The following is a 72,089-nucleotide window of genomic DNA, read 5'->3' as shown; positions in this document are numbered from 1 at the left end:
TATGTATACTTTTAGTAGTTTATAGAACGTTGTACATTGTGTATTTGCAGTAAGCCACCATGATTTTACTGCTTATCACAGTGGTGTAAATGCTATGCTGACATTGCTGATAAATGCTGTGCCCACCGCTACTTCCTTGGTAGCTTTCCTTTTTTGTGTGAAATGGATAGGTATATGGTAAGCTCCAGACCGGGGAGGTTGGAGGTATACTTGGCTATCCAGTAGCAACATGATTGCTTTAGGTAGAGGAAGATAGTTAAGAATCCTTGGGAAATTAATCCAGCATTGAAACGTTCATATTTCATTTAGTTGCTTGATTGCTTTTTATATATAAAAGCAAATATGCATTCACATTTGGCATGGTGTGTTAGATCACATAGTAACCTTAAACACCATACTGTGTCTTTCATCATTATGAATATATTTCACCCAGGAATATATAAATAACTCCATTGCTGCAAAAGAATGTGCTCATAAATATTTAGTTAGGAAAAAACCTCTCCATAATGCTTAATATTAGCTTAGATCTTGAATAAAACGGTTTATTTTGGCGTGTATTGTACATGAAAAGATAAAGATTAAATTGGACTTCAAATACAGTATATGTCAAAGTCTATTGGTCTGGTTATACCACCCACATCCAAGTTTCTGTATTTAGACTCCTGTTGCTTTGTCACAGATTGACTCCTTGTTGCAATTATGACCAAGATTCAGGCCAACGTAATATCCTTATTACACTATGATGTTTGAACTCTCTTGATCTGTTTGGGTGACCATTCTGGTTCATTTCTCTTGTTACTCCTCCATGGCTGCCTTGTGTTTTTTTGGGGGGAATTGTGTTAGCCAGCCAGTAACTCTGAAGGTGGGGTTGTGAAAGAGGTATTCTATTGTAATTAGCATGGCAGATTTAAATCAGGATGCTAAATGGCAACATTTTCATTTTTTTCTGCAGATAAAGAAAGAAGGTAAATGGAAGTGCTTTAGTTATAGGCAGGGCCACTGGAATTATGTGGCAGGAAAGGACCAAATTATGTGGCAGGGGTGACCAATTTAGGTGGCAAGAAAAGTCCAATTAGACATTTACAATGCCAATATCTCAAACTCTCGCAAATGGAAGACCTATTGCATTGCAAATGCTTGTTTAGTCTCTGTAGTTGGAATCTATGCAAGACAATATGATCTGTCCTGCACTACTGGCATTGACTTCTTAAGGGGTAAGTATTGTTGATGTGACTTGGAACCATGATACAACATGGACGTCAGTTCACCAAAAACGTCAGGCATAGCGGAAGCACCCTTTGACCTCCAGTTTCACTCCCACCACATACTTACACAGTCACACAAATTCACACTTACACACACACACACACACACTATCATGTAAACATACTCTCACCCACACATACAACATACATTTAAAAGCATTTTTACTTCCCTCAGCTGCTGTGGAAGGGCATTTTCCTAGCTAATTTACCCTATTTTTATTACCCTACTAGTGAATAATAATATTATTATTCACTAGTAGGGTAATAAGAATTACCAGAAAACAAAGAGTGGTGTCCCAACTGAAATCTATAAGGACAAACTGCCACTGTGTTCCTGGCACTACATTTGACACCTCTAAAGCCACGGGTCCCAAACTAAGTGCCAGGAATCGCAAAATCACAAAGGGCAAGCCAGGGATCGCAGCTGCAACCGCTAAATGACATCCATGTGATACATGTGGGCTTTCTGAAAAGAAAAAAGCTTGTTAAATAGTGTGCCTTCTAGCTCTGACGACAATACACGTTGCAGTGTTTACCCTCAGCAGCAGGTGGATGCACGACACAGGTTAAAAACACACACTACTTACTGCAAAGCAACATACAAGTAGTTCTCAAATTCAAGTGGTTACATTCATTTCACAACATTTGCATTCACTGATCTGGCCAGACAAACTCTGTGCTTTTCAGAGCACAGGATTGAGTCAAGTCATATGCAATATAATGTGCACTTTTAATTAAGTTATAAAAAACACAATGCAATGTGATTTCTTTCTAATAACATATTTGTAAGGTACGCTCCTAGTAATACAGGCCTCACAAACTTCAGAAATTAACTTCAGATATCCATCTATTTCACATCTCATACGAAGAAAAATCTGAAACAAATCAGTTAGTCATCAACAAATCACTTACAGGACCCTACTTCAGTGAACATATGCCTTGATACCAATTCATAGCAACATTCCACTCCACCTTTGTTGCTCTTACTTTTATCAAAATAAGTATTCCCCAATAGTTTTTGATGCTATTGTGGATCTTTGCTCCAAAAGAGTCAAAAATGTTGACGCTAGTGGAGCAAAGTGCAAGGTGACCTATTGATTACAATGGGTGCGTACTTTCAATGCCTGCTTTCAGCAGGCGTTAAAAATAACGCCAAAAATGGTGCAATTAAATCTTGTAGATTTTATTGTGCCATTTTGCAGGCCTCCTTGCACCGGAACACCCCCCTTGCACACATTACCCACGGTACATGCATAATGTGGCACAAAAGGTTAAAAAGTGGCGCAAATTATGCATTGCAGCACTTTGTAAATATGTCACAGGGAAAAGGCCACCTTAGCGTTAAAAAAATGATGCTATGGCGGCGCTAAAGTGGTGCAAGGGCTCATATCTTCCCCCTAATATGCAAATATGGAAACAGATTAAAAGGCAAGCGTTGTTTAAAGGATGAAATTGCCCAATAACATTTAAGAACTATATGGCAGCCAGGCAACCCAATGGTGCATAGGGGTATCATGGCATTGATTGTTCTTTTTTGGGTGGGTGGGGGTTGCTTCACACAGATCGTACATAACGTTACCCCCTGTGCGCGTGGATCCCTGCATCGATTCAGAATAAAAGTTGCTGCCTTTTGACTGCAGTGCATAACGCAGAGGTGCGCAGCTGTATTAAGCAAACTGCCTGGTATCATTACGCCTGTCACCAGAACTAACATTTTGACAGCAATGCAGGAGGCCGGCTCGAAAAGGTGCACTAGATTGTTGCGCGCGCGGCACTCCGCTTCTGACCACTATGGAGTGGTATTGTAAAAACATAACAAACGGGTCTAAGTGGTAAAATTGCTTCGACGGCGGGGGCTTTAATAGGAAATCTGGCATCCCGCGATTTTTCACATTAAAACATATTTAAAAAGGAAATCTGACTGCAGTACTTATTGTGCGAGCCTAAGCTTTGCACTCTTCAAAGTATTAATAAGAGCTTTCGACAGCGCAGACAAATACATGCTTGATGTATTTCTAATCCTTTGCCAATGCGTTTGGCGAAAGCTGTTTGCGTCTCAATGACAGGATTTAAGTTGCCCTTCTATATCGAAAATGTATGACTACTAATGGCATTTAGAGAGCACGGGGATAAGTTACAAAGTCACATTTTGGCCAGATATGAGTTAATAAAACTCAATTTTACTTCAAGGAACAGGGAGAAAGAAAAATTGAACAGTCAGGTGAGAAAAAGATCAAATTGAAGGCCTTACTTGATTCCCCGCCACGCCCACTTATCTTTGGCCTGAACACGCTATAAGTATGACGCCACGAGCACAGCTTGGGCCTAGCAGCACGTTTTACATGTGACCCCTCCAGATGCTCATCACAGATTCCGTCTAAACAGGCGATGCCTTCAGAGGCTCGTTCAGATCAAGATACAATTTGAGAGCAACCTCCACAGCCTTTGTTGAAAGTGTGTTATCTCACAGGTAGCGATTTCTTAGGCATGCATTTGTTTTGGTAAGATATCTATTTAAGAACAACCACCAGCGCCTTTCCGCATTCCCATAGTTTGTTTTATATTTTATTTTTAGGGTTTTAACCCTGCAACACGGTGCATTGTTGTGAAAATCTTAATGTAGCAGAATTTTCCGTAGCCGATGCTCTTTAACACAGCAGCACGAGAATGACTTGAGAGAAATCTGTCAGTGTGCTGCCAAGGAGCTCTCCCACTCAGAATGTTTCATTATTCAAGTGATTGTGAACAATTAAGGGTAAACTGAGATTTCATGGGCTGATAACTTCCCCGTTGCCTCCATTACGCGCCTACATTATAGACTGTATTAATAACAACATTAACAAAGTACATGCACTTATGGCGCTGTCGGACGCCAGAACAGAAAGGAAGACGCAGTACAAATCGCAGCTAATTTACCCTTTTATGTATAGAACAATCTGTACACGCACCTTCCACATTCAAATTGAATGTCAAAGTGGAACCCAAGTAGTCACCTGATTTAATTTTCAGCGCTGCCCTTTAAACCGTCTAACTATTGCAATGTGATATGTTCATTCGGGATCTGCATTTTGTGTCACGGGAGAGGAATTCTCCGCGATACCACTCATATAGGAGACAATATCAATTGTGCTCTTACTACACCGAACTTAATTTTACCTCAGGGAGCCTTCGAAAAGCTGCGGCCAAACCAAGGATTCTTTTCTTGTTTAATGTTTGCGCTTCTAGTTTAGTAAAAAAAAAACATCACTGGTTAAAAAAGGGGTGCGGGCATAATTTAATAGTTATTAGGAAAATGAAACACAAAGGCGCGAATCCAATTTAAGTGGAATGGGCCCTGTGTAAGCACTGCTTGTCAGTCTGTGGTCGTACTGTATAGGGACCAGTGACTGAGCGGTGGCAGCACAGAAACACAAAGTCCAGATTTAATTCTGATACAGAGAAATACAATTTCAAAACCGGACGTCTTATCATAGGCATGTCCCATTGGAGAACTCATTTCCCTAGCAAAAGGCTGTCACTGCCATTATGTAGTACAAGGAAGCAATTTACTACTACAGCTAAACAGGGTTACTGCTGCTGTTGGAACTTAAGCATTTGAAGTTATCGCGCGGAAAAAATAGCATTTCAAATGTCAGTGAAATGGGAAGGAATAATTGAAAAGTATCAATCAGAAACGGAAAGGGAGTTGGGCAGCCAGGACTGCATTCTCAGAATCGCCCTTTGAGCCTTTTCAACTCATCTGGCTTTCTTCTATGCAGGTTGGTTCAAATTTAGCGCAGTGAAAGGAAGGGTTTCGGTTTGGCGCAGTGCGTTTTCAGACAAGAAATAGAGTTGGATGATTTTACTATACTTTCTAGGTGCAGGAATTTGAGAAAACAAATGTGTTGCGACCCCTAATCCAGAGCCGACAATATCCGGAGAGGGGAGACTTTTGTTAAAAAAAAAAAAAATCAATAAATACAATAAGTCAAAAAAGAGGCTCCGGACCCAGAGCATTCGCTAATTTATCCAGATGCAGAAACTCTGCATGCCATATTTGCGCGCCTTTGTTTGAGTTAGAAGAAAATAACTAGAATTTAAATGGAATGTCAGCATGCAGGAGCAAAGCAACAAAGCACACATGGCATGTGGTTAAGCAGGGAATAAGCCAAGGAATTTCAATGTACAGTACAAAAGTCCCATGAAATGGTAGCATGTGGTTTGAGCAGAATAGGCATCGATGTCCTTCTTTTCTTGCATACAACTGAAGAGCAAGTAGGGAGCTAGATTTTAAAAATATTTAACCTGATTTATGGCATGCAACTATGCAGGAAAATCTGCTCTATTCAATTGCTAGTTTTGTCCACAAGTAGCTCAATCAAAGAATGGGTGTTCTTGCAAAATGCAAAATATACCAGAAAAGTTGTTGTGCGCATATTTTAATTTAGCATTTGTATAGTGTACAAGCTGCCAATAGTCCGGCAACAGTGCGCTTCTTGGACACCTGCAGGTGACTTTTCCAGAACGATTCCTAAGTTTCCATCACAGACAGGAATTTCATTCGGTTTGCGGATATGTTGGTTAGTGGTGAATGAGATTGTTACTCTTTTGGGTGTTGTGTACACAGTATAACAAAACAAGCAAAGCACAGAGCATGAACAAAAGAAAGCATTGATACATACCCTGGAAAAAAAGAGGATGGGAATGCTTTGGTAAAATTGTGGTGCAAATTTAGGCCCAGATTTAAGAGGGTCTAGCGCCATCTAACAAAACATTAGTATAATGTTTTTGATGCTAATGTGATATTAGATGGCCAAAAATGCTGTGCCATATTTACAAAGTGGCGCAATGCATTAATTGTGCCACTTTGTAACCCCTTGTGCCACATTATGCCTTTGCCAGGAATAATCTATTCAAGGGGAGTGTTCCCCCACAAGAGATTTCTTTGCATCATTTTTTCCAGCATTTTTAACACCTGCCAAGAGCAGGCGTTAAAAGGGAGCACACCATTATTTATAATGCCCCCCTATGTACTGCTCAGGGCTAACCCTGAACAGTACATCAATAGATTCATAAAATCTGATGCTATTGCCCCCCACCCTGCGCCATGGTGCGCCGTATTTTAAATACGGCACACACATGGTGGCAATAGAGACGATACTAAGAGGGGGGCAAGGAAAGTGGTGCTGAATTGGGTGCAGCACCACTTTTCTGAAATATACCTCGTAGTTTTCTTTACAGTCATGATAGTAAGGTTTTCCAGGTTTGAGAGAACCTGCATATGTCATTCTCAGACGAAAAAGTTCAGTAAAGTTACTTATTGTAGCGCAGCTACTCGCCAAAAGGTTTAATGTAAAGATTGAACAAAGTGGGAGCAAAAACAGAACCTTGAAGGACTCTCTTTGACAGTGAGGGGGGCGTGGCAGGATAAATTAATAAGTGAATCAGATGGGAGAAGTTTTCAAAGAAGAAAATCATTGTAAAACCGGGTCTGTCCGGGTAAATCCTGGAGGATCTGAAGGCAGGCAAAGCATTGTCATCGGTGATTCTCAGCAGATCATCTTCAATACCGTCTGCAAGAACATATGGGTCTTGATTTACAAATTATTCCGTGCACTTAAGTTTAACATTTAACATGTTTAGTTTATAGCTCTGTGCATTTTTCATATTTAACTTGTTTTTTTGTTTTTAGGGTTTTTTAATCTGTTTCTTTTGTTGGTTTCAGTTTCCCTCTAGTAGAGCTTGTTTGGTCGATGGTCCTGGGCTCATCTTTTACTCTTCGGTTGAATCACTGCTGGATTTGTCCAGTAAGAGTGCACCTCTAATATTCCATCACTAGAGTGAGAGTACCTCTCTTTTCATCCTCAGTCTACTTATTTCTGAGACAGTTTTAACTCTAGATAAGGCCAAGTGGACAATCCATACCTTAGAAATATTTTCTCCAATGTCGACTATGGCTTCATCTAAGCTGAGGCATTTGTACTCGTGGATGCTAAGCACATTGAAAGTCGCTGCCTTCAGATGTGCACATCCGTAAACAGCAAGAATAAGGCACTACTTGAAAGTCTTGCATATAAATCAGGCGATCAACTGCATAAAGTGCTTCTTTTTTAACTCAGTGGTGATACTGAAAGGGAAGAATCCTCTGGTCTTTCCTGATCCATTTGACCAATGGTTTGCTTTATAAGTTAAACAAGAACCACAGCACTCATTCAAAAAATTATATAGCAGGTTAGGTAAATCGCTAAATATATGATGGTTTTTAACAACACGTTCTTAAGTACACAGTAGAAACTGCATCGCAATATCAATTCTTTTTCCTTGTAATCTTCTTGGTTTATTTGTATCCAAAAATGTACATACATTAACAGCTCGTATGAGATCCAATAAACAACAGCCAACACGTGTTAAGTCACACAGTGACTTTTTCAAGGCCGATCAAGTGAAATGTAAGGTCCCTATGTACTAGGATAACGTCAAAGATGGGTAAGCTGCATTTGGGTATTTTATATGCAGCGTGGTTCAAAAGTAGTGTGTTCTGTAGCATTGTCTGCATAAGTAGGATCCAATGCTCAATGTACGCTCTAGAATTCTTTCCACCACACCTAGAGCGTACTACGCGGGGACCACTTATCAGAGAATGGGACTTATCATGGTCTGTTGCACTATTACTTGTACCTAATAATTTTTAACATTGGATCCTACTTATGGAGACAATGCTACAGAACACACTACTTTTATACTATCCTGCTTATGTAAAATACTCAAATGCAACTTACTCATCTTTGATGTTATCCTAGTACATAGGGACCTTACGTTTCGCTCGATCTGCCTTGAAAAAGTCACTGTGTGACGAAACATGTGTTGGCTGTTGTTTATTGGACCTCATATGAGCTGTTACTGTATGTACTGTGTGTACATTTTTGGATACAAATAAACCAAGAAGATTACAAGGAAAAATAATTGATATTGCACTATAGTTTTTATTGCGTACTTAAGAATGTGTTTTTAAATACTATCATATATTTAGCGATTTACCTAACCTGCTATATAATTTTTTGATTGAGTTCTGTGGTTCTTATTTAATTATGGACATGTTGTGTATCCATGTGATACATACATTTTTTGTCTTTTGGTATTAAGACAATTGGGCCACATTTCACCACCATATACTGATCTACGTTTACTTTCAGGCACTTGTGGGAAGTGCACTGTTTTTACCATGACTACCATTTCTTATTGATGTTCATATACAAGTTAAACAATAAAGGAGAGAGAGAGCACCCTTGACGTGTGCCTCTATAAATCTGAAAATATGATGAGAGGTTACCATTCACCAGAACTCTTGCGGATGGAGTTTTAAAGCTGCTCTTTATTGCTTTGAGAAAGTTCTCTCTCAGCCCATTATGCTTGATTCCTGCATATAAGAAAGGCCAACTCACTCTGTTGAATGGCTTGGTGGCATCAACAGTCATTACTGCCAGGGAGGAATTTGCCTGTGTTGTGATGTCTATCACAGTCACTAAATCATGGGTTAATTCCCGAAGCTGTCTGTTTGTCATAAAGCCCTTCTGGTTCTCACGAACCAGCCCTCTCATAATGTTTTCTAATCTTTTGGACAAAATTTGACTAAATATCTCATAATCACTGTTGAGCAGAGAAATGGGTCTATATGATTCACAGCTTTTTGGATTTTTCTTTGACTTAAAAATTATGGTAATAGTGGCTTTATTCCAAGAGACTAGTTATGGAAGGCCATTTACATATATGGCATTTATTAGATTACACTGAATGAGAGAAAGCTTGTCTTTTAAAACCTTCTATAGCTCATTTGGATACCGTCCGTGCCTGGTGTCTTCCCCTTTTTGAACCCTCATATTGACTTGTTTATTTATACCATGTTGATCTGTTGATTAAGAAAATGTTGTGAGTCTAGGTCTAATGTGGGGAGACCATCCTCTTTAAGTCAATCATCTATGAGAGCCTCTGTAGCCACTGCCTCATCAGTATATAAATCTTGATAAAAGTTATGAAAAGCCCTCTCAGTGTTGAAATATTCTCAATACCTTTCATTAGTCTCTTCAATCACAATCTCCCTAATAGAGTTTCTAATATTCTCTGTCCTGACCTTCAAAGCTAGCAGCTTCCCGCATCCCTCACCATGTTTATTCAAAGTGCACTAGATTGCTAACCTTCTATTTCATCCATAGAAATCAGTTCATAAATTCTGATAGGGAACCCTTTAGTTCTGTAATATAATTTTGCAACACAACTTGTCTGGCGGGATCATTGCAGCTAATCAGGGACTTATGAGATTCAGCTATCTTATGCTCAAACACCTTCACTCTATTGGTCTTTTCTTTCTTTCTGTATGCAGCAATGTTAATCAGTCTCCCCCAAATGAAGGCTTTATATGTATTCCATACAACATATATTGAAGCTGAGTCTTTATTTAATAAAAACATTCTAGTGTGTTTTTTTCAACTGATAAGTTCTTCCTCCCCTAATAGAGATCTGTAAAGAGGCCATCTAGAGAGAGTTGAGGGATTGGCCAACAGGAGCTCCAGTTGTGCTGCAGCATGACCTGAGAGATGTTCTGATTGATGTATTATCCCCTTATGTTTTCCCCAACCTGGCATCAATCAAAAACAGTCCATCCTGGAGGTGTGGCTGTATTTCTTGTTACATTAAGTGTAGTATCTCACCTGATGGCCTGCCTTCGCCAGGCATCAAATAAGCCCAGGTCCTTCATTATATGTTGGATATACCCTCAAATCTTTGAGCAATTAACTTTTGTTCTAGTCGTAGACTTATCCAAACCAGGATCTAGCACAACATTAAAGTCACCACCCATTATTATATAATTCCCATTTCCAACCAGCTGAGTAAAAAGCTTCATAAGTGGGGTAGGGTCATCTATGTTGTGGCCATAGTACACTACAAAAGTACAGCCAATACCATGTTTTTTAAGATTAAGACTCTGCCACTTACCTACCCCTTGCATTGGCAATAAATTTCACCAGGCATGCTTGAGCCAAATTCATTAATATAATGGTCAGCCCCTTCACATTACAATTTTAGTCAGAGCAGGCAAATTGACAAATCCATCTCTGACGTTTTAGTATCTCCCTCCATTCCTCTTGACGGAGGCGTGTTTCTTCTACTAGAATGAGATAATTGTCTGACTGCTTCAGAAATGCTGGAATCCTCCTCCTTCTGTTAACTACCCTGTGAGAAAACAGGGCTGATTGCAGAGGCCCCATAACTTTTTGCCCCCATTTTCCTCTTTTTGCTGGTGTTTTCCTGACTTTGATGGTGCCCTGGGTACTGCTAACCAGTCCCAGGGCCTGTGCTCTGTGTAAAATGGATATGCAAATTAGGCTAATTATAATTGGCTAAGTTAACCTACCTATAAGTCCCTAGTATATGGTAGGGCATGTAGGTTTAGGGACCACAGCATAGGTGGTGCACACCTAGGTGCATTGCTGAGGTGCCCAGTGTCATTTTAAAAGCAAGCCTGCCTTGCTGGCTGCTTTTAAATTAAAGTTATATGCAAATTCGACTTTGGAATTAAAGGTACTTCCAAAGTCTTAAACGACCTTATTTTTACATATAAGTCACCCCTAAGGTGTGCCCTATGTGCCCCTAGGGCTGGGTGCCATGTAACTATAAGCAGGGACTTTATAAAAATAGATTTATAAGCCCTGGTGAGGTAAAAACAGCCAAATTCGTTTTTCCCTCATGGAAGTAAATGGCCTTCATAGGCTAGAATGGGCAGACTTTATTTTAAATTTTAAAGTCTCCTTAAATGTTACATACCAAGAATTTGGTATCAAATTGATTGTTGTAATAAATCCCACAACTTCCAGTTGTGGGATTTAATATAACTAGTTCAGGTAAAAAGTTTAGACTTTACCTAAAAAGTTGCCAATTTCAGCTCTGCATTGTTTTTGCTGCTGTGCTCTGATTGGCCAGCCTGCAGCAGCTTCTGCCAGGCTACCTTGATGAGGTGTGAAGTGGCCTGACTTCACACAAAGGAATGTGCTTGGGGGAGAGAATCTCCCCTCAGCAGATGGTGAGGCAGGAAGGGGGAGGGCTGCCACACTGGTCTTCAAAGGCAGAGAAGGACATTTGGAGCACCCAGCAACACCCCCACATCCTGCAACCCCAGACAATTAGGTGCCCCCTTGATTAGATTAGGAGAGGGCAGGAGAGGGGTGTGTTTATGATTTTTAGCCACACCAGTGGGTGGGCTCAGCCAGATGTAACCTCCAAAAATCAGATTCATCCATGTTGGATTTTTAGAGACTGTTGCCTTCTGGGATGGATTATTGCCACCCTTCCCAGGAAGTGGTCATCACAGGGGGACGACCCTGTCCCTGATTGGAGAACCAGGGCCCCCCTGCTTTTCACCCAGGAGCAAGGATAAAACTGGCAGACCTGCACCCACACCTCAGATCCCCTCCAGAATTCAACAAGAAAGGAACTAAAGAAGAAGAAGGACTGCCCTGCTGGACCCCTGGCCTGCACCTGGAACCTGCACTCAGAAGGACTGCACCAGCTGCACACTTGGGCTTCACCACAAGAAGGACTTTGCCTGGCTTCAACTGGTTCAAGGAGGGACTCCCTGTTTGCTACAGGTGAAAAATTGCTAACCAGAGTCCCCTGCACCAACTCCTGAAGAAAGCGACCAGCTGACCACTGTCCAGTGGCCAAAAAGGAGTTTGCACCAGGTGCATTCTGGGAGTTGAAGTCCGCACCGCCCAAGGACCATCACAGAACTTCTGGACCCCTGGGGTGAGCTGTGGACCCCAAAAGAACCTTAAAAGAACATCTGGGTGAAGCCCCAGAAGTTTGGAAAAGATTTGAGAATTTTTGGAAAAAAGCTCCAGAGAGGGACCGACCCGCCGCGGAAATTCTAGCCGGCTTGCCTCAACCGCGACCCGGCCTGACTTCGTGGTTCGTCCCGGTAAAGAAAAACATCCAAAAAAGAGACTAAGTCCGAACGTAAAAAGTTGACCGGGACCTCCCAGCCATCGTATCCGAGAAGGGCTCCATGGACGTCGGATCAAGATCCAGGTTTACCCCGGTCGAAGGATTTTCATCTCGAAAAAACGACTAAATCCGAAGGTAAAAGTCTCCACCGAGGAAACCCACATCGCGTATCCGGACAAGGGCTCCAGGAGGTCGGATTCAACTGGCAGGTTCGTCCCGGTGAAGAAAAACTTCAAAATAAAGACTAAGTCAGAAGGTAACTTTTTGACCGAGGCCTCCCGCGACCTGTAGCCGAGCAGGGCTCCATCGCGGTCGGCCTGAAAGTTTGACTTTGCCCCGGTCCTGGTGCAACCAGATGACCCGATTGGCGCTTTTTGTTTCTAAGCGCTAGAAAAGTAATAATTCTTTAAAAATTCATATCTCCTGTTCCCCTGAACCGATTTTAATCGTTTTTGTGTCATTTTAAAGATAAAAATATAAGCTATTTTTATAAATTGGTTTTGGATTTTAAACTGTTTCCTGTGTTTTATTTAATTACTGTTTTGTGATATTTGAATGCTTTACACTTTGTCTCCTAAGTTAAGCCTTGACGCTCGTTGCCAAGCTACCAAGGGTTGAGCTGGGATTAATTTACTGAGACCTAACTGTACCTATGTGGACGTTAGTGGCTTGTTGCTAGGTGTAGGTACCTACCTGCCCTACCAATAACCCATTTTCCAACATACCCTAAGTCCAAATATTTCCAAGTCAAAATCTTCAGGATGCATACATTGATTAAGTTCTTCATTATGTTCCTGCTGTTTCGAGCACTACCTTCATAAAACCATTGGCATGGATAAAGACTAATATTTTTTTATTTTTCTTCCCCATACTCCTCACCCAGTGACTGACTATCCTACCAGCTACGCTCCATGCAAATCTTCCTCCCAAGAATGCCCCACCCTTGCCTCCCTTCCCTCCCCGGGGAACCTTTCCTTTATCCAAAATGGGTAGTAAAACATACCCTGTGAGGTCCTCCTCACCGGTGCAGCTTCTTTTTCATCTTCATCTGGTTTATCAGGCTCTCTACCTCCAGAGGTTCCCTTTTATTAAACATTTTATTATTCCACATCATCCTTAAAGTGGCTGGGAACTTCAATTGTGGTGTAGCTCCTAATGACTTCAGTTCCTGTTTATAGCTCCCCAACTCCCATTCACGATTTAGGGTTGCCTTGGAATATTGGACCTGATACAAAAAAACATTCTCCCTTTTTGAGGCTTTTTACTTTCAGGCCCTCTGAAAGAATCTGTTCTTTCACAGAGTAGGAATAGAGGTTGACAAGGATTTTCATAGGCTTCTCCCTTCTAGGGCTTCTTTTAAATAGATCACGGTGTACTCTCCGTATTTCCAAGTCAAGGTCCGTGGAGGCAACCAAAGGAGTATATTCCTTAATTAAGCCTATAATAAACTTGTTAATATTTCCACCCTCTGCTCCTTCTGGAATGTTAAAAAATCATAAATTTTTCCATCAAGAGTTGTTCTTCAGGGACTCTAACATATAGCGCAGACCTTTTCCCCCTAGTTTCAGTGTCTAAATGTTTTTACTATTACCCTCAACCTCCTTCCGTAAAGGCCCTAAAAGGGGCTTCCATATTACCTAGCCTCTCAGTAAGCTCTGTAAACCTGGTATCCAAGTTGTCACAGGAGCACTGAATTTCAGTTTGGTTGTGCCTAGATGTCTCAAACTTGTCCTTAACCTCCTTCCTCAGTGAGCATACAAAAAATTCTAGGCCCTCCTTCTCAGAGGTCTTTAAAGTGCCTGACAAACTGCCCTCATCCTCCTAAGAAGTTACGTTCATTACTACCTCCTCCTCTCCCTCAACAGACTGAGCAAGTGCTTCTAACCAATTTTTGAGAGCAGGTACAGCAGCACTCCCCCAAACATGCTGCAACAGGATTAAGATGTTTTAAATCAGAGAAGCGTGGAGATGCTGCTCTGTCTGACTCAAATAAAGGGGATCGCCAGGGGAGTCCTGAACTTTCTACACTGTGAAAAAAGATCTAAGGGAAGGTGTAAGTTTGAAACTTCCCCTGCTGCATTCACAATGTATTCAATATGGCCAGAGTCTAATGGTGTAGATACAATACCTCCAAATTAGCTCGCAGCTTTCTAGGCTCCTTCTCCTTGCTCTGCAGTTGACCAAGTCCCACCTGGTTACTTCTCATAACACTTCCTTTTCTTCCTCCAGGACTTACTGTCTCAAGGTCTGGTGGTCCTGTAGATGCTGTGGAGCCCGGCTGACCAGCGTTGCAGCTCAGAGCCTTCTTTGAAACGGGAGAGTGCTTTGTGGCACCTTGACTTCTTGATTTAACCCAATGCCCTATTCCGCCTGGTAAGTCTCCTGTAGGGCTCATATGCCTTAAAAAACTGGGTGACCTGAGGTGCTGTGTGTTCCAAACTTGCAGGCAAGATGGAGGAGTGCGAACGCCAGCTAGTGCTGACGCTGCTCAGTGAGCCCCAGAAGACAATCCAGGCTGTAGCATGCCAATCCCGGCGTAGACCTGAGGTGACTTGCAACCACAAGAGTTGGAGCCCCTCTGTATCGCTGCACTGGAGGAGGTGAAAATCCAGGGCTTAAATGCCCATACAGAACACACAGTGCCTCCCCGAACACCGCCTGAATTCCCAGAGGTATATTAGCTTCTTTACTGCTTGTAGCCATTGATCTTACGCCAGGCGGAAGAGAACTCACGGCTCACTCACTAGCTAGCCGCCATGTTCCCCTCGACATTGGATATTCTGAATAACTTTGGCAATGTTTCAGGCTATTTCGTGGGTCCAGATGAAACAGAGCTGATGACGTGGAATGGCCCCGTCGATAAACTCTTAGAGAAGGAAGAAATATGCTATCTGGGCGATTGAGTGATTAAAGATCTGGAAAAGATTGCCCTGATATATTTTAACAGACTTATGGCAGAAACTAAAAAGCTTTTGCAACTATGGTCCTATCTCCCAATCTGTGTTTTGAGATGTCTATCTTGATTAAAATGATAATGCTTCCCATGTTTACCTTTATCTTTAATGCTCTACCCCTATCATTCAGGGTAGAGTGGTTCAGGAGATTACAGGGAGTGTTGGGCGGTTTTATTTGAGCCAACAAGATGGCGAGGATTGCCTGGAAGAAATTACTTAAGAAGAAAATGAATGGAGTTATAGCTTTACAAGATCTGCAGTTTTATTGTTGGGCTTTTCAATAAAACAATACCAGGATACTACTCTCCAAGGATTACCAACTGTTTTCTCCTTGCTATCAGCCTATAACAACATACCTCCAGGACAAAGGAAGCCACCTCCTTTCTAAATTTGTTTATCCTAAGTACTTTAAGAACATTGGGGGTTCCATTATATCCTATGGAACTCGTAATACGGCTGGTGGTATATCCGTCACTTTACCGTCACCTTTGGGACGGATTAACACCTCCTCCAAAGTTGTAATAACCCCCATTGTGATTCAGATTAGAAAGATTGTGGGCATTCCATACCATAGTGCTATGGCCCTCATATGGAACTCTCCTGGGTCCCCACAGTACTTTCAAAACATACTGGCCATTCCATTAATGGGAGCGGAAATTCTAAGATGGGATCAGCTGCTTGGGGGACACCTTGTACTCATGGGATGCTTCAGCTGGACGCACAAAAAACTCCCTCTCCAGATTTAAGTGTTTCCACATAGCAAGTGGGTTTCAAATCTAAAGTGGGCATCAAAGTGGAAAAGGAGGAAGAGGTTCTGAGCAACCTGCCACTAAAGGAGGAGGTATCCAAATGGTATTTGATCTTGGTGCAGGTGGAGGACCCCCCCACCCCCACATTGCAAGAACAAGTTTGGAGAGCGGACCTGCCTAACCTGGATATTCTTCACCTTTGGCAAGTATCATGGTCCATGCTTTGGTCTATTGTGAAATATGCACATCTCAGGAGAAACCATCTGTTTTCTACTTATAGGGCCTGTTGTTCTCTGAAAAAATGGCAAAAGTGAGAGGACAGAGGAGAAGATGCTGCCTGAAGTGTGCCCTTGAGAATGCAGATGATGTTTGTATGTTTTGCCAGTGTCCGGTCATCCAAACCTTTTGGCAAAATGTGGGTAAGGTAAGATCAGAAGTCAAGGTAAACCTGGCATTGGTTATATTTGGTATCCATGCAGGGGGAAGGCCAGGAGTGGAGTTGGGGAATTGTCAGGTCCACTTACTTTTTTTGTTGGTATCATTTGCTTGCAGAGAAATTTGTCTTAATTGGTTATCATACTCCCCCCGCCCCACAGTTACGGTTGATTTACTGGGTGGAGTAGGGGTAGGCTGGATTATGCCCATGGATCAGAGAGGTGGGTAAAGATTTAGGAACCCTTCCTCACCTATAAACTAAATTAGGCGGAGGGGTGATCTTTATTAGGGTTTGCTTTTACCTAGAGCGGCCCATGATTAAAAACAAGGATCAACAAAAGAGGAGGTTTGGATTGGTTTGTGCCCTCTTGCCTTCCGGCTGTTGAATGAGGTATAGCTCAGGAGGCTTCAAGCCTCAGAGGGTTAGGTTGCATCCAGCACATGCCATGCACAGTACCTCTTGCCTCTTGTCATAGATGAGAACTGTTTGGGAAAAAAAAGAATAAAGCATAAGGCCCTACACCTAGCCACTATCTGTGGTTCCTGAGAATGGTGAAATTGTATGACTAGGAATTGAGTGCAATTCTAATTAGGAATGTAAGAAACAACATAATATGTCCCATTGCTTTATTCATCAAACCTGCCGCTATATTCAGGTTCCTACACAGAATGATGCAACAGTTTTCCAACCCTTCTCTTTTTTCAAACATTTCCAGCCAGTTCTACTTTCTGTGCTGCCTTACGTTCTAGAGTAACGTTTATGCCTCAGTGTTCCAGGTGATCAGCAACTTGTAGTCCTACATTTGCTTTCTTTTACAAAGTAAAACTTTCTATATTGCTGTAGGATACGGCAAGCGAAATTTGTGGTATGCTGCCATAATTAGTGTAATGTTGGCAATTTCGCATTAATTTTGGTACTTGAAATTCTGAAATTACGCTAATGTGAAACATAGCATAAGTATGTTATGTTAGCAGTAAAAATGTGCTCCAGATGATCTATTTGCAATGTAAATGTACCACAACTGTAGTGGAACAATACAAACAAAATAGTGAGTACCTTTTATTTGTAGTTCTTTTTCTAATTTCAATTAACATGTGTCAGATACAGGGACCAGGTTCGACCCAGCCAGAGAATTTAGCTTGAAATGTAGTCTCAAAATGTAAGTCCAAAATTTCCAATGGGTCAAGGCAGCAGGCTGTAGCTTAGGAGGGCTTAGAAGAAGAATAGCCATCGATTGAGGTCCCGGTAAAGCAGCTGGTTTTTGGCAAGAAAGATTCTAGCAGGAGAAATTCAGCCACAAGGAAGGTCCCTCTCCAGCAGGATACTTCCTTTTCACTCAATTTTTTAAACTTGGATCCCTTCAGCTGGACACAGCTGTAGGCTGTTGCCAAAGTGGGCTCCACAAGGCCAGATACTTTCTCTGTGAGGCCCACTGAATTGGATTTGCTGCTGCAGAAAAGCTTCAACCTGAATCTTCAGCTCAGCTTAGTCGAATTGGCTCAGCAGGTTTGTCCTGGGCCTCCAGAGTTCTTTGAAGCCAAAAAAGGCCTAAGTAACAGGTCTCCAGGACTGGTAGGAGAACTCCACCCAGAACCAACCAAGGGTTCAAGGACCACCAAAACAGCACTTAGGGGTAAGGACTCATTCTAGAAGAGGCAACAAGTAGGGTACAGGGGAGGTCCAGTTGGAAATGGTCAGCCAGAAAACATCTGTAAATAACGATTTTAGTTTGTTTAGTCCCTCTTGCTTAAACAGGAGGTCAGCATTATGCTTTAACCTCCACATATTTGTCCAGGGTACAAAAGAGAGAGCAAGCCCAGACCTTCAGGTCTCTTCTCAATTCTCAGAAAGCAGGTTCAGTAAAGTACCATTTATAAAAAAAAAGTAAAAATATTTTACATTTTAAAAACTATTTCTACCTCTATGCTATCTGTTTCTTTGTTTACTGGCTTTTACTCTTTTCACCTCTTTCAATATTAAGCCTTCTTTCAGTCACAAATATACAGGATTCCCAGCATATCATGTTGCATTAAATATTTGTTTCTCTTTTTGATGTGTTGTTATGCTACCCATTGATACTATTATGTTTCAGACTATTTTCCCTTTAGTCAAACAGTTACAAACAGTAACCCTTACCAACCTAATAAATACATCTTATTTAGTTTGCAACTAAGTTACAACTCCTTGTAGCTGTGGCACAAGTAACAGCAAATTCTCTGAGAGACATGTGTTAAGATCAATCAGAAAACAATACAATAGATTTGCCAAATTACGTTAGAAAAATAAAGAAATTATTAAGAACTAAAGATACATAATAATAGTTCTATTCAGGTAAGAGAAGCGAGAAGTATGGATGCTTCCATTTTTAAATCTAAAAAATCCAAAAAGCCCATAGGAACAATATACAGGTCACTTTCAGTCTAGGAACAGTACCCAGAAATAAAAAAAAAACACAATGAACACTGACCAACAATTTTTTCTGACATACAAAGCCAGAAGCTCAGTGGTAAAGTTTGTAGTCTTCGTCACTGGTACACTCCAATTGTTGCAATCTGTCTGGTTCTCATTTAGAGGACCCAAATCAGAGCTTCAAAAGGGTGATAGGTCTATCTGTACTGTAATATTTATTTAACCAAGAGTCCCAAGTGTTTCTTGATGCTGAAAAGTCAATAATAGGTCTTTCATGTAGCCCTCATGGCTAGCAGAGAGGACTTCCAGGCACCAGGCCTATCACAAGCCAGACCTGTCCTCAGGTTCAGCCACAAGTGGCAGCTGTACCTTTGTCAGTGCAAAGAACCACCCTGCCTTTTGTTGCCTTAGCAACAACAGGAGACAACCCACTTAACCTTTGGAGAGCAATTCCAATCCCATGGTGTGAGAAATTGGCCTGGTGGTTGACTGGGTGTGAGTCCTTTTCAAGCATCAGCCACAAACCCTTGCAGGGTGAAGCACAAAGTCACTAAATTAACCAGTGCTTTACACTGGGTAGCCTGCCATAAAAAGGCAGTCAGACATATCTTAGAGTCAATTTGTAAAGTAGTTATGCAGCACACAAACAGTATTAATGTGAAAACACAAAACAAGATAATCCCAAACCAATTTACAAAAGTAGAATACATTTTAGTAAATTACTTGACACCAAAATTAGAAGAATCCAATCAGTAGAACCAGAATTTGTAGAGTTTAAAGTTCAAAATAGCACCTAAAAGATCAAAGCACCAAACACAGACATCTAGTCCTATGAGACTGTGTCAAAGTCAAAAGTTAATGCCCTGGATGATGGAGGGTGGTTTAGATACAAAAATTGGATTAAGCCCCTTTCAGCACTCACCTTCTGACTCACAAAAAATTCTGAAGAAAAATGTCTGAAAAGGTAAAGTTCAGTGGGGCAAGGCTGCAGGAGGTGTCTGATGAGGGAGCACTGTCGTCAGATGGCCTTAGGTCGAATCTAAGGCAGAGAGTTCCATATTCGGACTAAGTGTCGGGAATCGAAGTCGAGAAATTCTAGCAAGATGAGACAGAAGTCTGTAGCTGAAGACAGTTCCATGATGCCGGCTATCCCTTTGGTGAAGGACCGCTGAAACGGATTTGCTGCTGCAGAGAAAATTGTAGAGGGAGAAGCTACAAAGTCAATCCGTGTTTTTTTATTAAATACTTTTATTAAGTTGTTGCAATCAATAAATCATAAATACAGTAATGTCAAGAATACTGACTGTAGGAGGCTGGACTGGCTTGTAGTGAGTACCAAGGGGTACTTACACCTTGCACCAGGCCCAGTTATCCCTTATTAGTGTATAGGGTGTCTAGCAGCTTAGGCTGATAGATAATGGTAGCTTAGCAGAGCAGCTTAGGCTGAACTAGGAGACGAGTGAAGCTCCTACAGTACCACTAGTGTCATATGCACAATATCATAAGAAAACACAATACACAGATATACTAAAAATAAAGGTACTTTATTTTTATGACAATATGCCAAAAGTATCTCAGTGAGTACCCTCAGTATGAGGATAGCAAATATACACAAGATATATGTACACAATACCAAAAATATGCAGTATAGTATTAGAAAACAGTGCAAACAATGTATAGTTACAATAGGATGCAATGGGGACACATAGGGATAGGGGCAACACAAACCATATACTCCAAAAGTGGAATGCGAACCACGAATGGACCCCAAACCTATGTGAACTTGTAGAGGGTCGCTGGGACTGTAAGAAAACAGTGAGGGTTAGAAAAATAGCCCACCCCAAGACCCTGAAAAGTGAGTGCAAAGTGCACAAAAGTTCCCCAAAGGACACAGAAGTCGTGATAGGAGAATTCTGCAGGAAAGACACAAACCAGCAATGCAACAACAATGGATTTCCAGTCGAGGGTACCTGTGGAACAAGGGGACCAAGTCCAAAAGTCACAAGCAAGTCGGAGATGGGCAGATGCCCAGGAAATGCCAGCTGTGGGTGCAAAGAAGCTGCTACTGGACCGTAGAAGCTGAGGATTCTGCAGGAACGGCAAGGGCTAGGAACTTCCCCTTTGGAGGACAGATCCCACACACTGTGGAGAGTCGTGCAGAAGTGTTTTCCTGAAGAAAGACTGCAAACAAGCCTTGCTAGTTGCAAGTCGTGCGGTTAGGGTCTTTTTATGCTGCTGTGGCTCAGGAGGTACCAGGATGTCGCCAATTGCGTCGGGGGACAGAGGGGGCATCAATCAAGACAAGGAGCCCTCTCAGAAGCAGGCAGCATCCGCAGAAGTGCCGGAACAGGCACTACGAAGAGGAGTGAAATGGTGCTCACCCGAAGTTGCACAAAGGAGTTCCAAGCCGCCGGAGGACAACTTAGGAGGTCGTGCAATGCAGGTTAGAGTGCCGTGAACCCAGGATTGGCTGTGCACAAAGGATTTCCGTCGGAAGTGCACAGAGGCCGGAGTAGCTGCAAAAGTCGTGGTTCCCAGCAATGCTGTCTGGCGTGGGGAGGCAAGGACTTACCTCCACCAAACTTGGACTGAATAGTCACTGGACTGTGGGAGTCCCTTGGACAGAGTTGCTGGATTCAAGGGACCTCGCTCGTCATGCTGAGAGGAGACCCAGGGGACTGGTGATGCAGTTCTTTGGTGCCTGCGGTTGCAGGGGGACGATTCCGTCGACCCACAGGAGATTTCTTCAGAGCTTCTAGTGCAGAGAGGAGGCAGACTACCCCCACAGCATGCACCACCAGGAAAACAGTCGAGAAGGCGGCAGGATCAGCGTTACAGAGTTGCAGTAGTCGTCTTCGCTACTTTCTTGCAGTTTTGCAGGCTTCCAGCGCGGTCAGCAGTCGATTCCTTGGCAGAAGGTGAAGAGAGAGATGCAGAGGAACTCGGATGAGCTCTTGCATTCGTTATCTAAGGAATTCCCCAAAGCAGAGACACTAAATAGCCAGAAAAGAGGGTTTGGCTACTTAGGAGAGAGGATAGGCTAGCAACACCTGAAGGAGCCTATCAGAAGGAGTCTCTGACGCCACCTGCTGGCACTGGCCACTCAGAGCAGTCCAGTGTGCCAGCAGCACCTCTGTGTCCAAGATGGCAGATGTCTGGAGCACACTGGAGGTGCTCTGGGCACCTCCCAGGGGAAGGTGCAGGTCAGGGGAGTGGTCACTCCCCTTTCCTTTGTCCAGTTTCACGCCAGAGCAGGGCTGAGGGGTCCCTGAACCGGTGTAGACTGGCTTATGCTGAAATGGGCACCATGTGTGCCCATGAAAGCATTTCCAGAGGCTGGGGGAGGCTACTCCTCCCTTGCCTTAACACCATTTTCCAAAGGGAGAGGGTGTAACACCCTCTCTCTGAGGAAGTCCTTTGTTCTGCCTTCCTGGGCCAAGCCTGGCTGGACCCCAGGAGGGCAGAAACCTGTCTGAGGGGTTGGCAGCAGCAGCAGCTGCAGTGAAACCCCTGAAAAGGCAGTTTGGCAGTACCCAGGTCTGTGCTACAGACCTGTGGGATCATGGGATTGCACCAACAATGCCAGGATGGCATAGAGGGGGCAATTCCATGATCTTAGACATGTTACATGGCCATATTTGGAGTTACCATTGTGAAGCTACACATAGGTAGTGACCTATATGTAGTGCACGCGTGTAATGGTGTCCCCGCACTCACAAAGTCTGGGGAATTGGCCCTGAACAATGTAGGGGCACCTTGGCTAGTGCCAGGGTGCCCACACACTAAGTAACTTAGCACCCAACCTTTACCAGGTAAAGGTTAGACATATAGGTGACTTATAAGTTACTTAAGTGCAGTGTAAAATGGCTGTGAAATAACGTGGACGTTATTTCACTCAGGCTGCAGTGGCAGGCCTGTGTAAGAATTGTTAGAGCTCCCTATGGGTGGCAAAAGAAATGCTGCAGCCCATAGGGATCTCCTGGAACCCCAATACCCTGGGTACCTCAGTACCATATACTAGGGAATTATAAGGGTGTTCCAGTATGCCAATGTAAATTGGTAAAATTGGTCACTAGCCTGCTAGTGACAATTTGAAAGAAATGAGAGAGCATAACCACTGAGGTTCTGATTAGCAGAGCCTCAGTGAGACAGTTAGTCATAACACAGGTAACACTTTCAGGCACACTTATGAGCACTGGGGCCCTGGCTGGCACGGTCCCAGTGACACATACAACTAAAACAACATATATACAGTGAAAAATGGGGGTAACATGCCAGGCAAGATGGTACTTTCCTACACAATCCCCCCCCAAACGAAGGACAATAAGACTAGCCATGACCTGATGAGTCTTCATTGTCTAAGTGGAAATATCTGGAGAGTCCATCTGCATTGGAGTGGGTACTCCCAGGTCTATGTTCCACTGTATAGTCCATTCCCTGTAGGGATATAGACCACCTCAACAATTTAGGATTTTCACCTTTCATTTGTTTTAGCCAAAGTAGAGGTTTGTGGTCTGTCTGAACAATGAAGTGAGTGCCATACAGGTATGGCCTCAACTTCTTCAGTGCCCAGACCACAGCAAAGGCCTCCCTCTCTATGGCAGACCAAGGCTTTTCTCTAGGGGTCAACCTCCTGCTAATAAAAGCAACAGGTTGATCCTGGCCCTCAGAATTAAGTTGTGAAAGGACTGCCCCTACCCCTAATTCAGATGCATCAGTTTGGACAATGAATTTCTTGGAGTAACAGGGGCTTTTCAGGACAGATGCGGAGCACATGGCCTGCTTCAGCTCCTCAAAAGCTTTATGACAGCTAGCTGTCCACAATACCTTTTTAGGCATTTTCTTAGACGTGAGGTCATTAAGAGGGGCTGCAATGGAGCCATAGTTCTTTATGAACCTCCTGTAATACCCAGTGAGGCCTAAAAAGGCTCTCACCTGAGTCTGAGTAGTAGGGGGAACCCAATCTATAATAGTTTGGATTTTCCCCTGAAGTGGTGCAATCTGTTCCCCACTAACCAGGTGTCCCAGATAAACCACCTTCCCCTGCCCTATCTGGCACTTTGAAGCCTTGATAGTGAGGCCTGCCTTTTGCAGGGCCTCCAACACTTTCCATAGGTGGACTAGGTGATCATCCCAACTGGAGCTAAAGACAGCTATATCGTCCAGATATGCTGCACTAAAAGCTTCCAGCCCTTGCAGGACTGTGTTCACCAACCTTTGAAAAGTGGCAGGTGCATTTTTCAATCCAAAAGGCATTACTGTGAATTGGTAATGGCCTCCAATGGTTGAAAATGCAGTTTTTGCTTTTGCATCTTCTGATAATTTGATCTGCCAATACCCTGCAGTCAAGTCAAAAGTGCTTAGATACTTGGCAGATGCCAGTGTATCTATGAGCTCATCTGCCCTAGGTATAGGGTGAGCATGAGTTTTGGTTACCTGGTTGAGACCTCTGTAGTCTACACAAAACCACATTTCTTTCTTTCCATCCTTGGAATGGGGTTTTGGTACAAGTACCACAGGAGAGGCCCATGGACTTTCAGAGTGCTCAACCACTCCCAGTTCTAACATTTTCTGCACCTCTTGCTTTATGCAGTCTCTGACATGGTCAGGCTGCCTATAGATTTTACTTTTGACAGGCAAACTGTCTCCAGTATCTATAGTGTGCTCACACCAAGAAGTGGTACCTGGCACAGTAGAGAAGAGTTCAGAAAACTGACCCAGGAGATTTATGCAGTGGTCTTTCTGCTCAGCAGTAAGACAATCTGCTAGTACTAAACCTTCCACTAGAGCATCTTGTTCTGTGGAAGAGAAGAGATCAGGGAGAGGGTCACTCTCTTCTTCCTGTCCCTCATCAGTTGCCATGAGCAGGGTGAGATCAGCCCTGTCATAGTAGGGTTTCAGGCGATTGACATGGAGCACCCTAAGGGGACTCCTGGCAGTGCCTAAGTCAACTAAGTAGGTGACTTCACCCTTTTTCTCAACAATTGTGTGGGGTCCACTCCATTTATCTTGGAGTGCTCTTGGGGCCACAGGCTCCAAGACCCAAACTTTCTGCCCTGGTTGGTACTGAACCAAAACAGCCTTCTGGTCATGCCATTGCTTTTGGAGCTCTTGGCTGGCCTGAAGGTTTTTACTGGCCTTTTTCATGTACTCAGCCATCCTTGATCTGAGGCCAAGTACATAGTCCACTATGTCTTGCTTTGGAGCTTTTAAAGGTTGTTCCCAACCCTCCTTAACAAGTGTTAGAGGACCTCTCACAGGGTGTCCAAAGAAGAGTTCAAAGGGGCTGATGCCCACTCCTTTCAGGGGTACCTCCCTGTAAGCTAAAAGGAGGCATGGTAAAATGATATCCCATCTCCTGCGGAGTTTTTCAGGGTGTCCCATAATCATGCCTTTGAGAGTTTTGTTAAATCTCTCCACCAGTCCATTCATTTGTGGATGATAGGGTGTAGTGAACTTGTATGTCACACCACACTCCTTCCACATGGCCTTTAAGTAAGCAGACATGAAATTGCTTCCCCTGTCTGATACCACCTCTTTTGGGAAGCCCACCCTGGAAAATATTCCCAGGAGGGCCTTTGCCACTGCAGGTGCTGTAGTGGTCCTTAGAGGAATTGCTTCAGGATATCTGGTGGCATGGTCCACTACCACCAAGATAAACCTATTGCCTGAAGCAGTAGGAGGGTCAAGGGGCCAACTATGTCAACCCCTACCCTTTCAAAGGGAACCCCAACCACAGGCAGTGGAATAAGGGGTGCCTTTGGAGTGCCACCTGTTTTGCCACTGGCTTGACAGGTTTCACAGGACTTACAAAATTCTTTTGTGTCCGATGACATTCTAGGCCAATGAAACAAGGGAACAAGCCTGTCCCAAGTTTTTATTTGCTCCAAATGTCTAGCTAAGGGAATGTCGTGGGCTAGAGTTAGGAGGAACTTTCTGTACTCCTGAGGAATCACCAATCTCCTGGCAGTTCCAGGTTTTGGATCCCTTGCTTCAGTGCACAAGAGGTTGTCCTCCCAGTAAACTCTGTGAGAGTCATTGACATCCCCATTTGCTTGTTTGACAGCTTGCTGTCTTAGACCCTCTAGTGTGGGACAGGTCTGCTGTGCCACACTCAGCTCCTCCCTGGCAGGCCCCCCTTCACCCAAAAGCTCAGCAGTGTCTGCTTCCAGCTCCTCTGGTGTAGGTTCTGCACAAGGTGGAAATTCTTCTTCCTCAGAAGTAGAATCCACTGTAGAGGGAGGGATAGTAGGTAGTGCTTTACTTCTAGTACCCCTAGCTTTAGGGAGCACTTGGTCCATTGTTCCAGGATCCAAGTCACCCTGTTCTTTTTGCTTTTTGGCCTGAGCCCTGGTTAAAGCAAAAATATGCCCTGGGATGCCCAGCATTGCTGCATGGGCCTCCGACTCCACATCTGACCAAGCTGATGTCTCTAAATCATTTCCAAGTAGACAGTCTACAGGTAAATCTGAGGCAACCACAACTTTCTTTGGACCAGTACCCCCCCCCAGTTGAGATTTACAACAGCTATGGGGTGGCTAAGTATGTTGTTGTGAGCATCGGTTACTTGGTACTGGTGACCAAGTAGGTGTTGTTCAGAGTGGACCAGTTTCTCTATTACCATTGTAACACTGGCACCTGTGTCCCTGTAGGCCTGAAACTCAACACCATTTATTAGGGGTAGTTGCTTGTACTTGTCCATGTTAAGGGGACAAGCAACTAAGGTGGCTAAATCAATAGCCCCCTCAGAGACTAACACAGCCTCTGTGGTCTCCCTAACAAGACTAACCCCAACTAAGTTACCAAAAGTGAGCCCAGCTACTCCCTTGGATTGGCTATTAGTAGGTTTGCTCCCACCACCACTGCTATTACTAGGGGCACTAGGTGTAGCAGCAGGGGTTGTAGTCGTAGGAGGCTTGGTGCTTTTCTTTGGACAACTGGGATCTGTTGTCCAATGGCCTTTTATTTTACATAAATAGCACCATGGTTTCTTTTCTTTGTTTTGATTTGAAGAGGATTTAGGCCCACCACCCCCACCAGAGTGTTTTTGTGGGCCTGATGAAGACTTATTTTTAGATTTGTCCCCACCCTTGTCAGAAGACTTACCATCCTTCTTCTTATTCCCATCTTTGTCACCCCCTGTATGAACTTTTCTGTTCACCCTTGTTGGTTTCTCTGAACTTCAGCCTGTACTGTTCAGTGGTTAAGCCATAACCAACCATAACCAACTAGGAGTGCATTCTTAAGAACTGCTAAATTATTGGCATCACTTTCTTTCACAGTAAAGAGCCTATCCCTACCCTTTCCACTAAATGATAGCCATAGGATAGCAGCCCACTGCCTTTGAGGGACATCCTGTACAACACAGGCCCTCTCAAGTGCAGCAAACCACTTGTTAATGTCATCCCCCTCCTTATAAGGGGGAACTATCTTGTGCAGATTCCTAGAATCATGCTCTTTTGCAGGATGACTATGGGGAATACTGCTGCTGCCACCATGGGTTTCTAAACCCAATTTCTGTCTTTCCCTTTCCACCTCTAAGGACTGCCTATCCAAATCCAGCTGTTGCTTCGTGAGCTTCAGTCTGGTTTGTTCCACTCTCAATCTATTGAGCTCCCTTTCTAACACTCTGTCATCAGGGTGGGTGGGTGAGGCATGTCTAGAGACAGAAGTATGCTGAGATAGAACAGAAGGAGACCTGGCCCTCACAGATGACACCCTAATAGCTTGACTAACAGAAACATCACTTCTACTATGATGAGAAGGGATACTCTTACTGTGATGTGAGACAACACTATCAGTATGGTGTGACTCTACATCAGTACCAGCTATGCTAGGTGGTTTGCTAGGGGGCAGGCTTGGAAGTTTCCCTCCCACATCTTTTGCTAGGGGTGCCCCAGAATCACAGTGGGAACCATCAGCAAACTTTTCAGCAGGAGTGCCAGCTTTGGCCTTATCCTGTTCAATAAGCATATTCACCAACAGTTCTCTAGAGGGATTCTTCCTTACACTTAAACCTCTTTCTATGCAGAGACTCTTTGCATCTTTCCAGCTAAGGTTATCATAAGCAAGTTTGGACAAATCAACAGTTTGGCCTGTGCCAGACATTTTAGAAAGTGTTTAAGTGATAGAAAAAGGAAGAAAAAGTTTTTCAGAACTTTTGGAAAGACAGAAAAAAACTTTAAAAACTTTTAAAGAACTTTTTAGAAAGTTTAGAGGTACTTTTCAGCACTTTAGAAAGGAAGTGAGAAAAGAAATGCAAAACTTTTTGGTTAGGTGTACATACACTGAACTTGTTTTGTATATTTTTCTCTTATGAAAAGTACAATGACAAAAGTGGTAAGTAGTTACAAAGCACTTATCCCACCACTGCACAACCAATGTAGGAGGCTGGACTGGCTTGTAGTGAGTACCAAGGGGTACTTACACCTTGCACCAGGCCCAGTTATCCCTTATTAGTGTATAGGGTGTCTAGCAGCTTAGGCTGATAGATAATGGTAGCTTAGCAGAGCAGCTTAGGCTGAACTAGGAGACGAGTGAAGCTCCTACAGTACCACTAGTGTCATATGCACAATATCATAAGAAAACACAATACACAGATATACTAAAAATAAAGGTACTTTATTTTTATGACAATATGCCAAAAGTATCTCAGTGAGTACCCTCAGTATGAGGATAGCAAATATACACAAGATATATGTACACAATACCAAAAATATGCAGTATAGTATTAGAAAACAGTGCAAACAATGTATAGTTACAATAGGATGCAATGGGGACACATAGGGATAGGGGCAACACAAACCATATACTCCAAAAGTGGAATGCGAACCACGAATGGACCCCAAACCTATGTGACCTTGTAGAGGGTCGCTGGGACTGTAAGAAAACAGTGAGGGTTAGAAAAATAGCCCACCCCAAGACCCTGAAAAGTGAGTGCAAAGTGCACTAAAGTTCCCCAAAGGACACAGAAGTCGTGATAGGAGAATTCTGCAGGAAAGACACAAACCAGCAATGCAACAACGATGGATTTCCAGTCGAGGGTACCTGTGGAACAAGGGGACCAAGTCCAAAAGTCACAAGCAAGTCGGAGATGGGCAGATGCCCAGGAAATGCCAGCTGTGGGTGCAAAGAAGCTGCTACTGGACCGTAGAAGCTGAGGATTCTGCAGGAACGACAAGGGCTTGGAACTTCCCCTTTGGAGGACGGATCCCTCACGCCGTGGAGAGTCGTGCAGAAGTGTTTCCCTGAAGAAAGACTGCAAACAAGCCTTGCTAGCTGCAAGTCATGTGGTTAGGGTCTTTGGATGCTGCTGTGGCCCAGGAGGGACCAGGATGTCGCCAATTGCGTTGGGGGACAGAGAAGGCATCGAGCAAGACAAGGAGCCCTCTCAGAAGCAGGCAGCACCCGCAGAAGTGCCAGAAAAGGCACTACAAAGAGGAGTGAAATGGTGCTCACCCGAAGTTGCACAAAGGAGTCCCACGCCGCCGGAGGACAACTTAGGAGGTCGTGCAATGCAGGTTAGAGTGCTGTGGACCCAGGCTTGGCTGTGCACAAAGAATTTCCACCGGAAGTGCACAGAGGCCGGAGTAGCTGCAAAAGTCGTGGTTCCCAGCAATGCAGTCTGGCGTGAGGAGGCAAGGACTTACCTCCACCAAACTTGGACTGAAGAGTCACTGGACTGTGGGAGTCACTTGGACAGAGTTGCTGGATTCAAGTGACCTCGCTCATCGTGCTGAGAGGAGACCCAGGGGACCAGTGATGCAGTTCTTTGGTGCCTGCGGTTGCAGGGGGACGATTCCGTCGACCCACGGGAGATTTCTTTGGAGCTTCTAGTGCAGAGAGGAGGCAGACTACCCCCACAGCATGCACCACCAGGAAAACAGTCGAGAAGGCGGCAGGATCAGCGTTACAGAGTTGCAGTAGTCGTCTTCGCTACTTTGTTGCAGTTTTGCAGGCTTCCAGCGCAGTCAGCAGTCGATTCCTTGGCAGAAGGTGAAGAGAGAGATGCAGAGGAACTCGGATGAGCTCTTGCATTCGTTATCTAAGGAATTCCCCAAAGCAGAGACCCTAAATAGCCAGAAAAGAGGGTTTGGCTACCTAGGAGAGAGGATAGGCAAGCAACACCTGAAGGAGCCTATCAGAAGGAGTCTCTGACGTCACCTGCTGGCACTGGCCACTCAGAGCAGTCCAGTGTGCCAGCAGCACCTCTGTTTCCAAGATGGCAGAGGTCTGGAGCACACTGGAGGAACTCTGGGCACCTCCCAGGGGAGGTGCAGGTCAGGGGAGTGGTCACTCCCCTTTCCTTTGTCCAGTTTCGCGCCAGAGCAGGGCTGAGGGGTCTCTGAACCGGTGTAGGCTAGCTTATGCAGAAATGGGCACCATGTGTGCCCATGAAAGCATTTCCAGAGGCTGGGGGAGGCTACTCCTTCCCTGCCTTAACACCATTTTCCAAAGGGAGAGGGTGTAACACCCTCTCTCTGAGGAAGTCCTTTGTTCTGCCTTCCTGGGCCAAGCCTGGCTGGACCCCAGGAGGGCAGAAACCTGTCTGAGGGGTTGGCAGCAGCAGCAGCTGGAGTGAAACCCCTGAAAAGGCAGTTTGGCAGTACCCGGTTCTGTGCTACAGACCCGTGGGATCATGGGATTGTACCAACAATGCCAGGATGGCATAGAGGGGGCAATTCCATGATCTTAGACATGTTACATGGCCATATTTGGAGTTACCATTGTGAAGCTACACATAGGTAGTGACCTATATGTAGTGCACGCGTGTAATGGTGTCCCCGCACTCACAAAGTCTGGGGAATTGGCCCTGAACAATGTGGGGGCACCTTGGCTAGTGCCAGGGTGCCCACACACTAAGTAACTTAGCACCCAACCGTTACCAGGTAAAGGTTAGACATATAGGTGACTTATAAGTTACTCAAGTGCAGTGTAAAATGGCTGTGAAATAATGTGGACGTTATTTCACTCAGGCTGCAGTGGCAGGCCTGTGTAAGAATTGTTAGAGCTCCCTATGGGTGGCAAAAGAAATGCTGCAGCCCATAGGAATCTCCTGGAACCCCAATACCCTGGGTACCTCAGTACCATATAATAGGGAATTATAAGAGTGTTCCAGTATGCCAATGTAAATTGGTAAAATTGGTCACTAGCCTGCTAGTGACAATTTGAAAGAAATGAGAGAGCATAACCACTGAGGTTCTGATTAGCAGAGCCTCAGTGAGACAATTAGTCATAACACAGGTAACACTTTCAGGCACACTTATGAGCACTGGGGCCCTGGCTGGCAGGGTCCCAGTGACACATACAACTAAAACAACATATATACAGTGAAAAATGGGGGTAACATGCCAGGCAAGATGGTACTTTCCTACACTGACAAACAGCAGTCAGCACAGATGCTAAAGCAGGGCGGATGCTGGAAAAATCCACTAAGAGAAAAAAGGAAAAAGAAAACACAGTATACATTAAAAAAAAGTCCAATACAAGACCCCACATAAATAGATTAACCCAAACATTATTTAAATGCTTTCAAGCCTTGGGGCATTTAGCCCTTAGAATAGCAAACTCAAGTTTGTAGATCTGTGAAAACAATGACCACCATTCAGAAACCATAAGGAGAGTAAGTTGTACCTAAACTTTTGCAATGCATAAATGGGGTACAATGACAGCAATTGAAACCACCAACATTAATCTGGGGTCGAGACCGGGTTTATAAGCCAACATAATACCCTTAACAGACCACAACATATGATATTCCAAATGAAAAGCTAATAATTGTGCTACGCCGGACCAGAATGTGTTATATGCAGACCATTACACAAACATATGTGGAATATTTGCAGTGTATTGACCACATTTAGAACAATGCATCTTATAATTCAGACTATTCCTAGACTATTTACAAATTTAGTCTGGGTATAATACAGCATACACAATGTTTGAAATTGCTGCAATTTAGGCTAACTGAGCAGACTGGCCGATTCATAACGTCAATTGCTGTCAATATTTCATTAACCAAAATATCCTGGCCAAGCCCCACTTAGCAGCCTAGGTTGATGTATCATCTGCCCTGCCAATGGTCAAGATTTGATAAAAAAATGTAATTGAGGGCTTACAATCTAGATTAAAAATTAGGTCAGAAGATCGTCTTTATTCCCAGATTTCCATACTGGATTACATACAAAACACTCTCATGTTTGTAAATATTTAAAAAAGGACTGCTGGGGAAGCTCATAATGTACCTGCAAAGTACCAAAATCATAGACCCAATCAGGGTAATAAAAATCTGACCAACTGTCTTAATACCCCGATTAACCCAATTTTTGAACACCAAATCATGGAAACGCTGGAAAGAATAGGCTCCCCCACATTGGTGTAAGTGAATGGACAGCTGACAAGGAGTACTGTATACAGATTTCGTCCCAGATCGTGAAGTGTACCCTCTGGAAAACGTTCAGATCACTACTTCTGTCTTGGAAGAATTCACAAAGTCTGTCAGCTACACCCAGTCATGTGACCCAAAACAGGTTGCAGGCACATAGGGAAAAGGGCAGGGAAATGCCAGCTTTCTAAAAACGGAATCGTCAAAATTGTAATGAAAACTTCAACTTTACCCTTACAGATGGTTTATCATTACAGTTTCAAAGGTACAAAACGTGATTTAGCTACCTTCAACCAATTAGGAATTACAGGTTATTAAATGTAATAAGAAATCCTCAATGTTATCCTATGGAAGTGATAGGCCTCACAGTAGTGAAAAACGAATTTGGGAATTTTTCACTACCAGGACATGCAAAACATAAAAGTACATGTCCAAAGTTTTAATTACACAGCACCCTGACTTAAGGGCTACCTAGGGCCTACTTTAGTGATGACTTACACATAATAAAAGAGGAGTTTAAGGCTTGGCAAGGTGGTTTAAATGCCAAGTCAAAATGGCAGTACAACACTGCATTCAGGCTGAAATGGCAGGCCTGGGATATGTTTTAGAGTGCTACTTAAGTGGGTGGCACAATACGGTATGAGGGCCCACTGGGAGCATTTAATTTACAGGCCATGGGTATAAGGTATACCACCCTAAAAGGGACTTATAAGTAAATTACATATACCAATTAGGTGTATGCCAGTAATACCTAGTTTACAAGACTGAGCACAAACTTTTTAGCACTGGTTAGCAATGGTAAAGTACACAGAGTCCTAAGGCCAACAAAAATGAATTCAGCAAAAAGTAGGTAGAGAAGGGCACAATGTTTGAGGGTGGCCCTGCAGAGATGATAGGTCCAACACATGGTATCTGTAGGAGTCAGTAGTCCTTCGGGCCTTCTTTTTCCATCAGTCAGACATAGGGGGTCATTCCAACCTCGGCGGTAAAAGGCGCTTACCGCCGTGCAGAAGACCGCCATAACACCGCCGCGGTAAACCGCCACGGTCATTCTGACCCACAACAGGCAAACCGCCAAAATACAGACATCCACAAAAGTCCGCCACACCAAAGGCCAGCGAGAAACGGGCGATGACCAAACCTCCACCGTCACGCCAACAGAAATACGTCCACACTATCATGACACACGAATCCACGCGGCGGTCTTTCAACCGCGGTATTCCATTGGCGGTACACACCGCCGCGCTCTAAATACACACACTCTTACTAAACACAGCCACATCGGATAAATCGAAATACACACACCTGAGACACATACACACACCACTCCCACACACCCAATACAATATAAAACACACACCCACATCACCCACAAACCCCTACTCCTAGAGATTCGTGAACACGCACAGAGATAAGAGACCCGAGCACCCAGACGCGCAATTCACTGTCACCCAGCAATATTACCACGCACTTCAAACTACACACCAATACACATCACCACACTTAGCACCACACAATCCACCCCACACATCACCCAAACCACCCCATGGCACCGCAAAGGCACCCCAGGTTTTCTGACGATGAACTCAGGGTCATGGTGGAGGAAATTGTACGGGTAGAGCCACAGCTCTTCGGGACACAGGGGCAGCACACCACCATTGCCAGGAAGATGGAGCTATGGAGCAGAATAGTGGACAGGGTCAACGCTATGGGACAGCACCCAAGAAATAGGGATGACATCAGGAAGCGGTGGAACGACCTACGGGGAAGGTGCATTCCATGGTATCCAGGCACAACATCGCGGTGCAGAAGACTGGCGGCGGACCCCCACCTCCTCCCCCAGAATTTACAACATGGGAGGAGCAGGTCTTGGCGATCCTGCATCCTGAGGGCCTCGCAGGAGTAGGCGGAGGAATGGACTCTGGTAAGTCAAATCTTAACTACTTCATCCCCCCAACCACACCAGCATGCCAACCCATACCCCCACCCTCACCCCCACCCCATCACACCTCCCTCTTGCTAATGTCTCACCCTCACAACCCACCCATCCCAACACCAAGCCCTGCATGCGACCACAAAGCATGGACACCCATCACCTAAGCATGCCCACTGCACATACCCATCCCCCCCCCCCCAAACCACCGTCACAAAAGCCCCCACACAGGAATGCAAGCACAGGGGTACACGGTCACCCACCCATTGCACGCTATGGCACACACAGAAGCAATAATCATACATTTATACCCCTGCAGGACCAGAACGCCATGTCACCGTGCAGGAGGGTCCACAAATGTCCACTCCACCCCCAGAAGAGGCCCACAGTGATGACAGCACCTCTGTATCCCTGGATCTAGATGACCAGGCCGGCCCATCGGGGACCTCTGGACAGTCGGTTCCCCTCAGACAGCCACAGGCCACAGCAGACCTTCCCCCCTCTGGGAACACCAGCACAGCACCCACCCAGCGGGCCCATATCTCTGTCCCCAGGACACGTCAATCAGCGGTGTGTCCACCCCTACAGGGCACCCAGGTTAACCCACCACCCCAACAACAACAGGGACCTGGGGGCAGTGGTAGTGGGCACACAGTCCAGGGGACAGAGGCACAGGGAAACAGGGGAACTGGGAGGGCTTCTGTGCGACAGGGGGGGGACAGGCCCGGGGAACCCACCCTCCACGAGGCCCTCTCCTCCATCATGGGAGCATACCACCACTCCCAGGAGACGATGGCCACGGTCCTGGCAAGGTTTCAGGAGATCCAGCTTCTGCAGGAGCAACAGTATATGGGGTTCAGGGAAGAACTAAGAAACATCAGTACCGCCATGGGCACCATCGTAGTGGCTCTGAATCAGGTAGTCACCACATTGCGGGACACTGTTGCACCACAAAGGGCCCCTGACACTAGCATGGACCAAGAACTGCCTACCACCTCTGCCGGCGCTAGTGGACAGGAGGCCCCGACACAAGACCAACAGGCCACCAGAACCCCACCCCCTGCAGAAGGAGAACCACCCCGCAAGCGGGCCCTGAGATCCAGGAAGAAAACAGAGTAAGAGGCCAAGACCCCCGCCAGCAAAGGATACCTCCCTGATTGTCATCCCACTGTCCCACATTGACACCCTGTCCAACCTTACACTGCCCCTGCTCCACTTTCCACAGGCATCTGGACAATGCACCTGTGATACTGATAGTCTGGACTCTGCCATGGACAATCCTCCACCATCACACCTCAACGATTTGCAACCACCCACCAATTTTGAGCACTGTAATAAACACACTTATTGCATAAAACAATCTGGAGTCTGGCTGGGATTTTGTACAAATGTATTAGACATTACCGTGCCAAATGGCATATACACATTGTGATGCCAACATACCAATGTCACACAGCTGTAGTCCATGGGGAAATAAAGCGGATGTCACGCAGTGGGGCCCACATCTCTGAAATCGGAAGGGAAAGTCACAACTCAGTTACCATACACTGGGGGAAAAGGACAGACAGTAGAGAGGTAGTAGGGGTTAAGTATATGTAATATGCCGGTGTGGATTCTTACCTGTGTGTCATTGAAAATACTGGTGTATTACTGTGTTCCTGTTGTCTATGTCGTCCTCTTCGCCTTCCTCCTCTTCACTCTCCACAGGCTACACAGCTGCTACAACACCACCATCTGGACCATCCTCCTGCAGAAAATGCACCTGGTGTCGCAAAGCCAGGTTGTGAAGCATACAGCAGGCCACGATGATCTGGCACACCTTCTTTGGTGAGTACATTAGGGATCCACCAGTCATATGGAGGCACCTAAACCTGGCCTTCAGGAGGCCGAAGGTCCGCTCTATCACCCTCCTAGTTCTCCCATGGGCCTCATTGTACCGTTCCTCTGCCCTTGTCCTGGGATTCCTCACTGGGGTCAGTAGCCATGACAGGTTGGGGTAACCAGAGTCTCCTAATAGCCACACACGGTGCCTCTGGAGTTGACCCATCACGTAAGGGATGCTGCTATTCCGCATGATGTACGTGTCATGCACTGACCCAGGGAACTTGGCATTAACATGGGAGATGTACTGGTCAGCCAAACACACCATCTGGACATTCATGGAATGATAACTCTTCCTGTTCCTGTACACCTGTTCACTCCGGCTGGGGGGGACCAAAGCAACATGTGTCCCATCAATGGCACCAATGATGTTGGGTATATGTCCAAGGGCATAGAAATCAGCCTTCACTGTAGCCAAATCACCCACCTCAGGGAAGACGATGTAGCTCCGCATGTGTTTGAGCAGGGCAGACAACACTCTGGACAACACCTTGGAAAACATGGGCTGGGACATCCCTGATGATATGGCCACTGTTGTTTGAAATGACCCACTTGCTAGGAAATGGAGTACTGACAGCACCTGCACTAGAGGGGGGACCCCTGTGGGTTGGCGGATTGGTGACATCAGGTTTGGCTCCAACTGGGTGCATAGTTCCTGTATAGTGGCTCGGTCAAGCCTGTATGTCAGTATGACATGTCTTTCCTCCATTGTCGACAGGTCCACCAGTGGTCTGTACACGGGAAGATTTCTCCATCTCCTCGCATGTCCCAGCGGACGGTGCCTATGAAGGACAACAGCGAGCACAGAGTCAAACAACCCACAGGTACGTAACCACAGCTTGTACATAACACGATTCCCAATGCATTGAATGGCTTGTATGAGTGTCAATGCAAGGCCTAGGTATGTGTGACACAGTATAAAATAAGGCATGTGGGCCCTTGAAATGGCGGCTGCCTGACCTGTGAAGTGCGACAATGGGATGTGAGGTCAATGCGCTGGCGTGGGACACCGTGGCGGTGCAAAACTGCATTGGTTAACATTGAAGCCTATGGGTCTCAGGAGCCAATGACGATGTGCGCCGGCGGTCGCGGTACGCACCGCCGCGGTACGCACCGCCGCGGGCGTGACCGCCATTTTCTATCTGCTTAATCACTCAATAACTGATCTTCCACAGGAGAGGACCTACACTGCAAGTGCTGCTGTGACCACGGTCTGGAAGAGACAATGGCTCATGCGACTGGGGAAAGGGCCCCTGCCTTCACTGCTCAGGAGTTGGAGAAACTCGTGGATGGGGTCCTCCCCCAGTATGCGCTACTCTACGGTCCTCCAGACCAACAGGTAAGTACACTGGGACCATGCTTTGTGGCCAATGCCTGTGTTGAGTGGGGTGGATGATAGATGGTGGGGAGGGGAGCGATTGAGGCATGGATCAAACGACGGATGAGAGCATGTGCCACATGGCAAGGGTGGGGATGGGGGGCCACTCACATCGAGCATGCAGAAGGTGATGATTATTCTTCTCTCCCTGTACATGTCACATAGGTCAGCGCCCACCAGAAAATCGATATTTGGCGTGCCATCGCCAAGGACGTCCGGACCCTGGGTGTCCACCAGAGACGGGGCACCCACTGCAGGAAGAGATGGGAGGACATCCGACGCTGGAGCAGGAACACGGTGGAGGCTCAGCTGGGGATGGCCTCCCAACGTGGGAGGGGTGCCAGTCGTACTTTGACCCCCCTGATGTCCCGGATCCTGGCGGTGGCCTACCCCGATTTGGATGGGCGCGTGAGGACATCACAGCAGACACAAGGGGGTGAGTACACTCAAATCCTGGTGACTTTGCGCGCAGTGGAGGTGTCTGGGTGGGGGAGGAGGGCTCTGGGTATCCCTAGGCCAGGGTGATATCTGTAGGCTAGGCCCCTCCGTAAGGCATGGCCCTGTGCCCCCGCCCACCACCTCTGTAGGGTGCCAAGTGCAGCTATTCATTGCCCTGTGTCATGTATGTGAGCACGGGTCGCCCATAGGCTTGTAGGCCAAGTCCCACGGATTGCGTAGTGGACCCCAAGTGCCCGGCGTAGTGCAGGGGGCTTCTGTGTCTGTCCTGTCCGCCAACGGTGTCACCAATGCATTCACTCAACATTTCTTTATTTTTCCCCACCCCCCTAATTTTGTTGTCTTCCTGTTCATTTGTGCATTAGCATTATCAGGCGGAGGAGAAGTGGCATCGGAGCACGAGGGAGCTGCATCTCAAAAGGCCATGGCGGGCCATGCAACTGACTCGGATTTCACCAGTGAGACGGAGGGCGAGGGGAGCTCCACAGCGGGGACTCGTGCGGATGTCAGTGACAGCGACTCGTCCTCTTAAGGGAGCTCCCTTGTGGTGGTGGCAACATCCGTGCCCCCCGCTACAACAGGTACAGCCGCCACCCAGCGCACCAGCACCGCCCTCCCAGCAGCCCCTCAGTGTTTGCCCCGTGCCCGCTCACCCAGGAAGGTGGGCATCTCCTTCGCCCCAGGCACCTCAGGCCCTGCCCCTGTCACCCCTGCTGCCCTCAGTGAGGAGGTCATTGACCTCCTGAGGACGATCATTGTTGGGCAGTCTACCCTTTTGAATGCAGAAAGGGAGGTGCACCAGAGTAATGCATACCTGTAGGGCATTCATTCGGGTCAGGCTGCCCATCAGCGATCATTCAACACTCTGGCGTCAGCACTGATGGCAGCAATTGTCCCTGTCTCTAGCCTCCCCCCTCCAACTTCCTCCACCCAGACCCAATCCCCTGTACCTCTGCCTATCCCAGACACACCATCAGACCAGCCTGCACACACCTCAACACCCAAGGGAAGCTCATCCAGACATAAGCACCACAAATCACACAAGCATTCACACAAGCAACATCCACATACAGACATACCAACACCCACTGCCTCCACTGTGTCCCCCTCCTCCTCGTCTCCCTCCTCCCTACCTGTCACGTCTCTACTCACACCTGCATGCACAACATCTTCAGCCACTACGTCCATCACCAGCACACCCACCAGAACCCCCCGCACACGTGCAGTCACCACCCCCACTACCATTCACACGTCCCCTGTGTCCTCTCCCAGTGTGTCTGTCACCCCCTCTTCCAAGATACACAAACGCAGGCAGCCACCCACCCAACAGCCATCCACCTCACAACAGCCTCCAGCCCAAGCACCTGCACCCAAAGACACCAGACTTCAAACTCCTACAACCACAACCTCTTCCTCCACTCCCATACCTACTACACCTACCCGTCCCTCTCTTACTAAACTTATTTTCCTTTCCAAACTTGACCTCTTCCCAACAACTCCCCCACCCCGTCCATCTAAAAAGACTCCAGTCAGCACCTCAGCCACCACAACAGCGGGCCCTGTGAAGACAGTCTGCCATGGACTGTGGAGTCCCCCACCCTCAAGGGCAGACAGCTCAGTAGGGAGCCGAGGCACGGTCAGCCTACCGCTGCAAAAACATGCGAAGATTGTCAGTGCCCGGCGCGAGAGGCCTAAAACACCTGGGACCAAAATCCCTACCATGGCTCCGGCAGGGAGTGTGGTGCCACCTGGCACACCGCCAAAGGTGGGGAAGGGCCACAGGCGACCAGGGAAGGCTGGGAAGGGCAGCACGCCCGACAAGACCGCCAGCAGCCCAGCTGTGCAGGAGGGGCCCGCATGCCCCATCCCAGGTGGGCAGGAGGACACCAACAGGCCCGGTACTGCAGCCCAGGAGGGCCCCACCAGGCCCATCCCAGGAGGGCAGGAAGGCGCAGCCAGCCACAGGTCAGGTGGCGAATGACCTCCACGCCATGGGCTGATCCGCTGAACTGGGCACCGCCGTCTCAAGCACCACTGAACTGGGCCCTTCATCTCAAGCACCGCTCTGCTGGGCACCGCCGTGTCAAGCACCGCTGAACTGGGCCCTTCATCTCAAGCACCGCTCCGCTGGGCCCTTCATCTCAAGCACCGCTCCGCTGGGCCCTTCATCTCAAGCACCGCTCCGCTGGGTCCTTCATCTCAAGCACCGCTCCGCTGGGCCCTTCATCTCAAGCACCGCTCCGCTGGGCACCGCCATCTCAAGCACCGCTGAACTGGGCCCTTCATCTCAAGCACCTCTGGCCCATTGGCGGAAGGGGCAGGCCCGCATCTGTGTCGGGCAGAGCTGCACGAAGCACTCTGGGCACTAGTCCCCCTCCAGTACCAGTGGAGACTGATATTGACTTGAGAGACTGTGGCTTTGCACTCCCCAGGATGTAACAGTGGGCAAGCCACCCACTGTAGAGACTTGAGAGACTGTGGCTTGGCACTCCCCAGGATGGCACAGTGGGCAAGCCACCCACTGTAGAGACTTGAGAGACTGTGGCTTTGCACTCCCCAGGATGGAACAGTGGCCATGGAGGCCCCTGGTGGATCTGGCGTCGTGGACTCATCTGGCTGAGGTACCCCCCCTTCCCTTCCCCCTGAGGTGCCTATAGTTTTCCTATCTGATGCCCCTGCAGTGTTCTCTCTGTTGGAGTCAGGTATCCTGTGTGGGCTTTGCCCATGTGATTTGGGCCCAGTGGCCCACGAACAATGCCTGATACACATATCGGACTTGACAATTTATGTATATAAAGTTTTAGATGTGTGATATATTTTATACTCAGTCATACAATATATTCCAAAGTTTATAATCATTTCCTTTTGTCTTTGCATTCTTCCGGGAGGTTTCGGGGAGTAACTGTGATGTGTTGCTATGCATTGATGTGTGTGTTGTAGTGGGTGAGGGTGATGGTGGGTGTGTCGCATATGTGTGTCCCCGTAATTTTTTGCCTCCCCCCTCCCCTGTGTCGTAGGTGCAGTACTCACCATTGTCTTCTGCGCCACGTTCGTGCTCCTGGTAGAGGAGCAGGAAGACAATCGCTGGGAGGATGTGGAGTTCGGGTTCCATGCTGTCCAGAGTCCTCGTGGGGTGTATGGAGGTGAGCGTTTTCCTTTTCAAATGGCTGTTTCCGCCGTGCTTTTAGCGGCGGGGCTACCGCCCTGGAAAAGGTGGCGGATTGGTGGGTTGTGATAGGGTGGGCGGTACATTGTCTCCCGCCTGTCTGTTGGCGGTGACCGCCGCACTGTTTGTTTGTCCCACCGTGGCGGGCGGTGTGTTGAAATGGCGGGCTCTGTTGGCGGTTTCCGCCAGGGTCGGAATTCCATTTTTTTTACCGCCAGCCTGTTAGCAGTTTTGCCGCCGCTTTAACACCGACCGTCGAGGTTGGAATGACCCCCATAATCTTTTTTTTCTTCCTGATCTTCATTCTAGGTCCATGTTTGAACTGGGGTTTCTGGTTGTGAAGATATGCACCCTGCACATGCAGGAACCACCACTCTATTCAGGGTCAGCTAGATACACACAAAAAGAAAACCTGTTCTCACCCTCTGCCAGCTTGGCACATAGCAGGCACGCTTATAGAAAGAGGCAATGTTTAAAGTATCTGAGCAACACACTCACACAGTAACACCACAAACATATTCCACACAGGATTAGAAAAATAGATTATGGGGGTCATTCCAACCCTGGCGGTCGGTGATAAAGCGGCGGCCAACCCGCCAACAGGCAGGCGGTCAAAAAAATTGAATTCTGACCCTGGCGGGAACCGCCAACACAGCCCACCACTTTAACACTCCGACCGCCACGGCGGGACAGACAAACAGCGCGGCGGTCACCGCCTTCAGGCAGGTGGCAGACAATGTACCGCCCACCCTATCACAACTCACCAATCCGCCACCTTTTCCGGGGCGGGAGCCCCGCCGATAAAAAAACGGCGGAAACAGACTACGAATGGGAAAACGCTCACCTCTACACACTCCACGAGGAAGGAGGACAGCATGGAACCCGAATTAAACATCCTACCAGCTATTGTCTTCCTGCTCATCTACCAGGAGTACGAACGCCGGTGCAGACGACAACGGTGAGTACTGCACCTACGACACAGGGGAGGGGGGAGGAGGAAAGCTTACGGGCACACACATACGCCATACACCCACCCCCCCACCCCAAATACCTACACCCCAATGCAGAGCAACAAGTCAGAGTGACACCCCCCAGACTCACCGGAATAATGCAAAGACACAATTAAAATGATCTATAAAATATATGTATAAATAGCTCCATTGAAGTTATGGGAAATATGCAATATGAAAGATACAAAATAAGGAATGAACATAGTTAAAAATATATACATAGGCAATAAGTCCTGCCCATTCTGTCAAAGTTCCATAGTCCGTGGGCCAATGTGCACAAACACATGGGCAAAGCCCACACAGGAGACCAGATACCATTGGAGAGAACACTGCTGGGGCATCAGATGATAGGGCACCTCAGCCACATGAGTCCACGACGCCAGATCCACCAGGGGCCTCCATGCCCACTGTCCCATCCTGGGGAGTGCAAAGCCACAGTCTCACAAGTCTCTACAGTGGGTGGCTTGCCCACTGTGCCATCCTGGGGAGTGCCAAGCCACAGCCCATCAGATGGATTACCGACTCCACTGTTAATGGAGGAGGCATGGTGCCCAGAGTGCTTCGTGAAGCCCTGCTCGACACAGAACCGGCACTGTCAATGGGCCAGCGGTGCTTGAGACGGCGTTGCCCAGCGGAGCGGTGCTTGACAGGAAGGGCCCAGCGGAGCGGTGCTTGAGACGGCGGTGGCCAGCGGAGCGGTGCTTGACAGGAAGGGCCCAGCGGAGCGGTGCTTGAGATGAAGGGCCCAGCGGAGCGGTACTTGACAGGAAGGGCCCAGCGGAGCGGTGCTTGACAGGAAGGGCGGAGCGGTGCTTGAGATGAAGGGCCCAGTTCAGCGGTGCTTGAGACGGCGGTGGCCAGCGGAGCGGTGCTTGACATGAAGGGCCCAGCGGAGCGGTGCTTGACAGGAAGGGCCCAGCGGAGCGTTGCTTGACAGGAAGGGCCCAGCGGAGCAGTGCTTGAGATGAAGGGCCCAGTTCAGCGGTGCTTGAGATGAAGGGCCCAGTTCAGCGGTGCTTGAGATGAAAGGCCCAGCGGAGCGGTGCTTGACAGGAAGGGCCCAGCGGAGCGGTGCTTGACAGGAAGGGCCCAGCTGAGCGGTGCTTGACAGGAAGGGCCCAGCGGAGCGGTGCTTGATAGGAAGGGCCCATCGGAGCGGTTCTTGTCACGGCGGGCCCCTGTTCAGCGGTTCTTGTCACAGCGGGGCCCTGTTCAGCGGTGCTTCTCACGGCGGGGCCCTGTTCAGCGGTTCTTGTCACGGCGGGGCCCTGTTCAGCGGTGCTTGTCACGGCGGGGCCCTGTTCAGCGGTGCTTGTCACGGCGGGCCCCTGTTCAGCGGTGCTTCTCACGGCGGGGCCCTGTCCAGCGGTTCTTGTGACGGCGGGCCCCTGTTCAGCGGTTCTTGTCACGGCGGGGCCCTGTTCAGCAGTGCTTCTCACGGCGGGGCCCTGTCCAGCGGTTCTTGTCACGGCGGGGCCCTGTTCAGCGGTTCTTGTCACGGCGGGGCCCTGTTCAGAGGTGCTTCTCACGGCGGGGCCCTGTCCAGCAGTTCTTGTCACGGCGGGGCCCTGTTTAGCGGTGCTTCTCACGGCGGGCCCCTGTTCAGCGGTTCTTGTCACGGCGGGGCCCTGTTCAGCGGTGCTTCTCACGGCAGGCCCTGTTCAGCGGTTCTTGTCACGGTGGGGCCCTGTTCAGCGGTGCTTCTCACGGCGGGCCCCTGTTCAGCGGTTCTTGTCACGGTGGGGCCCTGTTCAGCGGTGCTTGTCCTGTGTTTCTAGGGAGCCAGACCTGGCCAAGACTTCCCGCTCAGTCGCCATCCGACCTAGCGGTCGCGGGGCCCTCCTGTGATGGAGTCCTGGGCCCGTGGGTGTCGTCCATCACAACCGGAATGGGGCTGGTGGGGCCCTCCTGGGCAGCTCGCCTGCTGCCTGACTTCTCCGCCCTGCTGCCCTTGCCCTCCTTCGCTGAAGCTCTGTGGCCCTTGCCTCCCTTTGATGATGTGGCAGGTGACGGGGCAAGGCTACTGTCCTTGGTGGCAGCCGTCTCAGGCTTGTCGCGCCGGCCCTTAGTTTTTTTTGTCCTCTTCCCAGGGGGTGGGCTGGCTGTCCCCTTGCTGCTGGCCGATGTTCCTGCCCTAGGAGCTGGTGGACTCCAATAGCCCTGCACTATGGTCATAGTAGATGCAGGGCTGGTGGTGGCTGAGGTGCTTTTTTTACTCTTACCAGATGGAGGGGGTGGGTCAGTGATTGGATCGAGCTCAAGGTTGGAAAGGAAAAGCACTTTGGAAGGACAGGGACGGGTAGGTGTAGTGGGTATGGGGGTGGAGGAAGAGGATGTGGTTGTAGGAGAGTCAAGTGTGCTGTCTTTGGATGCAGGTGCTTGTGACGGAGGCTGTTGTGAGGTGGATGGCTGTTGGGTGGGTGGCTGCCTGCGTTTGTGTGGTTTGGAAGAGGGGGTGACAGACACACTGGGAGAGGACACAGGGGACGTGTAAATGGCAGTGGGGGTGGTGACTGCACGTGTGCGGACTGTAATGGATGGTGTGCTGGTGATGGAAGTACTGGCTGATGGTGGTGTGCATGTAGGTGTGAGTGGAGACGTCACAGGGAGGGAGGAGGGAGATGAGGAGGTGGGGGACACAGAGGTGGTAGTGACTGTTAGCATGTCTGTATCTGGATGTTGCTTGGGTGAATGCTTGTGGGATCTGTGGTGCTTATGTCTGGATGAGCTGCCCTTGGGTGTAGAGGTGTGTGCAGGCTGGTCTGATGGTGTGGATGGGATAGGCAGAGGAACAGGAGACTGGGACTGGGTGGAGGGAGTCAGAAGAGGGAGGCTGGAGACAGGGACAATGGCTGCCGTCAGTGCTGAGGCCAGAGCGTTGAACGATCGCTGATGGGCAGCCTGACCCGAATGAATGCCCTCCAGGTATGCATTGCTCCGATGCACCTCCCTTTCTACACCCTGGATGGCATTCAAAAGGGTAGACTGCCCAACAATGAGCGTCCGGAGGAGGTCAATGACCTCCTCACTGAGGGCAGCAGGGGTAACTGGGGCAGGGCCTGAGGTGCCTGGGGTGAAGGAGATGCCCGCCTTCCTGGCCGAGCGGGCACGGGGCGAACGCTGAGGGGCTGCTGGGAGGGCGGGGCTGGTGCGCTGGGTGGCGGCTGTACCTGTTGTGGCGGTGGGCACGGATGTTGCCGCCACCGCAAGGGAGCTCCCTTCCGAGGACGTGTCGGTGTCGCTGACGTCTCCACGGGTCCCCGTTGTGGAGCTCCACTCGCCCTCCGTCTCACTGGTGTACTCGGAGTCTGTTGCATGGCCCTCCGGGGCCATGTGAGATGCAGCTCCCTCGTGCGCCGATGCCACTTCTCCTCCGCCTGATGATGCTAATGCACACATGAACAGGAAGACAAAGAAAATGGGGGGGGGGAGAAATGAAGACAGGTTGAGTGCATGCATTGGCAACACCGTTGTCGGAGAGGACAGACACAGAAGCCCCCAGCACTAGGCCGCGCAATCGGGGTACACTACTCAGTTATTGTGACTAGGCCTACAGGTCTATGGACGACAAATGCACACATGGGTGAGGCCAGACCATGGATAGCTGTACTTGGCACCCTACAGAGGTGGGGGGCGGGGGCACAGGGCCATGCCTAACGGAGGGGCCTAGCCTACAGAATGCGCCCTGGCCTAGAGATAGCCACAGCCCTCCTCCCCCACCCAGACACCTTCACTGCGCGCAAAGATAGCAGAATGTGCTGATACTCACCCCCTTGTGTCTGCTGTGATGTCCTCACATGCCCATCCAAATCAGGGTAGGCCACCACCAGGATCCGGGACATCAGGGGGGTCAATTGGCAGCTGGCACCCCTCCTACGTTGGGAGGCCATCCCCAGCAGAGACTCGGCGGTCTTTCTGGTCCCGCGGCGGATGTCCTCCCACCTCTTTCGGCAGTGGGTGCCCCGTCTGTTGTGGTCCCCCAGGGCCCGGACGTCCTTGGCGATGGCACGCCAAATGTCGATCTTCTGATGGGCGCTGACCTATGTGACATGTACAGGGTGGTAAAGGAAATCTCATCACTTTTCTGCATGGTCAATGTGAGTGGCCCCCCCCTCCCCAACCTTGCCATGTGGCACATGCTCTCATCTTTCGTGCGTTGCACTCCTCATTCGCTCCCCTCCCCACCATCTTACATACACCCCACTCAACACAGGCATAGCCCATTCAACGTGCACCCTGTGTACTAACCTGTTGGTCTGGAGGACCGTAGAGTAGCGCATACTGGGGGAGGACCCCATCAACAAGTTTCTCCAATTCTTCAGAAGTGAAGGCAGGGGCCCTTTCCCCAGTCGCAGCAGCCATTGTATGTCCCAGACCGATGTCACAGCAGCACTTGCAGTATCGGTCCTCTCCTGTGGATGATCAGGTCTCGAGTGATTAATCAGATAGAAAATGGCAGTCACGCCCGCGGCGGTGCGTACCGCGACCGCAGGCGCCCATCCTCATTGGCTACTGAAACCCATAGGGTGCAATGTTAACTAATGCGGCTTAGCACCGCGGTATTCGACCGCCTACCGCCACGGTGTGCCACGCCAGCGCATTGACTTCACATCCCACTGTCACACTTCACAGGTCAGGCAGCCGCGATTTCAAGGGCCCACATGGCTGAATTTCTACTGCGTCACACAGGCCTAGGCCTTGCATTGCCACTCATACAACCCTTTCAATGCATAGCGATTCATGTACTGTGCAAGCTGTGTGAATGAACCTGTGGGTTGCTTGACTCTGTGCTCCATGTTGTCCTTCCTAGGCACCGTCCGCTGGGACTTGCGAGGAGAAGGATGAATCCTCCCGTGTACCGACCGCTGGTGGACCTGTCGACAATGGAAGAACGACATATCATACTTACATACAGGCTTGACAGAGCAACTATACATGAACTATGTGCCCAGCTGGAGCCAGACCTGATGTCCCCCATCCGCCAACCCACAGGGATTCTCCCTCTGGTGCAGGTTCTGTCAGTACTCCATTTTTTGGCAAGTGGGTCTTTTCAGACAACAGTGGCCATATCATCTGGGATATCTCAACCTATGTTTTCTAAGGTTTTGTCCAGAGTGTTGTCTGCCCTGATGAAATACATGCGTAGCTACATTGTTTTCCCTGAGGTGGGCGATTTGGCTACAGTGAAGGGTGATTTCTATGCCCTTGGACATATCCCCAACATCATTGGTGCCATTGATGGGACCCATGTGGCTTTGGTTCCCCCCAAAGAAAGTGAGCAGGTGTACAGAAACAGAAAAAGTTATCATTCGATGAATGTCCAGGTGGTCTGTTTGGCTGACCAGTACATCTCCCATGTAAATGCCAAGTTCCCTGGGTCAGTGCATGACGCGTATGTCATGCGAAATAGCAGCATCCCTTATGTGATGGAACAGCTACAGAGACACCGTGTGTGGCTAATTGGTGACTCTGGTTACCCCAACCTGTCGTGGCTACTGACCCCAGTGAGGAATCCCCGGACCAGGGCAGAGGAACGGTACAATGAGGCCCATGGGCGAACTAGGAGGATCATTGAAAGGACCTTCGGGGTCCTGAAGGCCAGGTTTAGGTGCCTGCATATGACAGGGGGATCCCTAATGTACTCACCAAAGAAGGTGTGCCATATCATCGTGGCCTGCTGTATGCTTCACAATCTTGCTTTGCGACGCCAGGTGCCTTTTCTGCAGGAGGATGGTCCAGATGGTGGTGTTGTAGCAGCTGTGGAGCCTGTGGAGAGTGAAGAGGAGGAAGACGACGGGGACGACACGGACAACAGGGATACAGTCATACAACAATATTTTCAGTAGCACACAGGTACGAATCACCCATGCCATTTTACATTTACTTAAGGCCTCATGCGTCTCCACTGTCTGTGTTTCCCCCCAGTTCCTGTTAACTGATTTGTGACTTTCCCTTCCCTTTTCAGAGCTGTATGACCCACTGCGTGACTTCTGCTTTGTTTGCCCATGGACTAAAGCTTATTGAAATTGGTATGTTGTCATCACAAAGTAACTGGACATTATTGCACCGTTATGTGTAATACATTTGTTAAGAATACAAGCAGACTCCTGTTATTTTAAGTGCAATAAGTGATTTATTTTAAGTGCTACATATAGGTACATGAATGTAAAACGGTGATGGGTGGGGGTGGAGTAATGTCCATGGCAGAGTCCAGTTCTCAGTCGCACAGGTGCATTGTCCATATGCCTGTGGAAGGATGGAGCAGGGGCAGTTAAAGGTTGGACAGGGTGACAATGTGGGACAGTGGGATGACATCAGGGGGTATCTTAGGCTGGCGGGGGTCTTGCAATCCTACTCTGTCTTCTTGTTAGATCTCAGGTTCCGCTTGCGGGGTGGTTCTTCTTCTGCAGGAGGTGGGGTTCTGGTGGCCTGTTGTTGTGTGGGGGCCTCCTGTCCACTAGCGCCGGCGGAGGTGGTAGGCTGTTCCTGGCCTGGGCTAGTGACAGGGGCCCTTTGGGGTTCCTCATGGTCCCGCAATGTGGTGACTATCTGGTTAAGGGCCACGACGATGGTCCCCATTGCGGAACCGATATTCCTCATTTCCTCTCTGAACCCCATGTACCGTTCCTCCTGCAGTGCCTGGATCTCCTGGAACCTGGCCAGTACCGTCGCCATCGTCTCCTGGGAGTGGTGGTAAGCTCCCATGATGGAGGAGAGGGCCTCTTGGAGAGTCGGTTCCCTGGGCCTGTCCCCCCCCTGTCGCACAGCAGCCCTCCCAGTTCCCCTGTGTTCCTGGGCCTCTGTCCCCTGGACGGTGTGCCCACTACCACTGCCCCCAGGTCCCTGTTGTTGTTGGGGTGGTGGGTCAACCTGGGTGCCCTGTAGTGGTGGACACACCGCTGATTGACGTGTCCTGGAGACAGAGGCATGGGCCCGCTGGGTGGGAGCTGTGCTGGTGTTCCCAGAGGGTTTGGGTATGGTGTAGCCTGTGGCTGTCTGTGGGGAACCGACTGTCCAGAGGTTCCCTGATGGCCAGGGCTGGTCATCTGGGTCCAGGGAGACAGAGCTGCTGTCATCGCTGGGGGCCTCTTCTGGGGGTGGGATGGACATCTCTGGACCCTCTGTGGCGGGGTGGTGGTGTTTGGGTCCTGAAGGGGTATAAAGGTATGGTTATTGCTTCTGTGTGTGGCATTTCGTGTGATGGGTGGGTGTCCGTGTACCCAAGTGCAGGCATTCCCTTGTGGGGGGGTGATGTGTGTGTGCAGTGGGCATGCTTTGGTGATGGGTGTCCATGCTTTGTGGTCGCATGCAGGGCTTGGTGTTGGGATGGGTGGGTTGTGATGGTGAGCCATTTGCAAGGAGTTGGTGTGATGGGGGTGGGGGTGGGGGTGAGGGTGGGGGTATGATTTGGCATGCAGGTGGGGTGGGGGTGGGAAGCAGTAGTGAAGATTTGACTTACCAGAGTCCATTCCTCCGCCTACTCCTGCGAGGCCCTCAGGATGCAGGATGTGCAAGACTTCCTCCTCCCATGATGTAAATTCTGGGGGAGTAGGTGGGGGTCCGCCGCCAGTCTTCTGCACCGCAATGTTGTGCCTTGATACCATGGAACGCACCTTCCCCCGTAGGTCGTTCTAGGGCTTCCTTATGTCATCCCGATTGCGTGGATGCTATCCCACCGCGTTGACCCTGTCCACTATCCTTTGCCATAGCTCCATCTTCCTGGCAATTGTGGTGTGCTGCACCTGTGCCCCGAAGAGCTGGGGCTCTACACGGACTATTTCCTCCACCATGACCCTGAGTTCTGCGTCAGTGAACCTGGGGTGTCTTTGGGGTACCATGGGGTGGTGTGGATGAGGTGTGGGGTGGTGTTTGTGGTGATGAGTGTGGTGCGTGTGGTGGTGTGTGGTGTTTGGTGCGTGGATTCTTTGTGGGTGATGGTGTTGTGTGCCTCTGTGTTGTGGGATTGTCTATTCTGTGCTCTCTCTCTAGCCTTCGTTAATAATTTCGGGTCGTAGGGGTTTGTGGGTGATGTGGGTGTGTGTTTTATATTGGGTTGGGTGTGTGGGAGTGGTGTTAGTATGTGTATCAGGTGTGTGTGTTTCAAACTGACCAATGTGGCTGAGTTTTCTATGTGTGTGTGTATTTGGAGCGCAGCGGTGTGTACCGCCAATGGAATACCGCGTTTGAAAGACCGCCGCGTGGATTTGTGGGTCGGAATGGTATGGGCGTATTTCTGTTGGCGTGACGGTGGAGGTTTGGTCATCGCCATTTTTTCGCTGACCTTTGGTGTGGCGGACTTTTGTGGATGTCGGGTTTTTGGTGGTTTGCAAGTTGCGGGTCAGAATGACCGTGGCGGTTTACCGCGGCCGCGGCGGTGTTATGGCGGTCTTCTGACCGGCGGTAAGCGCCTTTTACCGCCGAGGTCAGAATGACCCCCTATATCTTTATGAGCAAAACAAGACCTAAACAACAAAAATCCAATAAGTAGAAGTCGTGTTATGAATTTTTATAGAATAAATCAAGTAGTGCTTAGAAGTCAATAGCGCTTAGAGGTTACTTGAGGTTGCACTGGATTCTGGCTCAAACCAAAGTTCAGAACAATCATGATGGAGGGCAGGCCGGCTATAGGAATTGTGCAAGTCCTGTTGAAAAAGTACCTTGAATGGGGGAAACGTCGATGTCGAAGACTCAATGAGTAGAGCAGAAGAGGCGATGTGTCAGTGTTGATCATATTGATGGAGACGATGCATAGGTTCCAGTACGCGGAGTCAATGAAGGCCTCGTTAACAACCCCTTTGCGATGCAGGCGATGCATTGTTGTTGATCTATGCACTCACGCGTCCGCATTAAGCAGTGTGAAAGATGGACGATGTCTGGTCATTGTGGTGCTCACTTGGGGAAGCCTCAGCGTCCTACAGCACTGTAGATGGGCAATGCGTCATTGTTGGATGAAATAGAGGCAGTTCTAATCTGTGCAACAGTATTGATGCATTGGTTCTGATGAATCAGCACAGCAGAAATCACCTTTCAAGGGTCCAGGACTGGAATAGCACCACAGACTCGCAGATAGCAGAGTCCAGGTGCTTTTGCAGGGTTGAAGGAAGTCTTTGATCTCCCTGAGGCTTCAGAGCAGTAATGTACTCTCTTGTTAGGGTCCGAGGCCCCTCACCAATACCCAGTTGTACCTTTGAAGTGGGGGTGACCTTGAAATGCACTGGTCCGCCTTTCTTCACAGCCCCGGCTCAAGACTATCAATTGAGGATAATCAGCCCTTTGTGTGCGAAACAGGTCACTCCATAACCAGGTGTGTGTCCCAGGAAGAGCAATCAGAATGCAGATGTGGCCTCTGTGACATCCTCCCTTCCTGTGTTTGTGGCTGTCTAGAGGGAATGCATAAAATGTAGCTTTCACCCATCCCAGACATCAATTGCAGACAGGCTGCAAAACACACAGAGAAGTGAGAGCAGAGAAATGGCCACTTTCTAAAAGTGGCATTTCTAAAATAGCAATGATAAATCCAACTTCACTATAAAGGAGGACTTATCATTATCATTCCGAAGATATGGAACACGATTCAGGTACTCTTTTCTAATCAGGAACTACAGTTCAAAAGTGTATTCAGGAATTCCCAATGCTAGCCTATGAGAGAAGCAGCCCTCAAAGTAGTAAAACAAGAATTTGGCTGTTTGTCACTACCAGGACATATAAAATTTAAAAAGTACATGTCCTATCTTTTACATAGCACCCTGCCCATAGGGCTGCTTAGGTTCTACCTTTGGGGGTGACCTAATATGTTATTACAGGAGAGTTCAAGGCTTGGAAGGTAGTTTTAGAGACCAAGTCGAAGTGGTAGTAAACTGCACACACAGGCAATGCAAAAGCAGAGCTGAAACACGTTTGAAAGGCTACTCGTGTGAATTGCAGGATCCGTGCTGCAGGCCCACTAGTACACTTTAGGTTATAGGCCCTGAATATATGGTATACCACTTTAGAAGGGACTTGCAACTGAACTAAATATGTCAATTGTATATAAACCAATGTTAACATGTTTAGGTGAGAAGTACATGCTCTTTAAAACTGGCCAGCAGTGGTGAAGTGCTCAGAGTCCTAAGACCAACAAAATGACACAGCAAAAAGAGAAGGTAAGCAGGAAAGTAGTTTTAGGGAAATATTCATTCTGAGGAGGTGGTGGTGGGGTGTTAGCTTTATTCCATTTACTAAACAGTACTTGATGAATTCTCCACAACCAATACTGACTATTTTCTTGAAAAACCACCTCATTTCGCAGCAATTCCTCTCTTGGTTTACTGCATGTCTCTCAAGAGTACAGCAACCAAGATCCCTCATGCTGTCCTCGACCAGAGGAAGCTCTGGCTCTACCCTCGCCCTTATGCTTCTAAGGTTTCCTCCTCTTTGGAGAAGAACCTAGAAGTCTAGTTTCTGTTTTTCACTCTGATGGGTAATCCCTGCTAAATACCACTTTTTAACAACACTTTCCAACTGCTAGACGATAAGCCATTGTTTTCAGGTCGGAGGGTCTATAATAATACCAATGTATATTGGAAAAGGCAAACCAGTTCTAAACCAGCTTTCTCCTGAGAAGTCCAAAGTGCTTTTCCACTAAAGTCCAAACTCTACTTTCATCATTAAGTTAAAAAGAAAATATCTTTTAATCAACGCTTCATCAGTTTACCATGCCTCAATTTGGAAAAGAGATTTTATTACACTAAGCCTGAAAATTCAGCAATACAGCTTCACAAACAGCTGTTTGTAACTCTTCACTGTGAGGGCATTCTATCCCCACTATGTAGTAAGAGCCAATATAATGTAAAAATCACCTTTTCCTATGGACTTATAAGGCACACTTCAGGACTGGACATTTATTATGTAAAAATGCTAGCTTTTTCTATGGGACAATGGCCCTTTTCTGTCCCATCCATGGGTCAACCCAGTTTTTTTAAATGGCAACCTTGCCGGAGTACAATTTTGCTTACAGTATATATATATTTTTTTTATTTTTTTATTTATGTGATTTACATACACAGTGCAGATCACAGATGACATTTACCATCCACATCATTGGTGAAATTTCTGCATTAACTAACAATGACCACAGTGAAAAGTTAAATACACCAATCGAGTGAAACTAATTTTACAGTACAATTTTAGGGACAGAGCACATGTATTGTGGACCTGAATGTCTGTGTCACTGAGGACAGATTCATAATAAAAGCAACAGCAGGGTTATAAAAGGGGAACTAACTGAGGTAACCACACTGAAAAGACAAATTTCCTACACCCTCAGACTACTTTTTAAAAATCATTATTTATAGCATATTTTACTTTACTCTTCCATCCAGAACTGTTCTCTTTTTCCATTTGGTATACTTTTCAAAAACACCCAAATCATGTATATAGACATCACCAAGATTTAATGTTGTAATTTTTTATATTTTCTAAAGAATCCTCAATAGCAAAACTTGTAATCTTCAACATAATCATAATTTTCATTTTAAATCTTAAATCGTAAAATCTAAATCAGTTTCATACCAACAATCAGAACACTCTTTTTACACTTTTATTCTTAACTTAGTTTTACTCAATCAATCAAACAAGTACTTCATTCAGCAATTAAAAGGCTATAAAACATACATACATTTCAACCGTTTGATAAAATAAACACATCCAGAATAGCAGCATAAGACGATCTATAGTACATAGACTAATAAAGTAGATTTAATAGAACAAACATAGATAAAACAATCTGATTATAATCCAAAGAGCATAGTGATCACTTGGGTGTCGTAAGCATCCTGGAAACCTAAAAATATTTCACCAATGTAGACTATACTTCAGTACACCAGAAACCCAATAATTTAAAAGCATGTTACCAAGGTAAAAGTACATAATTGGATCATCAACCTTGCATTCTAAGAGCATGGTACCAAGGTAAAAGTGCATCAAGGGATCATCAACCTTGCCAGTTGGGACTTCAGTAAATACAGATTGACATAAAAAGTGGCTGCAGAGGAGCTTCCAAGAACTTAAACCTCCATCAATTTTCCGCTCCTCAATGCAGCTATGAGAATGAGCAGACTCTGTGGCAGACATAAGTAGTGCTCAACAAGTGGAGATAGAATAATGCTACCCTGAACCACTGAGGATTTTAAAGTTGTCTTTAAAAAGCAGATAAAATAGAGCTTTACTCAATTTTGTAACAAAATAACATTTCTCATATCTTCCCAAAAGTGCCCATAATCTTAATATGTACACACAACTAAACTTCCATTTGATTAGTACTGTCAAAATAAATCTTCTTTTAGAGAATCATATGTACTATCACCTGGATTCAAAATGTACCCCATGTTGCTGTACATACATCATAGCTTATTATTATAGTTTATACATTTGGGAGCAGTTTTTCTCCTTACCTTTACAGTAGAAGTTGAGTCAATGGTATCTTCTCTGAAATGACAAGATTTTCTCTTGCAAAAAAGTTAATTTGCTTTGTTTTTTCTCCTCAGCTGTAAACGCTCATTTTGGCTTCACTTCTCAATTGAAATGTTTTAAAATGGCCTTCTCCATTCTTGAACTAGTGAATGAAGCTGAGGTCAAAGGTCATGTCTCAATTTGAGTGTTATCCAAACCCGGTAACTTGACTCTGATAGGTTATCTTTCCAAGAATCACAGACAAACCTTCTCTGGGCTCCCAGCAACACTATTTTCATTAGCACTCAACTGCTCTTACTCTACAGACTAGGTGGGTTCAATTAGCAGTCTAGTCTCTTATATAGTCCTGGCCCCTTGCTATGCCCCCATAATTTTTTTTTCAAGATTTTCATTTTTGATTAGTGTTTTTGTATCATTATAGAAGTAATTTAGCTTAGGTATACATTGCTAATCCTGGCTGATTTGTTTCTGGACTACGTTTTTAAAAATGGCAGATGTGTTGCAGTGATGGTGTAATATTTCAGGATCCATGAGACCTATATAATTCATGTTGGTGTCAATACATAAGTTTTGGGTGTCAAGTAGTCTTACAGAGACAAAAAATAACTCCTCAGAGCAACCCTTCTGCCATTTTTCAAAGTGGTGGCTCTATTATGATGTGTATTAGCCATCACATTGGTAATTTATTGTAATATAGTTTTAGTTTCAGGTTCTGTTGATTCAAATTTGTAAACATGAGCAAAGCAGATAGTAGCAGAGGATCTTTACTTCCTGACAGAGTGTTGATAACTACAAAATCTGAGGACTCCTTCAACACAGAAAAATGTGGTAAATGCCAAACTAATCCGAAAGAAAAGTTAACTTTAACCGCGGCCTGACATAAGAGAGTTTGAGATGCTGCAGAAATATGGTAAGACAAAGTTCACAAAATATTAAAAATGACAGGTAGAAAGGATAAAATATTTTATTATTGTAAGAACAAGTGCTGCAAGTTGTATACAATGGAACAAATCTGGAAAAAACTTGTCAAAAAATAGAAGAAACCAGCAAGAATCCAAGTCTTCTGAGAAAGCGAGGACAACCAAACCTAATGCCCATCCACTTAGAAGATTGATGGCTACTCCTCGTCTACCTCCAACAACTGATAAGAAAGCAGAGGATCTTCAAGGTGTTGTCTGTGGTTTAACGAAAGAACAAAGCACAGAGTATGTGAGTCTCAAAGGGCAAACATTTTTATCTGCAGCTAGTTTCTTCCAAGATTACGTTCTCTTGAGAGCCAGCTGAGATCAGAGAAATAATGATCAACATTGATGAAATGTATTGATCCATAAAAATTAACTTAAGATTTTTCTGGTGAGAATGTACAATGACAAAATTCATTTTTTGTCATTCTGACAAAAAAAGAATGAGCCACTTATGGTGTCCTCAGATGATTTGACTTCTGAAATTCTCGCTGTCAAAATAAGTACACAGGATGCAGTAAAATCAGCCAGAATCATTTTCTGAAATGTCCTGAAAGATTTAAATTTTGGACCTAGTGGCAATTTTTGGATGCTCCAGAGGTCCGCAGACCATGGGAGTCAACACAAATTCTCGATGTTGTCTTAACATTTTTTTTACATCATTGTTTAAGATCAGCATAACAAAAGTGTCACAAACTAACGTTCTTGAGTTTGGTACAGAAGCCGACAACATTGATGGCTTTGAAGATATAAGCAAAGAAGTGGAAGACAATCCCATAAACTGACAGGCTTATGCTGTGCGAATGTACCTGTCTTTTTCCAAATCATGTTTTATTACGTCTCGGCAAAAAGAAAACTCCACTACACATGATAACTTCCCACGCAATCTATGACAAGTGCAAAAGCAGAGAGCTAATCACTTCAATTAATAGGATTGGTGTATCACCAAGCTATAAACACTTAGTACGGATCAGGAACTTGTTAGCAGGTCATGCTGTAAAACCTTGTGAATCCGACAGCACACCTCTTCCAAGTCACTTTACCAGGAAAGGATTTACAATTGCTGCTCTTGATAATTTTGATTTTAAAGACAGCTCTTCTTTGCCTGGAACTTCCAGCACACATGATGCTGCCATGGTGTGTTTTCAAGACCAATGAAGTAGCTTCTGGAAAGCAAGCAGTGTCATCTGTAGGCTTATCAAATGAAGCTGCAAACCTATAACCCAGATGCCTTGCCAACGTGTGCAAAATCACTACAAGCCATCAACACATCCTAGTCTACCAGAAAGTTTCAAGGTGGCAGAGGACATGGATCTTCTTCTACCTGATGCTGCGGTCTGCATAGCTGATTTAACTGAATTTATCCTATCGCTTATTCGGTGCGATCTGAAGGACGAAGAAAAGCCAGTGCCTCTGTGGGCTGGAATTCATGCTCTGATCTCCCAGAATGCTGCCCCAATGAAGAAGGTTGGGTTTTTCAAAATAATACCATCTCCAGTCACAAACTATGCAGCAGTATACACAGCTCTAAATAATTTCCAAAATGTGCATGCTCAGCTTGAATACCAGCCTTTCCTGTCCACTTTCTGTGATTAAGGTGCTTTCCATATTGCAGCTGATATTTTTATGAACAATCCAGTAGAATTTCATGATCTTTGTCCAATAATGGGTGTTTTCCACAACACAAACGTTGTGTTGTGGTGTGCATGACGTTTTCTCAGTGGATGTAGCATAGACAATGCACTTATTGAGGCTGCAATCTTTTGAAACAAAACTGTTCAACCAGTATTGAGCGGAACTCATTATGTTCTTACGTTACAAGTATGCTCGTCATATCTGAGATTATAGAAACATGTTGCAATGCTTTCTGGAACAAAAAAGACAAAATAGGTTTTCCATATCTCATCTCAAAAGTGAACAAGGCACAGGGTGTACTTCATTCAAAAGACATAAAGCAAAGCAAGGCAATGATCAATACACTCATTTCAAAATATTAAAACCTGAAAACTAAGTTGGTAGAGTTTGTCAAAGAATGTGAAGAAAAATCAGAACTTTGTAAGTACTAGCAAAATGTTTTACAGAGGATAGCTATAGTGAAAAACTTGGAGCATGCTGAGCGGGAAGGTGATTGGGAGCTGCACATGAAGACTGAAGTCACTGATTACTTTGTTTCGCAAATTTTATTTCATAAACTACCTGAGATATGGGTCCTGGTATTTGGAAAGAGTGAAGAAGCTAGAGGTGGAAAAACCATACCTCTTCAGAAAATTCATCCAAAAACATTTTGTGATGAAGACAGAGAGGGAAGGTTTAATCCTGTGGCTCCAGATATGAAACTAGAACAGAGGACCCAGAGAACACAGAAAAACTCCAAGGGAATTATTTATCAGACACATAAAAGTGAATTTATTGCTCAGTGCCAGCTAGTTTACCATGAAGTCCTTTCTGTTTGCAATGTTTTCTGAGAGATGACAAATTACACATTAATGGGCCATAGTGAAACTGTTTCTCACCATGAACTTGTGGGAGACAGAGGGTAGTGATTTAATAAACATGATGACAGCCTTCTTCAATTCATGCAGCAGCAAGGAAACCCCATTGAAATGACTGAGCCTGTGTGACTACACAACTTCATGACCAAACAATATGTGAAGAACAATATAAAGACACATAGATGTCCTGGAACATGGATTGGAAATATACATATACATGTACATGTATTGAAAGAGAAAAAGCTGTTTGACATAATCATTAAAGCTAAACTTCCATGCTTTAATTGCCATAGTAAGAATTTCATCCATCCAGCCACTACAAAACAGGTTACAAAAAAAACAACATTCGCAAGCCCATGGAGAGATGGATGTAGCAAAAGAAAGGGGAGAGTTTATCAAGGACATTCTGTCGCATTATCTTTTTCCAATGCATTATTTGATGGTGATGCTGCAACCAAACCAGTGAAGCACAAACACATAAAAAAGCTCAAAAAAACCTTTCACCTGAAGAATTTCAATTCGAAAAGGTGTCCTCATAGAAAACTACTGTTGCTGTGGACTATATGTCACAATTGCGAATGGTCAAAATTCATCGATGCAAAACTTTGGAGAGGTTGTTCAAACTGTTCTACAGATATCAAAGTCAGTGTGCACCTTGCAAGAACTGCACATTGTCTTTGACAGTTATCTTGAACCTGTCAAAGAATGTGAGAGAATCAGACAAATGTCTACAAGAGGAATAATTGACCTTGCCTGCATCCAAAATTCGACACCTATACCTGTGCAACTTGATAAATTCTGGTCATCAACATCAAACAAGATTAACTTGGAGATGTTAACTTGGTAAAAATTGCTGATGCTTCAGTGAACACTGAGTGTCCTTTTATTGCAAGTGGAATGATTGTCAATGAAGAAGTTGGTGACTGCAGAGAGAGATTCAAAAGGTACAAGCCATATTGTTCAAGAACCTAATAGCAAATAGGAGGAAGCTGAACTTCTTGTTGTGCCACATGTTGAGTTGGCTGTTCGCAATGGTTCCAAACGAGTCATTGTACTGTCGAATGACACAAATGTTATTGCTGTGCTACTTAGATTTGTTGCAATGTTCATAAGTCAAGGATTACAGAGTTATGGATATGTTTTGGAACAGATGAGAAAAAACACTTAATCCCACTTCATATTCCGTACAAGAAACCTGACTGGGAGATGCCCATTGTTTTTACAGAAGCACATATTTTTATGATTGATGACACTATGAGCAAAACTGGGACAAAACATAGAGTTTTAACCTGCTGGAACTGTGAAGATTCTAAAAGGATTTTCTGAGACAGAAGAAGAATGTCACTTTTAAGACCTAGAGAAATACCTTGGGCATGTGTGGGAAATGAAGTTCTGACTGTCACACATTTGACGATCTACAGTACAGTGATGTCAAGAGATCAGTCCCGCTAAGTGACCTTCTACCAACATCCTATTCTGTGTGTGGACACATTAAAAGAGTGTTCTACTTGATCAGAAAATGCATTAATGTTTTGGATCATGCATATGTTGTCAACATCAGGGCAGTGCGCGCTCTAAGGGCGACTGGAATGCAAAAACCCAGCACTTATGAGATAACATAATTCATGCATTATGTTGATATGCTGTTGTTTAACCTTTTGCATTGCAGAGTTTAATCCTGAAGACTTATATTCATCGTGCTTGTAAATACTGTTCATTTGCAATGTATTGCTGCAGACTTTCAGAGTGTGTCAGGGTGTGGTCCCTTTCCAGGTCCTTCTAGAAGCTTTCTCTGCAGCATGACTGGGTGTGGTTTGTGGGCTGGGACAGACTCTGTATAAGGGAGCCAGCCCAACTCCACGTGCTCACTATTCCGAGGTCCCGGTGCAGAGCAGCAGCAATTTCCTGAGCTCCTGTTCCGGAGGCCTACCTTGTTCTTACAGGCCTTTGCCCTTCATTGTATTGGTGATCCCTGATCAGGGTGGTAAGACGGAGTCCGGGCTGGGCCCCCGATCCAGTTTTTGAAGGCATTCGAGTTTTTGGGCCTAGTTTTCATCTTGGAAGATTTTTCCTTGTGCGTGTGAATGTGCTTGTGGTTTCTGGCATTTACATGTTGATATTCAAATCGGCAAGACGCGCAATTCATTCTTGGCATTTGACTTTTGAGATTCGGGTCGGCAACAGTGTGCGTGACCATTTCTAGACATTTGCATATTGACATTCGAATCGGCAAGACACGTGATTCATTCCTTGCATTTAAACCTTGATAATCATTGTGCGGGACCATTTCTTGGCATTTACATGTGGCATTCGAATCGGCAAGACACGCTATTCATTCCTTGCATTAAAACTTTGATAATCATTGTGCGCAACCATTTCTTGGTATTTACATGGTGGCATTCGAATCGGCAAGACGCGCGGTTCATTCCTTGCATTTAAACCTTGATAATCATTATGCACGACCATTTCTTGGCATTTACATGGTGGTATTCGAATCGGACAGACATGCGATTCATTCCCGCATTTAAAACTGATGTTTTAGATCGCTTGCAGAGTGCGCAATCATTTCATGGCATTTACATATCCTTGATGAAATCGGCACTGTGCGCGATTCATTTCCCGCATTCAAAAGTAGGTGTTAAAATTCAAGATGTTACATTATATGTGCATATTAAGTCCTTAATACAATTCCTATTGTGTTCCAGGAAATGTTCAGATTACTTTTTGTCCTCATGTAAAAAGACCATTATTGTTCTGAAAACATAATTCTAGAAGGTTCTTATAATCCTAGACAATGTGTAACATTTCATGAAAAGTTTCATTGAGAAGTTGTATTAGTTATTCTTGATTCCTTCCCAGGTACCCAGTCGTCTTGAGGCCTAATTATTAGTCCTTTCTTAAGTTATCCATGGTTACAGTATGACAATGCTTAGAATCATAGTCTAGTGAAAATCAATGTGATATAATCTTGATATTGTGTGGTTTAACCTTTTGCTTCCTACAGGTCTCCTTCCCAGCTGTTCCCATCCTAATGCTTTTTTCCCCCGCTTGGACTCTCTCAGGCTCTGTGATTTTATCTATCGGAGTCTTGGAGCTGTCTAGTGGTGGACATGTTGGGAACGTGCGCAGACCCCATGGATCTGGTCTCCCTGACATATGTAGAGAAAGATCCATGTGAATTTGGCTGGGAAGATCTTGATGGGGTGCTAAAACCTACGAAATTCTCTACCCACAGAATTTACACGTACATGTACTTGCAAAACCTGTGGTACAGAAAGATGTCCCTGTCGATATGCTCTTCTCAAATGTTCAACATTCTGCAAATGTACTACAAGTGATTGCCGAACCAAATTGAACTACGAAAATGTGCCTAAAAAGGAGTGATAAATTTGTTTTCATATAAAAGAATTAAAAACCATTATTATTTGTTTCATTTCTATATATGTCTCTTCTTCCGCTATTATAGCTGCCATTTTGGAAAATGGCAGAAGTGTTGCCCTGAGGAGTTATTTTCTGTCTCTATAAGACTACTTGACCCCCAAAGCCTATTTTTTGACACCAAAATGAAGTATATAGGTCTCATGGGTCCTGAAATATTACATCATCACTGCAATACATCCACCAGTTTTATTAAATGTTGTTCCAAAAAATTTGGCCCGGATCAGCAATGTCTACCCAAGTTAAATTACTTCTCTAATGATCCAAAAACACAAATCAAAAATGAAAATCTTTGGACGATAATTTTTTACGGAGGTATATCAGGGAGCTGGGATTAATACCTACATCACACACCAATTAAGGTTCCTTATGCTTTTTGCCTATCCTTTTTCACTCAGTGATTTTCACTCTTTTGGGCATTGCAGCCCAGACTGGTCCTTCTTTTGCAAGTGTTCTCTAGCATAGCAGTGAATCAGAAATAAAATAATTGATTTGGCTCCTGGGAGGCAATTAGATTTACTGAGTACAGATTTGTGCTGAAAACAATGGAATTAGCTCCTCATAAATGTTTCCAAATTTGGGCATTAGTTGGACAGTCATAAGGGGAATGAAATGGAGTAACATCTTGTTGTGCAAGGCATGTCTGATTGTCATCAGTTAGATGATCTCCTCCTTTGATGTAGTGGGAACAGTGGCTGCCTCTGTTTCGGTATTCTCATGATTGTTATACATTCTTTAAACTTGATACTCTTCATTCTGAAGATGTGATCACTTTCAAAATCACACCATTTTCACGTTAGCAAATGTTACACACTATGTCCCTCATTACAACCCTGGCGGTCGGTGTTAAAGCGGCGGTAATACCGCAAACAGGCCGGCAGAGAAAAAAATGGGATTACGACCGTGGCGGAAACCGCCAACATAGACAGCCACTTTAACACTCCGACCGCAAAGGCGGTACAAACAAACAGCACAGTGGACACTGCCAACAGACAGGCGGAAGACAATGTACTGCCCACCCTATCACAACAGGCCTATCCGCCACCTTTTCCGGGGTGGAACCAACGCGAACAAAAACACGGCAGAAACAGTACACAGAAGGGAAAACACTCACCTCTCCACACCCCACGAGGAGCCCAGACGCCATGGAGCCCGAATTGCAGATACTGCCAATGATGGTCTTCCTTCTCCTCTATCAGGAGCTCCAACGACGGCTGCGATGACCACGGTCAGTACTGCACCTACAACACAGGGGAGGGGGGAGGGAAAAGAGAGTGACACACACACACAACACCCCCACCCTCACCCACAACACCATGCACACAAATACATGCTGCAACATTGCACATACACCCCCGACCCCCTGGAAGAACGCAAGGGCAAAAGGAAATTATTTGAACAAATGTAATCATGTGAAATATCATTATCAAAATTCAAAATCTAGTATATACAATTATGTACACCAACTACACAAGTCCAGATAGTGCACCAATTATTGTCCGTGGACCACTGGGCCCAAAATGCATGGGCGAGGCCACACATGATACCTGACTCCAAACGGAGAGAACACTGGAGGGGCATCAGATCGAAAATATACAGGCACCTAAGAGGGAGGGGGGGCACCTCAGCCTGATGAACGCACAACGCCACTACTCCACGAGGGGGCTCCATGCCCACAGTTTGGTCCTGGGGAGTGCAAAGCAACAGTCTCTCAAGTCTTTACAGTGGGTGGTTTGCCCACTGCTTTATCCTGGGGAGTGCAAAGCCACAGTCTCTCAAGTCTTTACAGTGGGTGGTGTGCCCACTGCTTTATCCTGGGAAGTGCAAAGCCACAGTCTCTCAAGTGGATGTCATTCTCCACTGGTTCCGGAGGGGGATTTGTGCCCAGAGTGCTTCATCCTGCCAAGGACTGAGGTAGTGGATGTCATTCTCCACTGGTTCTGGAGGGGGCTTTGTGCCCAGAGTGCTTCATCTTGCCAAGGACTGAGGTAGTGGATGTATCTCTCCACTGGTTCTGGAGGGGGCTTTGTGCCCAGAGTGCTTCATCCTGCCAAGGACTGAGGTAATGGATGTATCTCTTCACTGGTTCTGGAGGGGGCTTTGTTCCCCGAGTGCTTCATCCTGCCAAGGACTGAGGTAGTGGATGTCATTCTCCACTGGTTCTGGAGGGGGCTTTGTGCCAAGAGTGCTTCATCCTGCCAAGGACTGAGGTAGTGGATGTATCTCTCCACTGGTTCTGGAGGGGGCTATGTGCCCAGAGTGCTTCATCCTGCCAAGGACTGAGGTAGTGGATGTATCTCTCCACTGGTTCTGGAGGGGGCCTTGTGCCCAGAGTGCTTCATTCTTCCAAGGACTGAGGTAGTGGATGTCATTCTCCACTGGTTCTGGAGGGGGCTTTGTGCCCAGAGTGCTTCATCCTGCTAAGGACTGAGGTAGTGGATGTATCCCTCCACTGGTTCTGGAGGGGGCTTTGTGCCCAGAGTGCTCCACGTGCAGTGTGGCCGGTACAATACACTCGCCTGGGTGTGTGTGCCACGAGGTTGCCGAGGTACATGTAGCATGATACGCCATGGAGGCAGAGACATACCCCACACTGCTGCGGCTTCGCATTCCATATGCAGGTGACATCTGTGATGGCAGTGATGCTTCATGGAAGCTGCCAAGGGTCCTTGAACTCACCACCAGCCTCGGACGACTGACCACTGGGGATGGTAGCCATGTCTGCGGTGGTGCCACTGTCTGAGGATGTCGCGGGGCTGCTGGTGGTGCTTGAGGCGATGTCAAACGTGGCAGTGCTCGCGGCGGTGTCAGTCCTGGAGGTGCTTGCGGCGGTGTCAGTCGTGGCAGTGCTTACGGCGGTGTCAGTCGTGGTGGTGCTGGCTGTGGGGTCTGTGGCGGCGGTGCTGGCTGCGGGGTCTGTGGCGGTGGTGCTGGCTGTCTGTGGCGGCGGTGCTGGCTGCGGGGTCTGTGGCGGCGGTGCTGGCGGCGGGGTCTGTGACAGCGGAGCATGTGTCAGCACCAGCTGAGTGAGAAAGCAGGATGTCTCCTGCAGTCTCGGACGGCTGCCCACTGGGGAAGAGGCTGGGGACTGTTGCAGCGGCTGTATTCGTGCCGGAGGCAGTGCAGGCGGCAGTGCAGGTGGCGGTGCAGGTGGCGGTTTTCGCCGCCGTACAGGTTGGCATGGATGTGGACAGAAGGTGTGACACTGGTCCTTCAGTAGGTGCCACCATGCCCTCTCCTGACCTGCCCTTCAGGTTTTTGCCCTTCCCCACCTTTGAAGGTGGCGCAATTGTCTTGTCACTATCCGCTTTCGTTTTAACTGACCCCTTGGTGGCAGGAGTTTTCGGCTTCTCCCTCTGGGATGTGGGCACCTTTTTAACTTTGGCAGGTGGTGGAATGTCCTTGCCCTCGCTCCGTGGCACACTGGCAGCCCTGATGGTTGGCGCACTCCATGACACCGCAGTTGCTGGCACCACTGTGCCTGGGGATGTGGTGGCTGAGGTGCTGGGCTGGGACCTGGAAAGCCTGGCCCTGGGGGAAGGAAGGGGGGGAGGTGAAGGGAAGAGGTCAAGGTTTGACAGGAAAAGTTTTTTAGACACACTGGGACGGGTAGATGGAGGGGTTTGGGAGTGGAGGAAGAGGTAGTTGTTGTAGGAGGTGAACGAATTTGGGTGAGGGTGCATGGGCTGGAGGCTGTCATGAGGTGGATGGCTGTTGGGTGGGTGTGTGCCTGCGTTTATGTACTTTGGGATGGGGGCTCACTGACACACTGGGAGAGGACACTGGGGATGTGTGAATGGTAGTGGGGGTGGTGAGTGCACGTGAGAGGTGTGTGGTGATGGGCGTGCTGGTGATGGAGGTAGTGGCTGAGGATGTAGTGCATGCAGGTGTGAGTGGAGATAAGACTGGGAGGGAGGAGGGAGATGTGGAGGAGGGGGACACAGTGGAGGAAGTGGATGTTGGTATGTGTGCATGGGTATGATGCTTGTGTGAATGCCTGTGGGATGTGTGGTGCTTATGCTTGCCTGAGCCACTCTTGTGTCTTGATGTGTGTGCATGCTGGTCTGAAGGTGTGTTTGGGATAGGCTGAGGTACAGGAGAATGGGTCTGTGTGGAGTGGGTTGGAGGGGGGAGGCTGGACACAGGGGCAATGGCTGCCATCAGTGCTGAGGCCAGAGCCTGAAATGCTCTCTGTTGGGCTGCCTGGCCAAAATGAATGCCCTCCAGGCATGCATTTGTTTGTTGCAAATGCCTCTCAACACCCTGGATGGCATTCAGAATGGTAGACTGCCTAACAGTGAGGGATCTCAGGAGGCCAATAGCCTCCTCACTGAGGGCAGCAGGGGTGACTGAGGCAGGCCCTGAGGTGCCTGGGGCGAAGGAGATGCCCACCCTTCTGGGAGAGCGGGCACAGGACACATGCTGAGGGGCTGCTGGGAGGGTGGTATTGGTAGGGGGGGGTGGCGGCTGTACCTGTTGATGAGGTGGGCACAGAGGGGCCTGCCACTTCAAGGGAGCTCCCATCAGAGGAGGATTCGCTGTCGCTGGTCTCTGCTCCTGTCCTCGCCGTGGAGCTCCCCTCGCCCTCCGTCCCACTGGTGGCCTCAGACTCCGTTGCTTCACCCTCCAGGGCCAAGTGGGATGCAGCTCCCTCCTGCTCCGGTGCCAATGCTCCTCCGCCTGATGATGCTATTGCACACAAGAACAGGGAGACCACAAAAAGGGGGGGGAGACAGGAGAAAGACATGTTCAGTGCATACAACACCACTACCGTTGGCGGACACAACAGACACAGCAGCCCTCTGCACTACGCCATGCACTTACAGTTCCTAGATTAATCACATGCCCATGGGGTACAAGGCCTAAGTCCTATTGCTGCACACCTGGAAGTCACAGGAGCCTGACTAGGTGTAGATGGCTCTAACAACTAGTGGGTTTGGGGTGCCACATAGCCTGCCTCACAAGGGACCTTGCCTACCAAGATCGCCCTGGCCTAGGGGAACCCACTGCCCACCTCCCCCACCCAGACACCTCGTAATGCGCGCAGAGTCAGCTCAATGAGAGTGTACTCACCCCCTTGTGGCTGCTGTGATGCCCTCAAGCGCCCATCCAACTCCGGGTAAGCCACTGCCAGGATCCTGAACATCGGGAGGTTCATGGTGCGACGGGCACCCCTCCCACGTTGGCAGCCCATCCCCAGTCTTCTTGCTCCAGCGGCGCAGGTCCTCCCATCTTTTACAGCAGTGGGTGCTCCGTCTGTGGTAGACCCCCATGGTCCGGACATCCTTGGCGATGGCACGTCAAATAGCCTTCTTCTGGTGGGCGCTGCCCTAGAGGAATGGTACAGGGGGAAAGGACATTACTCACCCGTCCGGACCATCATACTCATTGCCTACCAGTTCCCACCAATGCCAGGACGCACACAAACTCCCCATCCGCACATGTAGGCCTCAACCCCCCCATGTATCTTCCATCCACACCACTCAAAGCAGGCATTGCCCATTCAGCATGCTTACAGTGTACTCACCTGTTTGTCTGGAGGACCATACAGTTGCGTGTACTGGGGGAGGACCCCATCCACTAGTTTCTCCAACTCCTCCAAAGTGAAGGCAGGGGCCCTTTCCCCAGACACATGAGCCATTGTTGCTTCCAGACGCAGGTCACAGCAGCACTTGCAGTGTAGGTCCTCTCCTGTTGAACGTACCGTCACCGCCGGCGTACATCATCATTGACTCCTCGGACCCATAGGGCCCAATGTTAACCAATGCAGAATTGCGCTGTGGTCTTCGACCGCCCACCGTGACGGTGTACAACGCCAGCGCAGTTACCTCATATCACCTTGTCCCACCTTACAGGTCAGGCAGCCGCCATTTCAGGGGGCCACGTGGCATTAATAATAACTGTGTCACACCTATGAAGGCCTGGAATGCACACAGTTACAGGCACATTGCGGATTAATAAATATGTGCAAATGACATTTTGGGATACTTCAGAGTTGGCTGACTCTCTGCTTGCTGTTCTCCTCCATTGGGCACGTCTGCTGGGGCAGGTGATGAGATGGCGGCATCCTCTGGTGTACAGACCGCTGGTGGACCTGTCCACAATGGAAGAGAAACACATAATAGTCACATACAGACTTGATTGTGCCACAATCCAGGAACTGTGTGCCCAGTTGGAGCCAGACCTGATGTCAGCTATATGTCATCCCACAGGGATACCCCCTCTAGTGCAGGTCCTGTCAGTACTCCATTTCCTGGCAAGTGGTTCCTTTCAAACAACAGTGGCCATTGCATCAGGGATGTCCCAGCCAATGTTCTCTAACGTGTTGTCCAGAGTGTTGTCTGCCCTGCTGAAACATATGCGCAGCTACATTGTGTTCCCTCAGGTGGAGGATTTCCATACAGTGAAAGGTGACTTCTATGCCCTGGGACATATCCCCAACATCATTGGTGACATTGATGGGACACATGTGGCATTGGTACCCCCCCCCCCGCAGGAGTGAACAGGTGTACAGAAACCAGAAGAGCTACCATTCTATGAATGTGCAGATGGTGTGTTTGGCAGACCAGTACATCTCCCATGTGAATGCCAAGTTTCCTGGCTCTGTGCATGACGCTGACATTTTGAAGAATAGCAGCATCCTTTATGTGATGGGGCAACTCCAGAGGCACTGTGTGTGGCTAATAGGTGAGACCAAGGCCCCTATACAGTGTGAATAGTTGTCTGGGTATGGGGTTGTCCCTAAGGGTTAGTGTGTGTCTAACAGTTGTCCCTCCATATTTGCAGGTGACTCTGGTTACCCCAACCTGTCATGACTACTGACCCCAGTGAGGAATCCCAGGACAAGGGCAGAGGAACGCTACAATAAGGCACATGGCCGAACTAGGAGGGTGATTGAACGAACCTTCGGCCTTCTGAAGGCAGATTCCGGTGCCTCCATATTGCAGGTGGTTCTCTCTACTACTCCCCAAAGAAGGTGTGCCAGATCATCGTGGCCTGAGGTATGCTGCACAACCTGGCTTTACGACGCCAGGTGCCTTTTCTGCAGGACGATGGGCCAGCTGGTGGTCTTGTGGCAGCTGTGGAGCCTGTGGACAGTGAAGAAGAGGAGGCAGAAGAAGAGGATATCGACAACAGAAACAACATAATCAGGCAATACTTCCAGTGAGACACAGGTAAGAAGATGTCACTGCCTCCCATATCTCATACTCTTATTGGAGCTAGCATAAGTCTGTCATTTGCACTCAGTGTATGGACACTGACTTGTCACTTTGCCTTTCCATTTCACAGGTGGGGGTCCCACTTTGTGCCCTCTGCTATATTTCCTCCAGCCCTACAGCTGTGTTACATCGGTATGTGCACAAGTAAATTGACATTGCTGTATTCCAGGGTTATTGCAATTACACGTTTGTGAAAGCACAGACTGACTCCACATTGTTTTATGATTGAAGTGTGTTTATTTCTGTGCAAATAAGTGGACGGGGTTGTAAAATGGGCAGGGGGGATGGTGGAGGAATGTCCATGGCAGAGTCCAGTCTATTTGTTTCACATGTGCATTGTCCAAAGGGGCATAGGAAGTGGAGCAATGGCAGTTGAAGGATGGACAGGGTAACAAAGTTGGACAGAAGGGTGACATTCAGGGTGATCTCAATTCCTGGCGGGGGTCTTGGCAATGTTTGCTGTCTTGTTCCTGGACTCAGGGACCGTTTGCGGGGTGGTTCTCCATCTGCAGGGGGTGGGGTGCTGGTGTCGTGTTCCTGTGGCGGTGCCTCCTGTCTACTATCGCCGGCGGAGGTGGAGGGCTGTTCATCGTCCAGGCTAGTGTCAGAGGCCCCTTGTTGTGCCACAGTGTCCCTCCTGGTGTTGACAAGGTCTTGAAGCACCCCTGCAATGGTGACAAAGGTGTTGTTAATGGACTTCGGTCCTCCCTGATCCCCAGATAGTGTTCCTCCTGCAGCCGCTGGGTCTCCTGAAACTTGGCCAGTACCATTGCCATCGTCTCCTGGGAATGATGGTGAGCTCCCATGATGTTGGAGAGTCGCTCGTGGAGAGTGGGTTCCCTGGGCCTGTCCTCCCCCTGTCGCACAGCAGTCCTCCCAGCTTCCCTGTTTTCCTGAGCCTCTGGCCCCTGAACCGTGTGCCCACTGCCCCCAGGTCCATGATTTTCTTCTGTTGATGGGTTTGCCTGGGTTCCCTGTAGTGGTGGACACACTGCTGATTGACGTGTCCTGGGGACAGAGGATGGGCCCGCTAGGTGGGTGCTGTGGTGGTGTTTCCTGACGGGGGAGGCTCTGTGGTGGCTTGTGCCAGTGTCAGGGGAACTGACTGTCCCGAGGTCCCTGATGGGCCAGGTTGGTCATTTTGATCCAGTTGTGCAGAGATGCTGTCATCACTGTGGGTCTCTTCTGTGGGGGGACTGGATATGTCTGGTACCTTCTGTCCGGTGACGTTGGGTAGGGTTCCTGCAGGGGTGTAAAGGCATGATTATTGCATCTGTGTGTGCCATCGTGTGCAATGGGTGAGTGACCCTGTTCTCCAGTGCTTGCATTCTTGGCTTGGTCCTTGTGTGATATTTGGTTTGGAGTCTGTGTGGGTATCTGTAGTGGACATGCTTTGGTGATGGGTGTCCATTCTTTGGTGTTGCATGCAGGGCTTGGTATTGGGATGGGTGGGTTGTGATAGTGGGGTGTTGGAGTGATGGGGGTGAGGGTGAGGGTGGGAGTATGTGTTGGCATGCATGTAGGGTGGGGGGGTAAGGTTGTAAAGATTTGACTTACCCGAGTCCAGTCCTCCTGCTACTCCTGCGAGGCCCTCAGGATGCAGTATTGCCAAGACTTGCTTCTCCCATGTTGTTAGTTGTGGGGGAGGAGGTGGGGGTCCACCGCCAGTCCTCTGTACAGCATTCTGGTGTCTGGAGACCACTGAACGCACCTTCCCCCGTAGGTCGTTCCACCTCTTCCTGATGTCATCCCTAGTTCTTGGATGCTGTCCCACTGCATTGACCCTGTTGACAATTCTGTGCCATAGCTCCATCTTCCTTGTAATGGAGGTGTGCTACACCTGTGATCTGAATAGCTGTGGCTCTACCCAGACGATTTCCTCCACCATGACCCTGATCTCCTCCTCAGAGAACCTGGGGTGTCATTGAGGTGCCATGATGTGGTGTGGGTGATGTGTGAGGTGGTGTGTGTTGTGATGTGTGAGGGGATGTGTTGGTGTGTGTTGTTTGAGGTGTGTGGATGTTGTGTAAGTGATGGTGTTGTGTGTCTGTGGATGCTGGTGTTGTTTATGGTGGTGTCTCTCTCTGGCGTGGTTTCAGAATTCTGGTAGTAAGGGTTTGTGGGTGATGTGGGTGTGTGGTTTATATCGGATTGGGTGTGTGGGTGTGGTGTGTGTATGTGTATCAGGTGTGTGTATTTCGATTTGTCCAGTGTGGTTGTGTTTTTGTAAATGTGTGTGTATTTTGAGCGCAGCGGTGTGTACCACCAATGGAATACCACGGTTGAAAGACCGCTGCGTTGATTCGTGGGTCGTGATAGTGTGGGCGTATTCCTGTTGGCGTGACAGTGTCGGTTTTGTTACCGCCAGTTTATCACTGACCTTTGGTGTGGCAGACTTGTGTAGGTGTCTGTATTATGGCGGATTCCGAGCTGTGGGTCGTAATACCTGTAGCGGAATTCTGCTGCCGCAGTGGTATGTTGGCAGTCTTCTGCGCGGCGGTAAGCGGCATTTACCGCCAGGGTTGTAATGAGGGCCTATATGCTGTCATTACTGGAAAACAGCAATGGCATTCCTAAATTGGGGCATGCAGCATTTCCTAAGTCGCACGTCCTGTTCTCTTACATTTATATTTCATTTTTGAACACTTGTATCCTGTATTCTTTTTCTCTCTGCTGCTTTTCTTTTACTTTTAAAAATTCGAATAGAATGTTTTATTTGCATGTATCATGTACTTTTCTGGGCATTTCATACTTTTATATTTGGTTCTATTATTTAATCTTCTCATTCATTTGCTGACCTCTCTGCCTTGAATTCTGCAGCCTGGTATTGGCTCTCTTCTTCATCCATCAAAAATATGCGGAAAGCCATAAATTCCACTCTGCCAGTGAAATTGGTGGTATTTTGTAGTTCTGGCCAATTTTCCACCACCCGCGCCATGGCAAAGTTTTTTTCCTTGCATGCCTCGCCAATGGTATGCCTGCACCTGGGCAACTAGCTTGTGCTGCAGACACCTCGTCGGTAAGTGTAACATTTAAAAAGAAAGAAGAACAAGAGGAAGGAAAAGCTGCTCTGTCTTCATCTCATCCTTCACAAGACCATTGTTAGCTCCGTTTCAGGGTGGGGACTCATTTCCTCTTATCTCCACCTATGACTTCACATGAACAAGAGTTCAAGTATTCCAGGCTGAGTTTAGAAGTCGATGTGACTGTTAAGTATTTCTTCACCACTTCCACTTTGACCAGGCACCTGCTCAAAATCCACCATCTCTGTTGTCTGCAACCAGCAGGCCAGGGTGCCCTCTCTTTACCCAATCCAACACAGTTACTGCCCGCTCCGCCAGTGGCATCTCCTGCATCTGCAGCGACAGAGAGTTCTTGTAACAGAATATTGTATTTCAGGCACTACATCATTCCATGCCTTTAATCTGGACAGATGATGGCATGTGGAAAACCTCCACCTTGTACACATTGCTGCAGTATACAGGTAGGGTTGCCACCTTCCCAAGAGAACAATACTGGCCATCTATTCATG

The sequence above is a fragment of the Pleurodeles waltl genome, chromosome 9, assembly GCF_031143425.1.
Source record: "Pleurodeles waltl isolate 20211129_DDA chromosome 9, aPleWal1.hap1.20221129, whole genome shotgun sequence".
NCBI classification, from domain to species: Eukaryota; Metazoa; Chordata; class Amphibia; order Caudata; family Salamandridae; genus Pleurodeles; species Pleurodeles waltl.
Note: the sequence above shows the minus strand (reverse complement) of the source record.